Source organism: Leucoraja erinacea, chromosome 8, assembly GCF_028641065.1.
Source record: "Leucoraja erinacea ecotype New England chromosome 8, Leri_hhj_1, whole genome shotgun sequence".
Lineage (NCBI taxonomy): Eukaryota > Metazoa > Chordata > Chondrichthyes > Rajiformes > Rajidae > Leucoraja > Leucoraja erinaceus.
The window spans coordinates 56,031,610-56,092,557 of record NC_073384.1 but is presented as its reverse complement, the minus strand read 5'-3'; the positions used below and the strand labels follow the sequence as shown (position 1 = coordinate 56,092,557).

General features: G+C 41.0%; 1 protein-coding gene across 1 annotated transcript; it reads left to right on the top strand.

The window, feature by feature from the left end:
* The first annotated feature begins 2,025 nt into the window (after positions 1-2,025).
* kctd3 (potassium channel tetramerization domain containing 3) lies at positions 2,026-54,329 on the top strand. The gene is made up of 18 exons (XM_055639740.1): positions 2,026-2,240; positions 11,877-11,930; positions 12,854-12,899; positions 18,371-18,444; positions 26,262-26,320; positions 26,763-26,843; positions 30,945-31,094; positions 32,316-32,406; positions 34,132-34,322; positions 40,927-41,042; positions 43,594-43,681; positions 45,057-45,173; positions 45,379-45,549; positions 46,612-46,767; positions 48,335-48,431; positions 48,517-48,701; positions 50,030-50,168; positions 52,529-54,329. Exons 1-18 carry the CDS (start codon positions 2,161-2,163, stop codon positions 53,109-53,111), a joined length of 2,478 nt encoding a protein of 825 aa, XP_055495715.1. The 5' UTR covers positions 2,026-2,160; the 3' UTR covers positions 53,112-54,329.
* Positions 54,330-60,948: the final 6,619 nt, after the last annotated feature.

Here is a 60,948-nt window from a genome sequence, read left to right as displayed (position 1 = left end):
CCAAACATTTGCCCACTCACCCAGCCTATCCAAGTCACCTTGCAGTCTCCTAGCATCCTCCTCACAGCTAACACTGCCCCCCAGCTTAGTGTCATCCGCAAACTTGGAGATATTGCCTTCAATTCCCTCATCCAGATCATTAATATATATTGTAAATAGCTGGGGTCCCAGCACTGAGCCATGTGGTACCCCACTAGTCACTGCCTGCCATTGTGAAAAGGACCAGTTTACTCCTACTCTTTGCTTCCTGTTTGCCAGCCAGTTCTCTACCTCATCCTCAACTCCAAAAAGATGAAGGAGATTATTGTTGATTTCAGGCAGACCAGAGGAGGCAGTCATACCCCCATCCATATAAACGGGACTGAGGTGGAGTGCGTCTCCAGCTATAAATTCCTCGGAGTACATATCTCGGAGGATTTGTCCTGGTCCCTCAACACCTCCAGGCTGATCAAAAAGGCACAGCAGCGCCTTTACTTCCTGAGGAGGCTCAAGAAAGCCCACCTGTCCCCCCCGGATCCTGACCAACTTTTACCGCTGTACCATAGAGAGTATCCTGACCACCTGCTTCACGGTATGGTACAGCAGCTGCACTGCTGCAGACAGGAAGGCACTACAACGGGTGGTGAAAACCGCGCAGCACATCATCGGTGCTCCGCTCCCTGCCATGGATGCCCTCCACCAGAAACGGTGTCTGAGACGGGCTGGGAAGATCATCAAAGACCCCTCACACCCCAACCATGGACTGTTTGCCCTCCTCCCATCAGGGAGGCAGTAGAGCCTCAGGTCACATACAAGTAGGATGAGGAACAGCTTCTACAACAACACAATCACATTGCTGAACTCGGAGTCCCGCCAATAGATTTCTCTGGTCCCTCCGTCCCCATTGTTTAATTATTCTGTATTTCTTGATTATTCTGTATCTTCTCTCTTTCTATTTTTTTTCTCCTTATGTACAACTACTACGGACTGACGCAAAACTGCATTTTGTTGTACTCATACTTGTATTTGTGCGATGACATTAAAGTTGAATTAAATATCCACATCAATACTGAACCCCCAATGCCGTGTGCTTTAAGTTTGTATACTAATCTCTTATGTGGGACCTTGTCGAAAGCCTTCTGGAAGTCCAGATACACCACATCCACTGGTTCTCCCCTATCCACGCTACTAGTTACATCCTCGAAAAATTCTATAAGATTCGTCAGACATGATTTACCTTTCGTAAATCCATGCTGACCTTGTCCAATGATTTCACCACTTTCCAAATGTGCTGCTATCCCATCTTTAATAACTGACTCTAGCAGTTTCCCCACTACCGATGTTAGACTAACTGGTCTGTAATTCCCCATTTTCTCTCTCCCTCCCTTCTTAAAAAGTGGGGTTACGTTTGCTACCCACCAATCTTCAGGAACTACTCCAGAATCTAATGAGTTTTGAAAGATTTGAAGAGAACTTGTGACGAAGCGGAGAGTGGGTGGAGGTGAGATAAATGGGTTGAGGTGAAAGGTGGAGAGGGGTAGGTGGGTGGGGTGAGAGGATGGAGATGGGTGGGGGGTGTGAGAGATTGGAGAGGGGTGGGTGAGAGGTTGTAGGGGGTGAGTGGTATTGAGGTTGGAGAGGGGTGGATGAGAGGAGAGGTTAGAGAGAGTGTGTGTGGGTGAGTGGAATGCACTGGGAATGGGCGAGTGAGGAGAGGAGGGTTGAGTGAGGTGGAGTCAATGAGAGGGTGAGGAAGAGAGGAGAGGAGGAGAAAGAGAAGAGGAAGAAGAGAGAAGGAGAGGAGGAGGAAGAAAAGAGAAGTGAGGTGGAGAAGGAAGAGAAAGGAGGAGAGGGAGAAGAGGAGGAGGAGGAAGAGGAGGAGAAGTGAGGAGGAGGGGGAGAAGAGGAGGAGGACTGATACTGGAAGAGAGGGCTGGGCTGACGCACGGTGCGCTGTGACGAGCGGCCGCTGGGGGCGGGGCGACGCCTGGAGCTGGAGCCGGGGCCCGGGCCGGGGCCTGTGCTGCTGCTGCCGCCGCTGCTGCTGTCTCTGCCGCTGATGATGCTGTCTCTGCCGCCGCTGTCTCTGCTGCCGCCGCTGCGGGGACGATGAAGTGGAGCAGAAAGCGGGCAGCGACGGCGTGAACTGGAGCAGGGCTCGGCCGGGCATCTGTGACCACAATGGCAGCGAACTGCAGCAACTTCGCGGCAATGGCCGCGGCGGCCGGAGAGATCATCCAGCTCAATGTGGGCGGCACCAGGTGAGGAAGAGAGACACTAAATAAATGCTGGAGGAACCCAGCGCGGCTGGAGGCAAGGAATGGGGGACGTTTCTGGTCGAGACCCTTCTTCAGCTTTGGCCCGGTCCGGTCCGGTCCGGTCTGGTTCAGTATAGTCTGGTCCAGTCTGGTCTGGTTCAGTGTAGTCTGGCCTGTTCAGTGTGGTCTGGTCTGGTTCAGCGTGGTCTGGTCTGGTTCAGTATAGTCTGGTCTGGTCTGGTTCAGTATAGTCTGGTCTGGTTCAGTGTGGTCTGGCCTGTCTGGTCTGGTTCAGCGTGGTCTGGTCTGGTCTGCCCAGGCTCAGTCTGGTCCGGTTCAGTCTGGTCTGGTTCAGTACAGCCTGGTCTGGTCTGGCCCGGCTTGGTCTGGTCTGGCTCGGCCTGGCCTGGTCTGGTTCAGTATGGTCTAGTCTGGTCTAACCATACCCGACCTGGTCTCGTTCAGTATGGTCTGGGTGGTTCAGTATTGTCTGGCCCGGCATCAGGCTAGTGCAGCAGAGCGGCCCGGGTTTGTGGCGATATTGGGCTGAGGTTTAACTGGAGTTTGGCCCGGGAATCTGCAACCACATGGGTGGGACTCCCTGACTGAGCCTCTCCAATCCCCAATCTTATCACGCTTTCCCTTATTTTTGTGTCTCGCTCTCCCCTGACTCTCAGAAGGGTCTCGACCCAAAATGTCACTCATTCTTTCTCTCCAAAGATGCTGCTTGTGTTACTCCAGCACTTTATGTCTATCTCTTGTTTATCTTGTTTAATGCTTGGATCTCCTGAGGGAGCTCAACAAACCATATATCAGCTGTGGCATAGTTTATGCCATCCCCCCAGCCTCTGACACATCCCACCTACAAGGCCAATTTGCCCCCAAGACTAGGCTGGCTTAAGGAGGGCTGCTGTATCAGTGTTGCTCTCTATCCAGAGGCTCTGCTTTCTCGGAATGATATGCAAAGTACAATTTAACTGAGCAGTAAACAAACTACTGGAGTAACTCAGCAGGTTGAGCAGCATCTTTGGAGCTGGAGCAGGAATTGCCACTTTTCAGGAGACAAAGGCGTGTAACTGAGAGAAAGGGTGGTAACCGTGGAGTGCAGGAGACGCAGGTGGCTGTGCCTAATGAAAACAGGTACGCCCTCTTGGGAGCTGTCGGGGGAGATGACGCTTTCAGTCATAGCTGCGGACATGTTGGTGGCTCCAATCCTAGAGATGGGACTCGACCAGCGAAACCGACGTCGGGCAGAGCTATAGTGGTGGATGACTCCATTGTCCGAGGAGCAGACAGGAGATTCTGTGGCGTCTGGCGAGTTGCAAGGATGGTCTGTTGCCTCCCTGGTGCCAGGGTTCAAGATGATACGAAACAAATTCAGAACATCCTCAAGGGGGAAGGTGAACAGTTGGCAGTAGTTGTGCACGTGAGCACAAATGACATCGGGAATAAGAGGAAGGAGGTTCTGCAACATGAGTTCAGAGAGTTAGGAAGAAGACTGAAAAGCAGAATTCTAGGGTGGTTATCTCTGGATTGCTTCCAGTACCTTGTGCTAGTGAGGACAGGAACAGGGAAATGGGGGATCTGAATGTGTGGCTGAGGGGCTGGTGCAGGGAACAAGGATTTAGATTTATAGAACACTGGGATCTCTTCTGAGGTAGGGGTGACCTGTACAAAAGGAACGGGTTACACCTTAACTGGAGGGGGACTGACGTTCTGGCAGGTAGGTTTGCTAGGGCTACACGTGTGGGTTTAGTTGAAGGGGAAATGAATACAGGAAAAGTTACAAAAGACTCCCAAATTAATGGGAAGGAAATGGCAGATAAGTTGAACAGCTACTTTGGATCTGTCTTCACTAAGGAGGATACAAACAATCTTCCTGGTATACGAGTGGCCAGAGGATCTGGGGTGACGGAGGAACTGAAGGAAATCCACATTAGGCAGGAAATGGTGTTGGCTAGACTGATGGGATTGAAGGCTGATATATCCCTAAGGCCTGATAGTCTACATCCCTGGGTGCTTAAGAAAGTGGATCTAGAAATCATGGACGCATTGGTGATCATTTTACAATGTTCTATAAATTCCGGATCGTTTCCTGTGGATTGGAAGGTAGCTAATGTTATCCCACTTTTTAAGAAAGGGGGGAGAGAGAAAACAGAATATAGACCAGTTAGCCTGACATCGGTGGTGGGAAGATGCTGGAGTCAATTATAAAAGATGAAATTTGGATAGCAGTAACAGGATCGGTCCAAGTTAGCATGGATTTACGAAGGGGAAATCATGCTTGACTAATCTTCTGGAATTTTTTGAGGATGTAACTAGGAAAATGGACATGGGAGAACCAGTGGATGAAGTGTACCTGGACGTTCAGAAAACATTTGATAAGATCCCACATAGGAGATTAGTGGGCAAAATTAGGGCACATGGTATTTGGGGTAGAGTGCTGACATGGATAGAAAATTGGTTGCCAGACAGGAAACAAAGGGATAAACTGGTCCCTTTCAGAATGGCAGGCAGTGACTAGTGGGGTTCCGCAAGGCTCGGTGCTGGGACCGCATCTATTTACAATATACATCAATGATTTAGATGAAGGGATTCAAAGTAACATTAGCAAATTTGCAGATGACACAAAGCTGGGAGGCAGTGTGAACTGTGAAGAGGATGCTATGAGAATGCAGGGCGACTTGGACAGGTTGGGTGAGTGGGCAGATGCAATTTAATGTGGATAAATGTGAGGATATCCACTTTGGTAGTAAAAACAGGAAGGCAAATTATTATCTAAATGGTGTCAAGTTGGGAACAGGGGAAGTACAATGGGATCTGGGAGTCCTTGTTCATCAGTCAATGAAAGTAAGCATGCAGGTACAGCAGGCAGTGAAGAAAGCGAATGGCATGTTGGCCTTAATAACAAGAGGAGTTGAGTGTAGGAGCAAAGAGGTCCTTCTTCAGTTGTATAGGGCCTTAGTGAGACCACACCTGGAATATTGTGTGCAGTTTTGGTCCCCTAATTTGAGGAAAGACATTTTTGCTATTGAGGGAGCGCAGTGTAGATTTACAAGGTTAATTCCCGGGTTGCCGGACTGTCATATGCTGAGAGAATGGAGCGGCTGGGCTTGTATACTCTGGTGTTTAGAAGGATGAGAAGGGAATCTTATTGAAACATATGAGATTATTAAGGGTTTGGACATGCTAGAAGCAGGAAACATGTTCCCGATGTTGGGGGAGTCCAGAACCAGGGCCACACACAGTTTAAGAATAAGGGGAAAGCCATTTAAAACGGAGAAGAGGAAACACTTTTTCACACAGTGTTGTGAGTCTGGAATTCTCTGCCTCAAGAGGGCGATGGAGGCCAGTTCTCTGGATACTTTCAATAGAGAGCTAGATAGGACTCTTAAAGATAGCGGAGTGAGGGGTACGGGAAAAGGCGGGAACGGGGTACTGATTGGGGATGATCAGCCATGGTCATATTGAATGGCGGTGCTGGCTCGAGGGGCCGAATGGCCTACTTCTGCACCTATTGTCTATTGTCTAAACTTGTCCCACTTGGCTATTTTTTTTGGCTACTGCCAGCATAATTGACTGACGTATCAGGTCACCAAAAAATTTGCGGCGTGATGACGTTGACGTTCAGTGTTTTTCAAGTGTCGCAACATTTTATTTGTCGCCGCTGGATTTTGAAATGTTCTAAATCTTTTGGTGACACTAATATGTCGCCGAAAAAATCGCCAAGTGGGACAGGCCCTTCAGCATCGACAATTCTGCCTTCCCAACATATTTTTTTGCTCCAAATTTCATGACATGCAGTCTCTTCTGCGTACAATTTCATGAAATTGTTTTGAAAACATTGAAGATATTTCCTGGTCATTATCCCTCAGCTAACAGTACAGAAACAGATCACCGGGGCATCAACATCTGGCTTAGAAACATAGAAAATAAGTGCAGGAATAGGCCATTCGGCCCTTCGTGCCTGCACCACCATTCAATATGATCATGGTTGATCATCCAACTCAGTATCCTGTACCTGCCTTCTCTCCATACCCCCTGATCCCTTTAGCCACAAGGGCCACATCTAACTCCCTCTTAAATATAGCCAATGAACTGGCCTCAACTACCTTCTGTGGCAGAGAATTCCAGAGATTCACCACTCTCTGTGTGAAAAATGTTTTTCTCATCTCGGTCCTAAAAGATTTCCCCCTTATCCTTAAACTTTGACCCCTTGTTCCGGACTTCCCCAACATCGGGAACAATCTTCCTGCATCTAGTCTGTCCAACCTCTTAAGAATTTTGTAAGTTTCTATAAGATCCCCCTCAATCTTCTAAATTCCAGCGAGGAATGTAGAAAGATACCCTCATAGAAAAAGGTAAAGGTAAACAACGGCTTGTACACAAATTTCTTAAAGTTACAGCATTAAAGTGAGCATGAAGTGCTTTGACATATTCTGAAATGCACATTAAAATTATAAATTGGGGACTGGATCTTGAGTCTATTTCTCCATTTAGATCATAGCCGGCCTTCGGTCTTAAGTCAGACAGGTTCACTATATGCTTTAATTCCATTGAGCTCAAAAGGAGCATCATTGGTTTGGAGAGCAAAATATTGATTTGTAGGATTGTAAAAAAATTAAATTGATGGTATTTGAATGATTGCAATAAACCAAACTAAATTCTTTGGAGAGATAAAATGCCTTTGGAAGATAAATAGTTTGATTAATGTTAATGAAGTTTCAGCCAAGCATTTATATGGTTTAACTTACCTATTTCTATGAGGGTATCTTTCTACATCTATCATTGATTGCTGCAACTAAAAGAAGCAGTGAACAGATGGAGAGAAAGCATCAAAAGCTGTCACTGATGGAGTGTGTCACTTTTCAGTGCTGTGCTGATATCTAAATAGGATACCTTCTAAATGATGACAAAAGTCTATTAATATGGTTGACAGTAAACCAGGGAAATGCAGTAAACAATTGTAATCCACTTTGTTGATTGTTATAATTGGTTAATCCCTTAAGGCACTGTCATGTGTTGGAGCCATTTCCATTTGATGCATGCCAATCTTGTTTGAGGATATAAGCACATGCGAATCCTTGTATTATGTAAAATATTTCTGGGTTATAGAACTGTCTAAAGTGGTTGGCATATTACAGATTATTGCCATGACTACAATTTATTAAAAAAAATACCAAGATACATATAGGAAGAGTGTTGTAATGAGTTGTGTCTGAGCATTGATAATCATATATTGAGTTGTTTTGTGCAATGGCTGAGGCAGGATGATTTGCCAGTTGTAAATTGGACACATTACCAATTGTCTTGCCATGTGTGTGGAAATTATAGTTACCTGAAATTGTTAAATCCAATATTAACCCCAAGAGTTTATCCAGACAGAAGGTGAGCTGCTTTTTCTTGAATCTTGTTTGTAAGCGAGATATGGTTGGTGTGCAAAAGGGTGGCACAGTGGTGTAGCGGTAGATTTGCTGTCTTACAGTGCCAGAGACCTGTTTGTACATTCTCTTTGTGACTGCATGGGTTTTCTCCGGGTGTCCTGCCTTCCTTCCACATTCCAAACACGTGCAGGTTTGTAGGTTAATTGGCTTCTGTAAATTCTCCCTGGTGTGTAGGAGAGAATTAGTGTACAGGTGATCGCTGGTTGTTGTGGACTTGGTGGCCCATGTTGAACTAAACTAAAATAAGGGAAATGTTATTGAAGCAGCAGAGAGTGTATTTGAAAAAATCCTGCCTATTTGAGATTTGGCACATTTGATCCTATGTAGAAAGAACTTTTAATTGCTTCCTTGCTTTAACCTAAAAGTGGTGGTGTAGCAAGGAACTGCAGATGCTGGTTTATACTGAAGATAGACACAAAATGCTGGAGTAACTCAGTGGGGACAGGCCTGGAGAGAAGGAATGGGTGGTGTTTCCGGTCGAGACCCTTCTTCAGTGCTTGGTGGTTCTGGACTCTTCAAATTGGAAAAGTTCTAATCAGACCCTAGGTTCCCTCACGTTGAATATAACCATAAAATAATTGTTTTTGATGGAAAATTTCTGAAAACATTTTAATCATTCTTATTACAACAGCTGCATGATTAATATAATGCAGGCTTTATCAACCAGTCTACATGGTTATGGATTGAGAAATGGATCTGACCCAAGTAGAATGAACTGTATTGTGGTGCAAGTTATTGCATAATGTGCTGGCATATTGGAAAAGCTTGAAGTACAGGTGCACAACCTTTTATCCGAAAGCCTTGGGACCAGACACTTTTCGTAATTCAGAATTTTTCGGCTTTCGGAATGGAAGATTTTTAGCGTAGATTTTAACGGCTGGCTCAGTGGTAGAGTGCTCGGCTCATATCCGCGAGGTCGCGAGTTTGCGCCTCGATCCCGGCAGTTACTCGATCGCGAGTTTGAGTCTTCAATGTAGTTTTTTCTTGCAGAATAGGAGAGAATAGGGAGGGTTAGGCTGGGATCATTCTCTGCGAGATAATCTTAGTGCGGGAGACAAGTGTAGGAGAGGTGTACTGACTGTGTGGGCAGAACTTTGGAAGTGATTGCCCACCATTCTCAAAAGCCGCTGTGTCTCCCTGTCCCTCCAACTCCAGAGGAATCCGCTGCCCGATGGGCCACTACGGCGACAAGTGGCAGTTCGCCCACAGCCCGAGCTGCGCCCCCTCATCCGCAACCCGGGTTCCTCTGGAGTTGGAGCGGGGCTGGGCTAGAGTTGTTGCTGGCTGTGAGTCTCTGGGATCTCCGTGCTTGCAGTGGGCCTGGGGGTCGGTGTCCCGATGAGGGGGCGCAGCTCGGGCTGTGGGCGAACTGCCACTTGTCGCTGTAGCGGCGCACCGGGGAGCGGCTTCTGGTGGTCCTGACGTCTCTCAGTTCCTGTCCAGGGGGATGGCCGGAGACGTCAGGACCAACAGGAACCCGCTCCCCTATGCGCCGCTACAGCGACAAGTGGCAGTTCGCCCACAGCCCGAGCTGCGCCCCCTCATCCGCAACCCGGGTTCCTCTGGAGTTGGAGCGGGGCTGGGCTAGAGTTGCTGCTGGGTGTGAGTCTCTGGGATCTCCGTGCTTGTAGTCGGTGTCCCGTTGGTCCTGACGTCTCCGGTCACCCCCCTGGAATGGAGCTGAGACTGGGAACTGTACCGCCCTTGCCCCCTCCCTCTGCAACTGCAAACAACCCCACAGTTCCCAGTCTCAGCTCCTGTACAGGGGGGTGGCCGGAGACGTCACAGCCCGAGCTGCGCCCCCTCATCCGCAACCTCAAGACCAAGACGCACCTTGCACACCATCAGCTTCTGTCCCTACGGGAAGTGTGTTCCTCTGGAATTGGAACGGGGCTGGGCTGCTGCTGGCTGTGGGTCTCTGGGATCTCCGTGCTTGCAGTGGGCCTGGGGGCCGGTGTCCCGTTGGTCCTGACGTCTCCGGTGACTGGCACTGGCTCCGACGTGAAGACAGTGCAAAACCCCCGCGCCGGTGCAATGGGCGGGGAGCTGGAGAAGGGAGGGAAGGGGTCACACACATGGCCTGGAAGCAGAGGGGTGTAGGTGGGATGAAACTTAAGGGAGCGACAATTTGCTGCTGCCTGCCCGCTGAGTTTAAAAAGTTCCCACGCAAGACTCACGATACACTGTGTATCGTGAGTCTACCGTGGGAACTTTTTGACTCAGCGGGCAGGCAGCAGCAGATTGTCAATTATTAACCCTCCCGCGCAATATACCCTCACCTTCTCTTTTATGAATGGGGATTTAGTTCCCCTTTCTTCGAGGACCGACCGGAGGTTCTGCTGTCACCTCTGCGGGCCGCCCTCGGTGAACGTTTTCAAGGACCTTTCTTCAAGGACTGAAAAAATGTCGCTATTCGGAGGTTTTCGTTATTTGGAACTTCGGATAAAAGGTTGTGCACCTGTAGTAATTATCATGAGCTCCTTGAATAAAGTTTGCTCATTTATTGTAATGTTCAAAAGTATTTTTTGATACTTTTTAAAATTAAACATTCTAAATCCATGGGATGTCACAGTGCTAACTTGTTTCAAAATACCTACATTGCCAAATTATAATACATCTTAATTGTTAGAAATAATCTTTTGTTAAATGAACATTATTTGTTCAAGGAACAGTAAGTTCTGTCAGCATTGCTGTGACACTCATGAGCCAGTTGACAGCTTCTTCCTTAAAAAATGGTGTTGCTGAACATGAATTAATGAGGTAACGTTCTTTCATAGATGTAAGAATGATGAAATTTCAGTGTGTAGTTTCCATAGTGGGAGATAACTCACCTAGAAGTCAGATTGTTTTAAGTAATCAGGGAAACGGGCTCTTAGGCCCACCGAGTCCACATCGACCAACGATCCACGCAAACTGACACTATCCTACACACGCTGGGGATAATTTACCCGTATTAACCTACAAACCTGTATGTCTTTGGAGGAAACCGAAGATCTCGGAGGAGACCCACGAGGTCACGGCGAGAACGTACAACCTTCGTACAGACAGCACCCGCAGTCAGGATCTACCACTGTGCCACCCTTTTCTAAGGGCGTAAACATACTTTTGTAAACATTAAGTTAAATTATTTTATTTAAACTGTGGTTTGTTAAGAGATAAGGGAAAATAAGTCAAACATTACTTTTATAACTGGAAAATATCTATAGTCATTACGATAGCGACTGCTTTAATTGGGAATCTTGTATATTAGAAGAAATTGGGAGTAGGCCACTCGGTCTTTTGAGTCATTCAATATGATCATGGCGGAACATCTAAAATCAGTACCCCATTCCTGCTTTTTCCCCATATACCTTGATTTCTTTATCCCCATGAGCTAAATCTAATTCCCTTTTGAAAACACCCAGTGTATTTGGCTGCCACTGCCTTCTGTGGTATTGAATTCCACAGATTTACAACTCTCTGGGTGAATTTTTCCCCCTCATCTCAGTCCTAAACTGCCTACCCCTTATTCTTAAACTGTGACACCTGGTTCTGGACTCCCCCAACATCAGGATTTTTTTTCCTGCATCTAACCTGTCTAATCCTTTAAGAATTGTATGTTTTATATGATTACCTCTCATCCTTCTAAATTCCAGTTAATACAAGCCCAGTCGACCCATTCTTTCCTCACTTTTTCGAAAACATCATGTTTTTCTCCCCACGTACAATTAGTGACAATCAAACAGTAATCTTCTTTCAACAGAGCATAACAGATACAGTGTGAAAAAATCTAATGAAGGATCTTATTTTGCAAGACCTGAACAATTAGCTGCTTAGTTTAGATTAGAAATACAGCGCAAAAACAGGCCCTTCAGCCCACCGAGTCCGCGCCAATCAGAGATCCCCGCGCACTATCACTATCCAACACACACTAGGAACAATTTACAATTATACCAAGCCAATGAGTCTACTGCTCTACTGCTGTGCCACTGTGCCACCCTCTAGTCTTTCTCACTAAGTTTCTTCTATTTAAGGGGTAGGACATTATAACCACTAGATGGCTCCAGATTTATATTTGTCTGATAGAAATGTAAATGTTTCTAAAATCTGAGCGGTTTGTTATGGGGAATCCAAAAAGCCATTGGCTGCGTGGTCATCATTTCATATCTGAACTTTTGGAGTGATAAAAAAATTAAACCTGTTTTTGTGGTTGTAGGTTCAGTACCTCCAGGCAAACACTAATGTGGATTCCAGACTCCTTTTTCTCCAGGTAAGAGTGGAACTTAAAATACTGATTTTAATGCACCTCGAATAGCCTTGTAATTTGAAATGGCATCCCTCAAAACTGTTCAGGCTAGTTTATTTATTGTCACGTGTACCGAGGTGCAGTAAAAAGCTTTTGTTGCCTGCTATCCAGTCAGCGGAAAGATTATACATGATTACAATTGAGCCATTTACAGTGTATAGATACATGATAAGGGAATAACGTGCAAGGTAAAGCCAGCAAACTCTGAACAAGGGTCACCAATGAGGTAGATAGTAGTTCAGTATTGCTATCTGGTTGTGGCAGGATGATTCAGTTGCCTGATAACAGCTGGGAAGAAAATGTCCCTGAATCTGGAGGTGTGCATTTTCACACTTCTATACCTTTTACACACATGGTATTTATACCTGTAACACAAATGGAAGAATAAAATCAATATTATTAGTGTGTTTCATGTCACAATTACAGTTTCTCAATATTTGAAGAAACCCAAAATAGATGTTTGTTTTTCTTTGTGGAACCTCCTTGACTTCATAATCGACCACACAGAACTGTCGGCATATGCATATTATGTCCTCCATTAAATTGGGTGGAAACGTAAGATCTCCATAGAGTTGCTCAAATCCCGTTTCTGAAATGTTATTAAAGGTACCCTGAATGTTTACCTAATTATGCAATGTGGATCACATGAGTATTTATTTATTTTGAATGGGGAAAAAACACCATTGTAGCGGTGCGGGCTCGCGGTGGATACTTTTCTCTTTACACTGTGGGGCAGCATGGTATTTATTTATTTTCAGTTGAATCCTCTGAAGGACAGGTCATTCGTAATATGTGCATGTATATTATTCAGAATTGATTAAGAGTTTGACTTTGAACTTTGAAATAGCTCTTCAAACTACTTCCCTTGTCTACTGTTTTTATTGCAGCTTGCTGAGCGGGAGAATCTCAACACTACGGGATGAAACTGGAGCAGTAAGCTGATATTTCTTTAGTTTTTTTAATAGTTTTGAAAGCAGAATTTGGTTGTCACACAAATTTCTTAAAAATCACTATTAAAGGATAATTTTCTATTTTGCACCAATTCAAAAATCGCACAAAGCCATATGTTTTACTCTGCTGCTTGGCTAGGGAGTTTGTTTTTGCAAGTATTAATTGTTCATGTAAGTGGTAAAATGGATCCAAGCTAATGTTTCTCTACCTACAGTGCATTCTTTTCAACCGTGGCAGTGTGGATATCTAACCTTTTCCTACTATTTGAGGAGCAACTGTGTTTCTTGATAGTTCTATTGGTGGCGTCTTGACATCATAACTGGATCAAGTAGCAAAAGATGAAATGGAAACATATTTCCTGGAATCTTATTTCCTATAATGTTTTTGATGCCTACAGTGTCCTTTCTTTGGTGATAATCACCAGGGCAAAAGAATGGAAGAGTAAGATAGTTAGGTTCTGCTCACTCCTCCACAGAAGTATTCCCATTTCTTGACAGTAAAGCTCAAACTATTCAAGTCTGCTTTGGATGACTCGCATGACTGATCCCGAGCATAATAGTAATGAGTTAAAGGAATGTTTGTTGAAGTGTGGACTTTTCGGTTTAAAACTGGGTGATTTTCAGAACGTGTTGATAAAAGTTTACCCAAAATGTTTATTTTTTTAAAATTAAGCGATGCCCCCCCCCCCCCCCCCCCCCCCCCCCCCCCACACACACTCACAGGAAAAAGTTGAAGGAGACCTGATGGTGAAAAGTATTTTTTGACACATAACATAATTAATGTAGAACTATGAAGGCTTAAATCTTGAATTCATGAAAACACGATACTCTGTAATGTTCAGTGGAAACGTCTCCCTGAAAGGAGGAGCAACAATTATTTGAATTGTCTTTGTTATCATCAGGTCATGTGATAGGAGCAGAATTAGACCATTCGGCCCATCAAGTCTACTCTGCTATTCAATCATGGCTGATCTATATTTCCCTTCTAACCCCATTCTACTTCCTTCACCGCATAACCTTTGACACCCATACTAATCAAAAATCTATTTCTGTCGTAAAAATATCCATTGATTTGACCTCCACAGCCTTCTGTGGCAAAGAATTTCATAGATTCACCACCTGACTAAAACAAATCCTCCTGGTCTTCCTCTACAGGAACGTCTTTTAATTCTGTGGATATGACCGTTAGTCCTAGACTCTCCCTCTAGTGGAAACATCCTCTCCACATACAATGCACATCTGTATATTTCTTGTGATCTTCAAAACTAAATTTGCTGATACAAAGCTGGGGAGAAAGTGTTTGTTCCTTCACTGCCATTGAAATGATTACTATATTGTACTCCAGCAGAATAGGGGTAAATATGTTTAAAAGTTAGCTGAAACCTTAAAATACTTACACAAAATTGCTGACTGGTTGTTTTTTTAATTGAGTATATTAATGACACTGGATTCAATTTACTTCCTTAAAGAAAGGCTTACATAACATTTCTATTCAAAATAGAAAAGCAAGATTTGCATTTATATGCCCCTTTAAGTTTTTCCTCAGTCATCGGCTTGGTCAGCATCATGAAGTAAATAATGTGGCAGCTAATTTGTCCAAAGCAAGGTTGACAAATAGTGCTGTGATAAAGATTACATTCTTTGCTTCCAAAAGGATGAAGTTTTAATATTGGGTAAAACATCAAAGATCACTCATGTTCTTCAAAATAATGCCTTCATTTTTTTAATTATTAGTCATCTATGAAAAAAAAAACAGGCTTTAAGCACCAACACCCACATATCTTAAACACCTGCCTTACTGATAGTATAGCTTTCCCTTCATACTGCAGTTAGCATGTATTTTGTTTGTGCTGCAGGCACTGAAGTGGGACTTGAACTCAAAATGGCTGATTTGTGTGAGAGTTATGGCTGATTATTAAAGCTGATTCTTTCTTGTTCTAATCATCATCTACTCCTGCAGATAGTAGAAAATGCACTGTGATAGCATTGGTAAAAATACCAGCCCTGTGGTTGGGAAATTAATTTGTGGCTGTTATGCATTGCATTTTCCTTACAGAGAGAGAGAAGGAGGGGGGGCAAAGCCTATGTTCTGATTACTGTATTGCGAGTCTTTTGAATGCAGAAACTTCCTATGAAAACTGTATCCCTTGACAGCAGCAGTATTCTAGTTTTGGCTGGGCAAGAGATTACAGTACATTACTGTAATGATTCCAGATGCTAATTGCAACAGGATTCTATTGTATTGAAATACTGCAATCCCCTAATGCCATCTGCTGGTAAACAAGTCATGTTCATGACTTCATCTCTTGAAAATGATTCGGGGAAATAAACATGTTTCACAAATTCTTAGAACACAGAAAAATATATTGTGTCGGAGCCAATTATTTGGAGCAATATGCTTTAGCCTGGCACCAGAGTTTTTGTTATTTCCATAATCTTGTAAATTTGAGCTCAACTGCATGCTTATTTAGCTTTTGAAAGTTTGCAAAGAATGCCACTGACCTATTGGGTAGTGGTTTCAGATTTTAACCAACCTGTTTAAAAAGAAAATCTAATCTTCTGTCTGGTTTTGACAACTAAAACAAATTAATTTGACCCATTTGCCAGCCTGCTTGCAAGGGAAGATAGTTTTGTTTGTTTCATCAAAACTTCAGAATTTTTGTTTAGCTTAGTTTAGTGATACAGCACAGAAACAGGCTGTTCGGCCCACCAAGTTAGCACCGAGCAGTGATCCCCACACGTTAACACAATCCTACACTAGGGCCAGTTTTTACATTTTTACCAAGTATTTTACAGTATGTTCTAATGTTGTGAGGAAAAAACCCCAACATTGTAGCGGTGTGGGCTGCGCGGTGGATACTTTTCTTTTTACACTGTGTGGAGCAGCATGGTGGAGGAGAGGGGTCTTGTAATTTGCTCTTTTCTAAGCTTCCCCCCCAGTCTAGTTTCAGTAAAAACACTGAATCAAGTACTTGACACAACTACATTTCATTTCAACAAAAGTGCATTACAGTTCAACTACTGTACCTATCCCACCAGTGGTTCAATCCTCATATCTGCCTGTCCAAGCCCTCTAGGCCTTGCTCAGACAGAGACACTCCAGAGGTTCACGCAGTCCCAAGCGCTTTCCCAGAAGATCGACGCTGGACCTCGTGGCAGCGGACCTTTATAGGTCTCCGGACCTCGAGGGTCCGAAACACATGGGGGTGGTCTCTTAATAATCCAATTACAGATATCGATTAACCCCATACTTAACAGACATTTCCCTAACCCAATAATACATTGTATTCAAACCGGACTTCGCAAGGAAGCCAACTTAGAAACATTTACCCTGATCTGGCAGAAACCCAGACAAGGCTCAATACCTCATCCAATCAACACTCGGCAAAGTTAAACTCTGCAACATTATTTACAAGGTGTATGTCTGGTTTGCTGCCATCTAATCCATTCTATGCATTTTGCACCTAATTGACAGGGTCTGCAGATTGTCTTATTCTTCTTGCAAATTGTATCTAGGGCTCTAGGCACCACTTCACAGCTTGTCTCAGCTCTGCAGAGAGCAATTCCAAATTGACCAAATCTCCCAGCAGCCCTGAAGCTTTTAACCCATTTTGAAGTCCTAGCCTCTCCAATTTAGCCAGTATTAACAAGCTCAGCCGACCGCAAACCCACTCTCAGTCTCCCGATCATCCCAGAATCCCGCACTGACCGGGAGAGGCCACAACCCCCGGTCTCTCTTGGATGCCAGCTCTAAAATATGGCGGAGAAGTACACGCAACAAAACAACTATTTGTTCCATTAAGGTCTACATTTGTCTGTTAATGTTCGATTTCAAATGGTTTATTCTTAGCCAAAATAGCATCGTTTTTTCTCTCTCATCACAACTTTCTTGTAGCCTACGACTGTAAGTTAATACCAATCATAAAAGTAATGCTTGCTAGGCAATCTTCTTCATAAGAAATTAAATTCATAAAGTGAAACATTTTGTAGTTATAGCAGAGACTGAGACACATGAGAGCTGGTTGAAAAAACAAAGGCAACTAAAGCTGTGGGAGCGTGCGTGCGTTCGCACGTGCAGTACTGATCCGGCCCGCATGAAGTCGCAAGATGCCCAGAGCGACACGTGCCATAAAATGAGTTTGACACCCCTGAGCGTGGACCGTTAGGTCCCCTCCCCCAACGCAATATTCCCCCCGTAGCACTGACCGATACACAACTCTGGATGTTAAAATGGCGATCCCAGCCCAGCGATCCTTCCCCAACTGCGCAGCTGATGGGTCCCCGTTGTGGCATCAGAGATCACCGTTGTGACGCGAGTCAAAATAGCGATCTCAAAATGGCGGCGTGCCCGGCAACCCCCAACTCAGGGGTTCCCTGAGGCATGAAAATTATTTCAAGCGTTCTGCAAGGGTAAAACGGCTGAGAAACACTGCACTAGACTATCTCCAACTAGAGAAAGTATAACTACCTACTCTTGATGTTCAATAGCATCGCCATAATCCACATCATGGGTGCTCCTCCAATATCAACATATTGGGTGGTCCATCATTAGGCAGATACACAACCAGGTTAGCCACATAAATATCTTGAGTGGAGCAGGTTGGAGCAACTCAGCGGGACAGGCAGCATCTCTGGAGAGAAGGAATGGGTGACGTTTCGAGTCGAGACCCTTATTCAGGATAGCGTTAGGGTATCCTGTGATGAGGTACTCACCTAATGCCCCAAAACCTTTTTCCAAGTCTGGAGTATGGAGGAATGCTCTCTGATGCTTGGATGAGTGCAGCTCCAACAATTCTAAAGAGGCTGAACACTATCCAGAACAATGTAGCCAGCTTGAGCGGCACCCTTTCGACCACCCTTAATATTTATTCTCTTCCCCACCATTGCAGAGGGGCCATCTATAAAATGCAGCACTGTTACTTGCCCAATACAATTTAACAGCACCTCCCAAGCACCTCCTAATCACCACAATGGCATCTACTGCTTGGGACTCTATTACTTCCATGTTTCTCACCAAGTTGCGCACCATCATGATTTGAAAAATTATTTGTGGTCCTTCATTGTCCCTGAGTCTAAATCCTAGAACTCGGTAATTAACATCACTGTGCATATGCCTTCATCAAATTGACAGCAGCTGTTTCCTGACCCCCCCCCACCCGATACCAAGTAAGGAATTAAATAAAAGCATGGTTTTTCTTCCCTAAATATCAGATGAAAACTTGGATTATATTGAATCACTGGTAATGAGTTGTCGCGTTACATCAGAATAATAATGTAATGGTTTGTTGCTGGCCCATCTTTATTTTACAGAAATGCTTAAAAGTACTAACCAAATCTTTGAAACTTTATACTTTTTATATTGTCATGGCTTTTATTGTGGCCATCTTTATATGAGCTCCACATTAAATATTTAAAAACATTTCTTGCATTGTTACTAAAATGCTTTTCCCATAGATATTTATTGATCGTGATCCCACTGCATTTGCACCAATACTGAATTTTCTTAGAACAAAAGAGTTAGATTTAAGGTAAGGAATAATTTACTTTCAGAAAATGTATACAGTACTTAAACCGTTACAATAATAGAAATTTGCTATACTATCACTTTATTTCTCTCTCCTTCAAAAACATACTTTTTGAAACGCCTCAGACCTCTTGACCGTTGAAATTTGTTATTTTGAGGAAGGATCTACATGTTTTGCCAGTTGTAATTGGCCACGTATGCATTAAGTTTAAAAGCAAAACAGAGGAGATCTTGCTCTTTTGCATTGGGTCCCACAGAAAGTCTTAAGATAATCTAAAACATAAACTTTATAAAACAGCTTGAGTTTTTACATTTTATTGTTGATTTGTATGAACTGCAAACTTTAGTCTTATGGATGTGAATCACTGTATTCCCACTCAGTCTTGATTTTTTTTTGTCTCCTAACGATCCTAATCCTAGTTTAGAATCATGAGTACTGCAGAACTCCAATAATCTGCAATCCAACTACAGGTGCACAACCTTTTATTCGAAATTCCAAATAACGAAAAGCTCCGAATAGCGGACATTTTTTCGGTCCTTGAAGAAAGGTCCTTGATGACATTCACCGAGGGCGGCCCGCAGAGGTGACAGCGGAACCTCCGGTCGTTCCTCGAAGAAAGGGGAACTAAATCCCAATTCATAAAAGAGAAGGTGAGGGTATATTGCGCGGGAGGGTTAATAATTGACAATCTGCTGCTGCCTGCCCGCTGAGTTAAAAAGTTCCCACGGTAGACTTACGATACACAGTGTATTGTGAGTCTTGCGTGGGAACTTTTTAACTCAGCGGGCAGGCAGCAGCAGATTGTCGCTCCCTTCAGTTTCACCCCACCTACACCCCTCTGCTTCCCGGCCATGTGTGTGACCCCTTCCCTCCCCTCTCCAGCTCCCCGCCCATTGCACTGGCGCGGGGGCTTTGCACTGTCTTCACGTCGGCGATGCCAACAGGTCAGTGCCAGTCACCGGAGACGTCAGGACCAACGGGACCGACCCCCAGGCCCACTGCAAGCATGGGGATCCCAGAGACCCACAGCAAGCAGCTGCCCAGCCCCGTTCCAACTCCAGAGGAACACGCTTCCCGTAGGGACAGAAGCGGATGGTGTGCCAGGTACGTCTTGGTCTTGGGGTTGCGGATGAGGGGGCGCAGCTCGGGCTGTGACGTCTCCGGCCACCCCCCTGTACAGGAGCTGAGACTGGGAACTGTACTGCCCTTGCAAGTGAGCAGGAGAGTGGGGTTGTTTGCAGTTGCAGAGGGAAGGGGCAAGGGCGGTACAGTTCCCAGTCTCAGCTCCTGTCCAGGGGGGTGGCCGGAGACGTCAGGACCAACGGGACACCGACTGCAAGCACGGAGATCCCAGAGACTGACAGCCAGCAGCAACTCTAGCCCAGCCCCGTTCCAACTCCAGAAGAACCCGGGTTGCGGATGAGGGGGCGCAGCTCGGGCTGTGGGCGAACTGCCACTTGTCGCTGTAATGGCCCATCGGGGAGCGGGTTCCTGTTGGTCCTGACGTCTCCGGCCACCCCCCTGGACAGGAGCTGAGACTGGGAACTGTACCACCCTTGCCCCCTCCCTCTGCAACTGCAAACAACCCCACTCTCCTGCTCACCTGCAAGGGTGTACCATTCCCAGTCTCAGCTCCTGTTAAGGGGGTGGCCAGGAGACGTCAGGACCACCAGAAGCCGCTCCCCGATGCGCCGCTATCCGCGATCGAGTAAGGGGCTTTTGCCGGGCAATCACTTCCGAGTTCTGCCAAACACAGTTAGCTCCCTTGTCTCCCGCATAAGATGAGCGCGAAAATGATCCCAGCCAAACCCTCCCTATTCTCTCCTATTCTGCAAGAAAAAAAACGAGACTCCAGCCGTGATAAAATAACTGCCGGGATCGCAAAAATCTTTCCATTCCGAGCACTCTAGCCGAGCCAGAAAAATTCCATTCCGAATTACGAAAATTCAGAATTGTCTGTCTGGTCCCAAGGCTTTCGGATAAAAGGTTGTGCACCCGTATTAGGTAATTCTGATGATCAGCATCTTGCTCCCCAGGTGATGTTTCCTATGCTTTCCTGAGACTAACTGGGGCCCAGTTTCTGCACAACATTGAAACCAGTCAAGTTCACAGGAAAGTTTATCATCATATCATGTAAAAACAAATTAAAGGGAATTAGCTCAGGGAATTATGTCTGGCAGCATCAAAGTCCCAAGTGTGCTAGATTATTAGAGTTTTTCTATATTGCGGTCTTATACCTCATTCCTCTAAACAAAAAAGTGACTGGATTTTTTAAATGCATCTACATTTTCTTCATGACAATTCTTCATGTTAAGACCCCTGTCCCATCTTGACGACCTCTGCCGAGTTTGCCCTTGACTCATACTCGCAGCATGGTCGCCACGAGGTCATAGGAGGTCTTCGTAACTCTTCCTCATGCTCGTGAGTGGTCTCCGCGTACTCGTGGCCTCAAGTAGGTCGCGGCATTTTTTCCAGCCTGATAAAAAATGTCCACAAGTAAAAAAAGGGTCGGCATGGAAAAAATTGATACTTTTTACTCATAGGTAGGTCATAGTAGGTAGTCTTGGGTCGGTAACCGGCCCGAGAAAAAAAAATGCAAACATGACATAATTTTATCATGTGATAATTTTTCACTCGTAGCTCGTCGTAGTTGGTCTTAGGTGTGGAAGACAGGTCGAGGGGGGGTGTTAGGAAGTCATAGACCATGGTCGTAGGAGGTCTTTTACTTTGGCGAGTCAACACGACCTTGACATTTTTTTCAACCCGTCTAGGGTCTTCTAAACTCGTGGATTAGGTCGTCCAAGTGGGACAGGCCCTTAACTTTATAAAATCATGTAAATTAGTTAGTTGTCATCAGTGTAATAAGAGTTTGAACTAAATTTAGTGTTTTCTACTTATTGCAAAAACTACTCTTCTGCAAATGTAAGAAACTTCATTAAGATTATTTTGATATATTGGATCTAGCCGATTTGTGTAAGGGTATGATTGACAACATTGTATATTTGTTATTTGAACTCCTGTGGGTTTTATGCTTAGCTGCTTTGGAGCACAATTGTGTCAAGCTACTTATTGTAAATGACTTGATCCCTGACATTAAAATAAAAGCTTGGATCTTTAAGGGATAGTTAAACACAGAAATCATACCACTTTATACATTTTGTTCCCATTATTATCCTGAAATATAAACTCCATTAAACTCCAATAGCTGCTGCACTATGAATTAAATGCATGAGAGTTAACTCTTGATGAATTTTAGCAATTGCTCCCAGGGATACCCAAGAATTCAGGCCATGCATTTTCCTGTCCGAGTGAAGGGCAAAACAAGTGAGAATAAGGAAGCTGAGATGATGAGAGAAATTGAGGCACTGGCAGAAAAAAAGGAGGGTGTATGGGACAGGCATAGGCAGGTGATAGGAAGTAAATTCTTGAAGGAGTTTTGAGAACTGATGAGCATACCAAAGGAGGAAATCTAGAAGACAAAATGGAGATAGCTCTGGCAAATAATAGTAAGGCAAACACAAAGAGATTTTATGTACATAAATGGAAAGAGGGTAACTAGAGAGAGAATATGGCCCCTCAGATTTTATTATACGCCATTTTTATACATTTTGGTTTCACCACGTAGAATTACAGCTGTATTTACATATAGTCCCCCCATTTCAGGGCACCATAATGTTTGGGACACATGGCTTGACAGGCGTTTGTAATTGCTCAGGTGTGTTGAATTGCCTCCTTAATGCAAGTATAAGAGAGTTCTCAGCACCTAGTCTTTCCATCACCTTTGGAAACTTTTATTGCTGTTTATCAACATGAGGACCAAAGTTGTGCCAATGAAAGTCAAAGAAGCCATTATGAGACTGAGAAACAAGAATAAAACTGTTAGAGACATCAGCCAAACCTCAGGTTTACCAAAATCAACTGTTTGGAACATCATTCAGAATAAAGAGAGCACTGGTGAGCTTACTAATCGCAAAGGGACTGGTAGGCCAAGGAAGACCTCCACAGCTGATGACAGAAGAATTCTCCCTATAATAAAGAAAAATCCCCAAACATCTGTCTTAACAGATCAGAAACACTCTTCAGGAGTCAGGTGCGGATTTGTCAATGACCACTGTCCGCTGAAGACTTCATGAACAGAAATACAGAGGCTACACTGCAAGATGCAAACCACTGGTTAGCCGCAAAAATAGGATGGCCCGGTTACAGTTTGCCAAGAAGTACCTAAAAGAGCAACCACAGTTCTGGAAAAAGGTCTTGTGGACAGATGAGATGAAGATTAACATATCACAGAGCTGCTAAGTAGTACGGATTTTCCATATTTTATACGGAAATGCGATAAGAATACTGATGTTCGATTTTGTTTTGTTAAATACGGATTTTAAATACGGAGTTCAGTTCCGCCTGAAGAAGGGTCTCGACCAGAAACATCACCCATTCACTCTCTCCAGAGTCGCTGCCTGTTCCGCTCCAAGTTTAAACAGAGTGCTGTCAGTTTAATGTATGAGAATTTAACTGAGGAGCTGTCGGCTGGAGCGCTATGGGCTTTAAACATAAAGCTATGGGTTTTACACATAGCGCTATGGCCACAGTGCCATAGTCTGGAATTCTCTTTGGAAAATTTGATTGTTTAACAATTGAGTCTTTGGAATCTCTGGATAAGCCTATTGGTGAAAGTGGTACTAGTTCTGGATTGCAGTTACATTGGAAAGGTTACCTTGATTTTAGTTACGGTGGGTGAGCTCAAGGGATTTTAGGAGGGGTGGAGGAGGGCTCAAGGGGGGAGAGAAGGGAGGGGTAGGGAGAGGGGGAGGGAGGGAGGGAATAGGAGAGAGGGAGGGAGAAAAAATAGGGTTGGAGGGAAAGGGGTAGGGAGGGAGGGAGAAAAAGAGGGAGGGCGAGAAGAGAGAGAGAGAGAGAGGGGTGCGTACAAGAGATGGCAATTGGTACTGACTCACACCTTCATTGATTATGCAACTGTTGATGGTAGTAGCATAATGAATTCTGAAGTGTATAGCCACATCCTATCTGCTCAAGTTCAAACAAATGCCTCAAAACTCATTGGCTGGTGGTTCATTCTATAGCAAGACGTTGATCCCAAACATACTGCTAAAGCAACAAAGGAGTTTTTCAAAGCTAAAAAATTATAAATTCTTGAGTGGCCAAGTCAATCACCCAATCTGAACCCAATTAAGCGAGCCTTTTATATGCTGAGGAAAAAAACTGAAGGGGACTAGGCCGGAAAATAAGGATAAGCTGAAGATGGCTGCAATACAGGCCTGGCAGAGCATCATCAGAGAAGACACCCAGCAACTGGTGATGTCCATGAATCGCAGACTTCAAGCAGTTATTGCATGCAAAGGAAATGCAACAAAATATTAAACACGACTACTTTCATTTACATGACATTGCTGTGTCCCAAACATTATGGTGCCCTGAAATGGGGAGGACTATGCATAAACACAGCAGTAATTTCTACATGGTGAAACCAAAATGTGTAAAAATGGCCTTTATTAAAATCTGACAATGTGCACTTTAACCACGTGTGATTTTTTTCTTTTACAAATCTCAAATTGTGGAGTACAGAGGCAAATAAATAAATGATGGGGATTTGTCTCAAACATTGTGGAGGGCACTGCACCCCTATTGATGCATATAGTATCCAGAAATGTAGCGTGAAAATATTCAGCGAATTGGCCTCTGTGGTCCTCTGAGGTTGCAGATTCCACAGATTGTCCACCTTGTCCAAGTGGAGACATTTCTCCTTGCATTGGTCCTAAATCTCTGATCGTGTAACTTGAAGAGGTGAGAAAACCTTAACGACATATCATTTTCCAGATGTGGTCTCACGAGGGCCCTGTGTAATATCAGCAAGACTTCCTTGTTCCTGTACGCAAATCCTTTTGCTATACAGTGCATTCAGACCCCTTCACCTTCCACATTTTGTCTAGTACAGCCTTATTTTAAAATGGATTAAATTCTTTTTTTTTTTATCATCAATCTACACATAATACCCCAGAATTAAGAAGCAAAAACAGGTTTAGAATTTTTTGCAAAGTAATAAAAATAAATAAAAAATATCACATTTACATAAGTATTCAGACTCTTTACTCTGACACTCAAAATCGATCTTAGATTCATCCTGTTTCCATTGATTATCCTTGAGATGTTTCTACAACTTGATTGGAGTCCACCAGTGGTAAATTAAATTGATTGGATATGATTTGGAAAGGCGTACACCTGTCTATATAAGGTTCCACAGTTGACATTGCATGTCAGAGCAAAAACCAAGCCATGAAGAGGAAGGAATTGTCCGTAGACCTTCGAGACAGGATTTTGTCGAGACACAGATCTGCGGAAGGGTATAAAACAGTTTCTGCAGCATTGCAGGTCCCGAAGAGCAGAGTGGCCTACGTCATTCTTAAACAGAAGAACTTTGGAAGCACCAGGACTCTTCATGGAGCTGGCCGCCCGGCCAAACTGAGCAATCGGGGGAGAAGGGCCTTGGTCAGGGAGGTGACCAGATGGTCACTCTGACGGAATTCCAGAGTTCCTCTGTGGAGATGGGAGAACATTCCAGAAGGCAACTGTATCTGCAGCACTCCACCAATCAGGCCTTTATGGTAGAGTGGCCAGTCGGAAGCCACTCCTCAGTAAAAGGCACATGACAGCCCACTTGGAGTTTGCCAAACGGCACCTAAAGGACACTCAGACCATGAGAAACAAGATTCTCTGGTCTGATGAAACCAAGATTGAACTCTTTGGCCTGAATGCTAAGCGTCACGTCTTGAGCCAACCAGTTACCGCTCATCACCTGGCCAATACCATACCTACGATGAAGCATGGTAGTGGCAGCATCATGTTGTCGGGATGTTTTTCAGCGGCTGGTACTGGGAGACTAGCCAGGATCGAGGGAAAGATGAACGGAGCAAAGTACAGAGAGATCCTTGATGAAAACCTGCTCCAGAGTGCTCTGGACCTCGACTGGGGCGGGGGTTCACCTTCCAACAGGACACTGACCCTAAGCACACAGCCATGACAATGCAGGAGGGGCTTTGTGACAAGTCTGTGAATGTCTTTGAGTGGCCCAGCCAGAGCCCGGACTTGAGCCTGATCGAGCATCTCTGGAGGGACCTGAAAATAGCTGTGCATTGACGCTCCCCATCCAACCTGACAGAGCTTGAGAGGATCTGCAGAGAAATGGGAGAAATGACCCAAATACTGATGTGCCAAGCTTGTAGCGTCATACCCAAGAAGACTTGAGGCTGTAATCAATCGCTGCCAAAGGTGCCTCAACAAAGTACTGAGTAAAGAGTCTGAATACTTATGTAAATGTGATATTTCAGTTATTTCTTTAAAACATCTGTTTTCACTTTTTTATTATGGGGTATTGTGTGTAGATTGATGATAAAAAAAATAATTTGATCCTTTTTAGAATAAGGCTGTAATGTAACAAAATGTGGAAAAAGTGAAGGGGTCTGAATACTTTCTGAATGCACTGTAAAGACCAACATACTATTTGTGTTTTTTTGAAACTGCTTGCTTCACCTGCATGTTTCCTTTCAGTAACTGATGCACGTCTCTATATACATCAACATATCCTAATCTAACAACACTTAGATAATGTATCATTGTTTTTGTTTTTCCTACCAAGATGGATAACTTTACAGTTAAACATATACTACGACATCTGCCATGTTTCGGCACGTAGAAATGGTTGAAAATGTCCTCAAGACATAAACATAGATGACTTAAGTTAATTTTGTCTTGTAACGTATGCTGATTTAAAAAATATTGTCTCAGACATTTTCTTTATCCTGCAGGGGAGTAAACATCAATGTTCTGAGACATGAAGCTGAATTTTATGGGATTACACCTCTAGGTATGATGTATCATTGACATTTTATTGCAGTGTAAGAAAAAAAGGATGTGCAGATAATTTTAAGTTAGTTATTACTTTTCAATTGCTTACATTAAAAGATAACTTTATTAATGGAATATCCCTACATACTGTTTGTTTTTTTGCATTTGTTGTTAATGATTGCATTTGTTGTTACTGATTCAAGGCAAAAGGTATGCATAGAGCCAGCCTTGAAGTGAAGATACTTTTTCAAATGCTTTAAATATTAATTTCTAATTTCCTGGTTGCTCTGGTTTCCTCCCATGTCCCAAAGACATGCGGGTTTATTTGATCCCTCTACTATCTATTGTTGAAATTGAAGAGAATGTCAGAGGATTCTTATTTGTTGGGAGTGTAATAAATATGTGGGAAGAGATATGGAGCGATTTTTAAAATTGTGTTTTTATTTTAAATTCCTGATTAGTTCGCCGCCTGTTGCTGTGTGAAGAACTTGAACGATCGTCATGTGGTAGTGTTCTCTTCCATGGGTACCTGCCTCCTCCAGGTAATTTTGATTTGATTTTAAGATGTTAAGATTTTATTTGAAGTGTTTCCATATGTGATTATGGTATTACTAGTATACTTTCAACACCAAATACATATACACACAGTAGCCTTTCATAACGTTTCCACACTTCACTTCACATATATGCAGTTACTAACAGCCAGTATTTTTTTCATATTTCCGGGTCATTTGTTCCTGTTGAATCTCCCCCAAAAAAGGTTCTGCAATTATTGTGAGAGAAAAGCCACAACCAATCAAACTAAAATCCCTACCTAGCATTCTTATGAAATAGGTGAAAATATTTTAGAACAAAAACTCTAGTATGCATATTTTTTTAATACTGAAATCCATTCATGAATCAATTTTAATTTGATGATGGTTTAGTTTTATAATTTTCAATTTTCTGGTTATGTTTTCAAATCCTTCCACAATCTTATAATTCCCTCTGCATAATCCCTTCTAGTCCTGCAAGTCTAGATCTTTGAACTCCATCAGTCTTATACCATTAATATCCATAGTTGAAATTGCTGCATCAGAGTTGCCTGTAACTTCAGCAACTTTGGTTCTTAGTTCTGGTAATTCTCTCCCTAAACTTCACTATCTTTTCTCCTTTGACTGGAATTAGGTAATCCATCTTTTCACAGTTATGGAAGGTTTTGTGCTGATTAAATGCAAAATTAGTTTGTTGTTTGAAATATACTATTTCTTACTGTGGTCATTAGGGGAAGGTGACCATTATGTATTAGCTTCAGGGTAGTTATGCTATAAAATAGGTCTGTGAATGTTAAAAGCCTAAATATAAGGAAGACTAATTCAATGGCATTTGATAGGAATGACCGGGTGAGGCCGTTTGAGGGATGCCTGGCAAAGGGAAGGCCTTTAAAAGTGAAAAAGGAAGAGTTCAGGCTAGCATTGTCTTGATGGAGTGAAGGGCAAGGCTGACAATATTAAAGAACCTTGCTCAATGAGAGATTTTTCAGTCTGGTTAGGGAAAAGGAAGAGGTATGTCTCAGATATAGACGCTGCGATTAAACGGGTCCCTTGAAACGTATAAGAGAAATAGCAGAGGAAATTAGGAGGGCAAAAATGGGCCATAGGAAATCCCTGGTGATGAGATAAAGAAAAAGACTAAAATATTTTATGTGTATTAAGGCAAAAGGATAGCTAGGGAAAGAGTATGTCTTCTTAAGGATCTGTGTAGTAATCCAAGTTTCTCCATGGGAAATAACAACTTAAATTAATGCATTTTATCTGCATTTACCCTAATGAAGAATGTGGAAGCTAGCAAATTCAGGGGAGGGGACAGTGATATGCTTCACCATTATGAAGGAGAAGGTGTTAGATGGCTTAAAAGGCAGTAGGATGTTTAAATCAAGTTTATCCCAGGACAGGAATGAAGAGGTGAGATTGGTGAGGTATTAGAAGACTAGAGGACAGTTATTGTTGTGCCTCTATTTAAGATGGGTAACAGGGATAAATCAGAAAACTACAGGCTGGTGAACCTTGTAATTATAGTGGTTAAATTACGGCAAGGAATTGTGAGGGACAGGATTTGTTTGCTTTTGGAAAGACAAGGAATGATGAGGGATGGTCATCACGGCTTTGTGTCTTAATTATCTCATTCATTTGTTCTAAGTTTTTTGAAGAGGTGATAGAGGAATGTTGTTTACATGGATTTTAGCAGGCCTTTGACGAGACTTGCATGGTAGGCTGGTAGAACACATGGGATCCAGGATAAGTTGCAAAATTGCCTAGATTGGAGGGCATGAGTTATGAGGAAAGATTGGAGAAGCTGGGTCTGTTTTCTCTGGTGAAGGAAGCTGAGGTGACATGAAAGAGTTGTAGATAGAGGTATGTAGAATTATGAGACGCTTAGATAGGGCAGATAGCCAGGGTCTGTTTCCCTTGGTAAGCATGAGGTTTAAGGTGAGAGGGAAGAGGTTTAAAGTGTATCTGAGGAGTACAGTTTTCACATAAAGAATACATGGTATTTGGAATGAGATGCCAGGGAACATGGAGGAGGGAAAAGTAGTAACATTTAAGAGGCATTTGCTCAGGTATTTACACGAACAAGGCATAGAGGAATAGGGGTTTAATGCGGTCAAGTGGGATTAGTATAAACAGGCATGATGTTTGGCATAGATGTGGTGGGATGAAGGATTTGTATCTGTGCTGTTCTACTCTATGACTTGAGGATAAAAGTCAGTATTAAATCATCAAATGGGTGCATGAATAATATAAATTTGATTTGAGCTTTCGGTTCCTTTAGTTTAAAATCTTTTAAACTGAGCACATTATACAGGTAGTCCCCAGATTATGAACAGGTTCTGTTTTTTACAAATGTTCATAAAGTGATTTTGTCTATGGTGGAAAATACACAAAAACCACTCTAAATGCTAACCATGACCTCCACATGATTGTAAATAATGATATTGAAAACAAATAGGAGGGTTAAAAGGAATAATTAACAATTACTAGAGGAGGCGAAGAGAGAAAGAGAGAGAAAGAGAATTATTTCAGACATTCATAGGACATGTTAGACTTTTGAATTTAATAAAGTAATGGGAGCTCAATCATATATAGGGGAGTACAGAAGTATGTGCTTGCTTAGTTCAGATGTAGAAACTACTAGTGTTTAGTGATAATTATGTTTTTGTCACAGCTGGGTTATAAATGTCAGAAATGTACCATCTCCAGTGGAATACTTCTGGTTATTTCCATTGTTCATTTGTATGATTTTCAGGGATTCTAATGGAGGCTTTCATGAAATTCTGTCTCTATAACAGTGTATTCCTTTGAGTCTGTACCTAATGGTTAAAAATTAGATTATTTTGCTCTGTTTATGAACAAAAAAAAAATAATTTGCACTGAGCTTTCAATTTTATATTGGATTTTGCTGTGAATAAGATGACAAAGGATCTTCAATGAAATGTTTGAATTAAACTAAAAAGGCTTCAACATTAAAAAGATTTTCCTATAGATGGCGATGTGATAGAGAAATTCATTGTTAATGTGGAATAATTGATGCTAAAACAAAGAATAGAATATTGAATTATAAATGTTACCTGCTAATATGCATGCAGATAGAGGAACTGACCACTTAATGTCACTGTTGAGCAATTTAAGATGTTAAGACATAACTAGCAACACTGCCGCAGGGGAACAATGGAGGCAAATCAGTTGGAAAGTGTAAGTTAACATGGGAATCTGCTCAGTATATCGAGATTTCATTGCTGGTAGAATTTTGTGTGACTTCTATTTCTGTTTTGGAAGTAAGTTCCATTTAGTGCAAACAGTTATGTTTCAATATAAAAGAAAATATCGGGCTAGAGAGCTTGAAGGGAAGACATTGGATCTTATTTCCCCAAAACAGATTGTTTAGACTAATGTCAGAGGTCACAATGCTAAAATTTTGGAGTAGAACTTGAAATCACCCACTTCAGGCTTCAGTGGGGGTAGGGGAAGGGTGGTGTAGTGATCGGAGTCATGAATCGGGGAGAAAAGCCAGGAAACAAAAACAGGATTGCTCGAAGAACTCAGCCAGTCATGCAGTATCCAGAGAAAGAGAAACCAATTAACATATCAGGTTGAAGACGCTTCATAGGAACTGAGAAAATAGAAGATTCACATAGCAGAGAAGGATGGGGAGGGCAATGGGTGGAACAAAGAGAATCTCTAATAGGGTGAAATGATGGACAGAATGGTCTCTTTAATGTGTTGCTAATCTTGTGAAATCGGGGAAATGTTATATTGTGGTATCTACTGGGAAGTTCTGAACAGGCCAGAATATACAAATAAAAGATGAAAAAAGAATAGAGAGGAATGACAAGCACAAATGGCCTATTCTAATACAAACCAGAAGAGCAAGTTATCTTTGAAGTTGAAGCATTAATATTGGAGTGCTACACTAGTGTCTGTGGCCTCTTGCACTCTTTACAATGAAGAAGGGTGCAGGAGAGATATGGAAAGTAATTTGTTAAGTGCAAACTTGTCATGACTATGAAAAGGTTGTATAAATGAGAAACTAAAACTCCCTTCTAGGTTTTATGAAAGTATTTTCATTTTTAAATAGTTAAAGACTGATATGTTTAACACTGCTAGCTATTCCCAGTAGAAAAGGAAGCATTGGGGGGTCTGGAGCCTTACAGGACAGTAAATTGGGACAAAGCACGGCAGAAGGAGCTGTGCGTCCAAATACAGCACCTTCTGTGTCAACTGGTGTCATCTCTACTGAAGGATCTGCTAGATTGGGTAAGAATGTTTCTCATTTTCCTCTGTTTATAATTGTAGTTACACCCACGTTTTTTTTTCCATTAAACCCTGGGATTAATACCTGTTTTGATGCAATTATGAATCATCTGAATATGCCTCGTGTGTAACAATCTTTGCTGCAACTGGAGCATGTCACTATTGACGTGCTCTTGGAAGATTTGTCCCAGATTATTGATTCAATGAATTATCACAGTTCTGAATTATACTACCCAGATATGAAATGCAATGGAATGTTGACCATATATGTCAATTTAACAGTTGCACCAAATTATTTTTGTGCTTGCAGGATTTTTGTTTGTTTTTCAACTTTTGGGATAGTTCTTCCTCATGAGAGGCTAGAAAATGTCCAAGGTAGACAAAAGTGCTGGAGAAACTCAGCGGGTGCGGCAGCATCTATGGAGGGAAGGAACCCGTTGAGTTTCTCCAGCACTTTTGTCTACCTTCGATTGTCCAACATCTGCAGTTCCTTCTTAAATAGAAAATGTCCAGATGGTTTTCAAAATGTACTGTGAATAACAATCTGATGTTTTAAAAACTATTGTTGTTCTTTTGATTTAACAACTGATTAAATTGTACCAGCTTGAGAGAGGGTTATGATTTGAAGAACAAATATTACATGCTGTTCATCATATTTAGATATTGATAGAGCTGAGGGATATGAAAATGGGACTGGAAAATGGTATTTGAACGAGAAAATCAGCCACGATCTTGCTGAATGGCAGAACAGGCCCAAGGGGCCGACTGGTCTACTCCTGCTCCTATATTTGGCTGGTTCCGAATTGCTAGGCAACTTGCTCCAAAATTGCAGAATAGAGATGGGTCAGTTCTTTCAAAAGCTAGTTTCCAACTGCTGTACCATTGTTCCTTGTGGGCTAACCAGTTGAAATATGATGTTCAACTGAATGAATGAATTTATTAATTGTGAGACATAAGGATCTCCATCTTTACCTGAATGAAGAATTTTTTATCCAGATCTGTAATCTAATCAAGTCTGCGTCCACCCTAACTCAGCCCACTGGGCCACGAAGGTCCCAGCAGGGCAGTCAATTAGTCCCATTGCCCCTTGCATCATGCTGTGAAATCATATAAATTTCAATCATTTTTGTTGTGGACAGATTTTGTATCTCCTCTGAAATGAAATACTTGATGTATGGCTTTGATTTTTCTTTCTATTATATAATGCAGTCTTATTTTTGGCAGGTACAGTGGTTGATCCCCGGAAGGTTCTGATAGTTGCTGGTCATCACAATTGGATTGTAGTAGCTTATGCACACTTTGTGGTCTGTTACAGGTACCGGAGAGTCATTACAGTTATCATTCTGTACATAGTGGTCATAATCAATTTACTAAATGATATCAAAGTTTGCTGTTCTCAGGTGTTTTTTAAAAAGGTCCATAAGTAATCTGCAGCTGACACTGCATTTGGAGTTTCCTATTGCAGATCTGGCATGTATATAAATTGTCATGCATAAAACATTCCATAACAACCTAATTAAAATATCAGTGCACAGCATAAGACACTACAGCATAGGAATTATATTGAAGCACTCGAAAGTACACGTCTCCATCTTGAGCTGCATAAATAATTTTTGTTCTAGATCTTTAATCAAATCAAGTCTGCACCCACCCCAACTCACACACAGTCTGAATTGTCAAGTCAGTTTATCACTTCCTCCAGAGATGCTGTCTGACCTGTTGAGTTACTCCAGTACTTTGTGTTTCACTCCGAGGTTGTGCCTCATGCATTTGGCTATCTTGAGACTCTGCCCACCAGCAATGCTTTGACAATTATCCAATGTCCCATGGCATTTACAGCCAATTTACGGCAGCTTTCAGCATCTCTAAAGTCAATTTCTAGCTCCATAATCTTCCATCAGCTTACTCATGTTAGCTTTTTAATTTCTTTCAGCAATATCCCCAAATCTTCACAGGTAAATTAAGTGGGTGTGGTAACATAGTGGTTATGTTGCTGGACTATGAACTGGGAGCCCTAAATTAATAATCCAATAATTGTTGAGTTCAGATTCAACTGTAGAATGGGGGAATTTATTTTCAAACTTTGTTTTAAAGAAGAATGTGTTAAATAAGAAGCAAATGTCAATAATAACTGTTACTCTAATGGAGGGGGGGGGGGGAGATTTCTCGTTGACTTTAGTTTTTACAGTTAAAATTAATCTGATGTTCTGCTTCTGTAAAGTCAGCCCCAAGGCTCTGCCTCAGCTGCCTGTTCCCAAGCAAAGCAATCTGTTGTTATTTAAATGATCCTCACAAAGGAAATAAAACCTTAAAGGTAGCACTCATCTGCAATGGAATAATGATCACAATGAGCTCCTCGTTCTGAAACCTGGGACCAATTTTATTTGGTGCCCAGCTTTGGACCACTGCCAGTTTATGCGGTTTCACTGACTCGTAACTAACTACCAGTTCCACTTTGGATGACAGCTCCTCCTGGTTCTGGATTTGATTCGAGATTTAATCACATCATTTACATTGCTGTAAAACTGACTGGTTAAGTCATCATAGCAGATAGTGAGCAAAAAGCAATCCAACTCAGATCTTAACAACTCTCAAATTAAGAAGAGAAAATGTCAGCAGAGCAGGCAGCATTTTTGGCAAGAGAAGCGAATGTCTCATTTGATGACTTTCTGTGAGATCAGGGACTAGTTTCCACGTACTCCTCTTTCCACTCCCATTTGCAGCATGTCATTACTGTGGTTCTCAGTCCTCTTTGGTATCCCATCCAAAAATAATTGTTGTTCATGTGGAAACTCAGCATGGAGTAGAATAAAGTTACTTGATGATGGGCCATGCAATTGCTAAAGGTGGAATGAAGGCAATTCAGATGATAAATAAGCAACTATAAATGTATTCTAAATAATTATTATCAGATTACATTTACCTTGAAGTTATTACTGTCAGAGAGCAAGAGAGTAAAGAATAAAATATAGTTAAAAGAGAAGAGTAAATTAATCTGCATATTCACATAAATCTTACTAAATAATGTTTTTTTTTCTAGAATTAAGGAGTCTTCTGGGTGGCAGCAGGTATTTACAAGCCCTTACCTTGACTGGACAATCGAGCGAGTGGCAGTAAATGCTAAAGTTGTTGGGGGTCCTCTTGGTGATAAAGACAAGATGGTAGCTGTTGCGTCGGATAGCAGCATAATCCTATGGAGTATTCAGGATGGAGGCAACGGCAATGAAATCGGTATGTACTAGAAAGTGTGGGATAATACAACATTACTTTTCATTAATTTGGGGCTGCAGCTATTTGAAGAGACGAACAATGCACTCAATTTCACACTTTTCAATATGGCATGAATCCAGCCAATAATGAGGACCTAATTTGGATGCTTAATTTTACCATTTGCTGGATCTTGAGCATAACCTGTGAAAGATCCAATGTAAATAACGGGAATTAGCCATGAATGAAGTGGTGCGTACTTGTGAGTGTTCCTAACCTGGTTAGAGGAAAGGACGTTACCACTGGAGTATTAAACATACTTTTATTACCTCGAGCAGTTATTTTATCGGTCTTCTAGTTCCAATCCGTCCATGAGTCTGTGGTTTGTATTTTTTGTTATCTGTACTTTTATCACCACAAGGAGCAAGGAGGATTGGGAATTGGTTTTTAATCCTGTAAAAGCTGGTCTGCAAATTAATTAGATTACAGAAGATCTGTATCACTGTTACCTTTACTCATCATTACTGCATATCCCAGAATATCTTTTGCCGTACAAATTTATTTTCCAGCGTTCGCAAGTCATTTGGAAAAGAGAGTTCCAGGTTTTCATTTCCTATTCTGTGGAACAAGCAAGTCAGTAATTTTAGGACAGTGTCCTTTTTTTGTTAGGGTTTTATCAGGGAGGAAATAGACTTTCTGTACATGATTTATGAAATAATTTTCTTTGCTTAAAGTCTTCATTTAGAAAACACTTCAGTCTTTTAAATTCAGGAGACTGTACAGATTAGATCAGATTAGTTTATTGTCATATACACCAGGGTGCAATGAAATTCTTTGTTCATGTGAAGCTCAGAGTTAACCAAGTATATGCAATTTGATTTTAATTTCTTAAAAACATCTGGCAGTCTGCCCTTGGTCCATCCTTTTATCACACGCTTCTCTAGTTTTCAACTTTTCAACTTTTATATTTATCTTCAAAACCTGGCTGACCAAACCCTGACACCAGCTGTTTATTGCAGCAGTTAGCGTAAAACCCATCAGCCATCACAGCTAATGATGGGAACTTCTCACTACCCTCCTAATGCTTTATACTACCTTAATAATTAACTTTCAGCAATGGTAAATCTTTTTTAAATGTGCACATTTTTTTTTTTTCACATGTCATTTTTTGTGACGGGTTTGCCTTGTTTGAGCCAAAGATTATAGAGCATCTTTGGTTTGAGCTTTGACAATTTTTATGATATTTAGAGTAAGAACAATTGTGCACCAGTAATTGGATACATTATCTTAAACTGGAATCTTCTGATAATCTAAGGATAATTGAATTGTTGAGGCTGTAGTGTTGATACTTCAGCTTTGATTTTCTGTGATCCAGATTAGCTGATTTTGCTGGTAGATGCGTGAGAGATGCACTTGGCCACAATCCTGGTGGAGGATAGGAAAGGTTAGTTCATTCTAATACTATACGGTAGTATTAGTATGTGCAGCAGCTTTTACATTTTATATGATCAACTATTGGCCTAGTTGTATTGAGCTAAATGACTGCCACTTTGCCAGAAAACACTCTACAATGTTGCATGACAGGAATCCCCATTTGACAGGTATCAGAGAGAGAGCTTCCATCCATGGATAGACAGTTTAGCATCTTCAGGATAACTTGAAACAGAAGTTTTGCAGAAAAGGTGCTATTGCATGCAAGGTAAGGTAGCGGGCTACCATAGGAAAATATTTCATTTAACTTTCTTCATGAGATCAGAAGCCTCCAGCTCGCTAGTTTCCTGATTATTTCCTGTTTATAATTCACATTTTCAGTTTTGCAGTGTTTCAGCTTTGTGAATTTTCTGGCTGTTTACTTCTCCGTTAAATTTAAGGCTTCCTAAAGAGGGCAGAGTTTCTGAAAATTCCCGATTCTGCATTTTTGACATCTATTGTTTCTTTGCTATGAACTGCGCTGGATATTTCTACAGGGACAAAACCAGCAAATAAGCAGATTTAGGTGTCAACCCAAATCTATTTCAGAATAGCTTCTAATGCATATTTTGAAAATAAATTAAAGTAAGTGATCACCATTACTGTGCCTGCCTGTAAGGTTGTCATTCCTATGCTGGGCTAGGGAGATGGTTCCTCTCCCCAGGTGAATTTATTACAAGTTACCAGTTGTCAACATACAATTGGTAAAAGTAGGCTTAATTTGCACAACAGATGTTCATGCAAATTGTAGCATTATTTAATTGGCATGAATATTTATGACACTTGACGAGCATGAGGCTGAGAGTGGAATTAAGCATGGTAGACGTTCCTGCAGAAATGCTAGAAACATCCCCACAACTTAGCTCAGAAGAGATTGATCCTCTTTTAAAGGGAGATTTTTGATTTTAAAATACTTTTTTCCAATATGTCCCTAAAGTATATGATAGAAAATGATTTTTTTTTTGTATTTTTTTTAAAAGAAGAATGCTTATGTTGCAAGTATGAAAAGCCGTACACTGCAGTGACATTGACTTTCACCGAGAGACAGGAGTGAGGAAAAACACCATTTAGACTTTTTAAACGTTTTAGGGCCTGATGTTGTCTTTTTTATTACATGCCCTACTGTGGAGGTTCAAAACTGGTGCTCAGATTTTAAAATGTGCAAGGCTACACTACTTCAGAATAAACTTGCGAAATTGCTGAATCAGCAGTCGGAATAAAAGTTCATTGTCTGAATGCAGTATATAGATTAGATTAGATTAGATTCCTTTATTGTCATTTAGACCTTTCGGTCTGAACGAAATTATGTTGCCTGCAGTCATACACAGAACCAATAAAAACAAAACATACAATAAACACAAATTAAACATCCACCACAGTGAGTTCACCAAGCACATCCTCGCTGTGATGGAGGCAAAGTCTTTAGTCTCCGTCTCTTCCCTCCTTGTTCTCCCTCTGCGCTGAGGCGATTGATCCAGGCCGGAGATGCCGCCCTCCAGTCCAGCGGACCTCTGTGGTGATGTCGCGAAAGCCGGAACGCCGTCTCCGTTCCGAGACGGCCCGCCACAGCATCAGCTCCGGGCCGCTGCCCCAGCTCCGGGACCCGCAGTCTCCGCTCCGGGCCTCCGCCCCAGCTCCGGGACCCGCAGTCTCCGCTCCGGGCCTCCGCCCCAGCTCCGGGTCCCGCAGTCTCTGCTCCGGGCCTCCGCCCCAGCTCCGGGTCCCGCAGTCTCCGCTCCGGGCCGCTGCCCCAGCTCCGGGTCCCGCAGTCTCCGCTCCGGGCTGCTGCCCCAGCTCCGGGCAGCCGCCCCAACTCCGGGCCGCTGCCCCAACTCCGGGTCCCACAGTCTCAGCTCCGAGCCACGCTGCATCAGCTCCAGGCCGCCGCCGAAAGCCAGAACGCTGCACCAGCAAGTCGGGCCACCGCTGCCTTAGCCCCGAAGACGGCCAGCCTCTTGTTGCAGTGAAGGAGAAATTGTCCTGTGTTGAAAATGTTTGCATGGATATACAACAGAAAAAAATGGTCAACGAGATGTGTGTGCTACCTGGTTTATTCTGAGACTAAAATATTCTTTCACTTTTTAATATTGGATCATAAATACTGTCTTTACATTTTCTCCAGCACACCCCATTATCATGGATAGTAAGCAATCATTATAAAAGCATAAAACATCACTATAACTTCCAACTGTATACAGCCAAACTAGTTATTTAGTTAGGTAGTTATCAGTGAAAAGCTTAAAGCAGCCACTTGGAAAACTCCAGCTACGTTTAAACATCGGCAACAGCAAAGTGAGATTTCTGTAAAGTGCAGTTTTAGCGCTACTAAGTTAAAATGATATTATTGGTCATCGCTAATTGAATGAACATCTTTGGGAGAAAGGACATTATATTCAATAAGGGCTGAATTCATGTTTCAATTTTTGCTGTGTTCAGGAGGTAAAATTTGAATTGATTTTTGATTTCCTGATGTGCTGGGGACTTGGGTTGGGTATGCAGTATGCTTATTGCAGCGATTTTTATTCATCTGCAGCAATAATGTTATTGCTGGGTTAATTGGCTATGTAAACAGTCCAAATATGATTGCAGTGCACAAGATTGATTTTAGATCAGGTATTTATAGACGTATTGTAAACATTACAGTTAATGAACTTTGGAATTATCTGAACTGCTAAAGTATTGAGGCAAAGGGATACTGAATGCAGCATCAAGGATGCATCAAATACACAGATGCCTTGCAGAATATCTTGTTACTGGCAATGAGGTTGTACAGGGAGATCGCAATTCCTCAAATGGTGGAATTGTCCATTGCTGATTATCACGAAGGTGGGGATGGAAATAACTGAGAAAATAATCCTATGTTGTTGTAGACAAAAATTCTGGAGAAACTCAGCGGGTGAGGCAACATCTATAGAGCGTAGGACTAGGTGACGTTTCAGGTCAAGACCCTTCTGTGTTGTTGTATTCTTTCAGTGGTGTAAACTGTTTAATAACTTAATTAGATCAGGAAAGTTAACACAGTGGCAAGTTCCACTACATCCTGATTTATGTTTTAATCCAACTACTTCACTTTACTTTTTATATCTATCCAGGTTATGTTGCAAATACATCTATCGTGTCTGGGTATTCAATGGTTATCTAACCAGCCACCACTCACGTTTAACTTTATCTGAAATTATACCTCTTTGTAATAGTTTATCCATTGTTAAAGGTTAGCTCCTTACATTATCAAACATGACAAATATTATGAATGCCCCCTTGAATAAATTTTACATCTAACATTGGATTTATTTCACAAGCATGTGCCTTGGATTTACCTCACTGATATGGAGAAAAGTGGCAAGTGGGTCATATTTAGCAAGGAAGTTTGGGAAAGCCATGAGAAACAATGATGGCACGGGACTTGGAAGTGGTGATTCTGATCAAAACACTTTCCCTACTTGTACAAGGTACATGAAATGCATCTTTGCAGTTGTTTGTTCATGAGCAACAAGCATTTAGATCTGTTTAGAGGTGTGAGCACAGGTGGTGTAAATTGCTACATGCAATTATGCATAGATAACGTTTGCGCAAATGACCAAGTCTTGTATGATTATGGATCGAATGAACATTAATAGTTTGGAATATCTTCCAATTAGAAGGTATTCCTGAGTGCTCTGGGAATGTTTGACAGGCATAGTGTAAGTGATTCATATCTACATTTAAGAAAAGCTGGACCACAAATACTGCAATCATGTTTTTCCGATTGGCCTTGTTCATGGCACAGTTAATATAAATGGAAGGATTTTGAATATATTCCTTTAAAAATTTCAGATAGGTTGTTATGCTTTAGTGTTGATGCAATGTAAGACCATGCAAATAAGGTGTCTATTACTGGCCTTGTATGTTTGTGGGCTGACTGGAAAAAATGACCCTGGAGCATAGAACTTGAATACTGTGGTCTTTGATAGCATTCAAAGCAGGAAGACAGAGAAAATAATCTGACAGCCCTTGCAGTTCCTTCCATACAGGCAACCCCTGCGTTACAAGAGGGTTGTATTCCTAGGAAACGGTACATATCATGATTTTCCATAAGGCAAAACCATATGATCCGTACATGCACCAAACGTGGGTTGAAAACAAATTTTGATATTTTTCACATACATTCAGTAAGAGCAAATTTTTTTTCATATGACACATTCTGAGGTAATAATTTATGAAATCTGTAAGGACAAATTTCCCTTACCCAAGGAACTGTGATGCGTGGGCCATCTGTGTATTTGAATTAATTCTCCTGTTTTGTTTAAGCAGCTGTGAAAGCTGCCAAAATAAAGTACCTCGTGAACAATGATAGTAGTGTTGTCCTGAGGGGAATAAAGTGCACAGAGCAACCACATGGTTGTTGCTACATTAGTCTGAAAAAGCATGCCACTTTAATTCTCAATCCCACTCCTCTTCGGAGCTGTCTGTCTGCTATTTCTTCCACTGCCTTGGTTGGGCCCAGTGCAAATGAGAATACCATCATTTTATCTTCTGTTTAGGCACTTTGCAATCTTCTGGAATGAGCATTGAATTTTCCAACTTCAGGTAAACTATTCTCTCCTTTTCCTTTCTTGTAAGTTTTCTTTCAAATGTCATTACTTATGCTCATCATTTGATCTGTCTTAACCTTTCGCCACTCTCACTTCTCCCGCAGCTCTTCTGAAAATTGACACCCTTCCATTCATACCCATGTTTAAGGAAAGGTCACATACTCAACATGTGAATTGTTTTTCCACAAATACTGCTCGACTGAGTTCTTCCAGCATTTTCGCTTCTGTTTCAGATTCCAGCATCTGCAGTTTTACTTGTTTTCTTAAAGACCTGCATGCACCTTGTGCAAATACACTGCTTATGAACGTGGTAATTGTTATAACCAGGTATAATTGGTGAGGCTTGTTTATTCATACGTATCCTAACTGGTGTTATTGACTGCAAAGTGAAAAGGAAATGGAATGGAGGAGAATAAAAGGAAGAGCCACCTATGTGTGAGAAATTTAACACTGCCAAGTGTGACAATGCTCTCTAGTGAGTTTGAGGATCAACAAAAATATATGTAATAGAGCATTAACACAACTATTAATTCTAGGATAAGGTTTGATGATTTAGCAACAGTCATGTTTGCTTTTCTGTTTTGTAGGTGTGTTTAGTCTTGGTGTTCCAGTGGATGCACTCTTCTTCATTGGTAATCAGCTAGTTGCAACTAGTCACACTGGGAAAGTGGGCGTGTGGAATGCAGTTACTCAACATTGGCAGGTAAGCTGCATCAATGAAAGAATATGTAAACTTAATTTCTGTGTTCAACCTAATACCATCACTACCAGTTTGGTATGAGATGAAGGAACTATGTTATTTTTATGGCTACCTTGCATTCAGAAGTTATAAATGCGATTTGGCCCAAAATGAATAGTTTTCACATTCTGAATCAATCATATAATAAACAAAGGTACACAAAAATGCTGGAGAAACTCAGCGGGTGCAGCAGCATCTATGGAGCGAAGGAAATAGGCGACGTTTCGGGCCAAAACCCTTCTTCAGACTGATGGGGGGGGGGGGGGAGAAGGAAGGAGAAAGGGAGGAGGAGGAGCCCGAGGGCGGGGGGATGGGAGGAGACAGCTCGAGGGTTAAGGAAGGGGAGGAGACAGCAAGGGCTAGCAAAACTGGGAGAATTGAATGTTCCATACGTTGGTATAATAAACAAAGGTTTATTGAAAGCATATTCTAGTGCCTCATGCCAAAAACGTTAACATTGTTATATAAGCAGATATTTGCCAAATTCTTCTGAAACACCTGGTAAATAGATGTCCTACTTCAAATCTCCTTTGTTCCTGCATAGCTTAGGATACGCAGTATCCAAATGCTAGAAATATAGCTGTGAAGAATTTATTTTTTAAATGTTGCTGAGTACAAAACAGCTGACTCAGTAGGTGAGACATAATGGGGCTAAAATACCACCACCAGCACAAATTATTATTATTTTTTTGCTGTGTTGTCAGTACAAGAGGTTAAAATACCTTTGTCCAAAACTTCTGCTTCATTTCATTCAAATAATTATGCCCAAGCTGTCGATGCAGTTTGAAATTTGTGCCGGATGTAAGCTGTGAGGGATGAAAGGCAATGTTGACTTTTGGAGAATTCGAGCCTGTAACATTAATTGGTCTGTCTACATACATCGACGGATATATTTTCAATCTTTAACAAGCTGAAATAAACTTGCTAAATGTGGACGATATAATTGTTAAGAATTAAATCATTGGAAGGGAATATAATTTAAAGATGAAACAGGTTCTGAAAGACAAGTGATAGAAAAGTCCACCACTCTATGCCCCTGTTTGATGGATAGTGAAACTATTGTGTTTCTGTTTTATGCCTCAAGGACATCTGTTTACCTTGGGTACTCAAAAATGCTGGAGAAACTCAGCGGGTGCAACAGCATCTATGGAGCGAAGGAACCTTTCCTGGCAGCAAATTATAGCACATTCAACAATATTTTACAAAATGAAATGTTAATTTACGGGCATAACATCGATTTGGTAAATGTTTAGGAGAAACAAATTGAGTTACTGTATAATTTAACAATTACAGAAGCACATGTTAATTAAAGGCATGAATTTGAAGACATAATTGAAGACAGGGAAAATTGTTTCTGATGAACTTGAATGATGTTTTTGAGGAGGTACTAAGGAACAAAATTAAAATTCCTTTCAGCTGTCCGTAAAGGGTCATAAAAACCAATGGAACCCAAGGGGAAATTAGTCAGATATTTGGATCCAAATTTAATGTTAACATCATGCAAAGGGAAATGGTCATTGACTGCTTTCATGATGGAAGGTTACAGTGCAGTGTGTGTGGGTTGATGCATGTTCTGCACTAATGTTTAGCCTTATGGTATGAAATTGAGCATACGGGACATAATTAACATGTTAGAAATGACACAAAAGTTAACCATGTGTTTTGACAGTGAGGAAGTGTTCTGTAACCTGCATGAAGAAATCGTTGGGCTAGTTAGGTGAACAAAAGAAGAGGCAAATACTGTTCATGACAGAGATGTGTAGGTAATGGATTTGGGAGCATAACTAATATAAGAGAACATTCAAAAGTGATGGCTGGACACACTGAAGACTAGAGGGCTGTAGGGATTGTGTATGGACACAGCACTGATGAGATAGTAGGGCTGGTAGACAGAGTGGTGAAGAAGGAAGGTCATGGTGAAAATGTAGAAACTGCAAAGCCAACACCTAGAATTTTGGGTGACACGTTGCAGGCAGGATGTGATAGCAACAGAGAAGGTTCAGTGTACTGAGAATTTTTTGGAAGTGTGGAATTTTCTAGGCTGCTTTATTTACATAACATTTTATTAAGCTGGATTTCCTTTATGGTGAAGGAGATTCAAACTATTTTATATTATGGGAGGCCTGGATAATGTGAATAATGAGAAAGCATTTCACGTAGCAAGGCCCATATCTGGGCTCATAGATTTAAAGTAACAGGATCGGAGAGAGTTAAACTGACTTCACCCCAAGTATGTTAAGTATTAAGAGCAATATCTTCACATCTCTGAATCTTAAAAGGAAGCTGTTCCCTTGGTGAAAGAGTCAAGAACTACAGGACCTAGAATAAAGTGGGTTGGCAAAAGAACCAAAATGAGACCAAATGGTTAAGAGCTGAAATACACTGCCATCTATAGATGTGACATGTGCTTGGATCCAGTATCACTATTATAACATTGTTTTAGTTTCTATTAATGTAAATTTCACTTTAAAAGATATGATCCAATTTGCACTTGAAATTGTGTTCAAATTTGCAGGTACAGGAAGTTGTCCCTATCACCAGCTGTGACACAGCAGGAACATTCCTTTTGCTGGGCTGTAATAACGGATCAATATATTACATAGGTAGGACATCTTCAAATCATCTGTTAACTACCTGTAGTGATGAGTAACTAGCATGGATGGGTGATGGCACAGAGTCACAGTAATGAATAACTACATTGGCAGGGATGAGGCAAACAAGGCTGATACTTTTGCTGTGGTACTATCTCAAACCATGCATGGCCTGTATCAAACATCTTTCAGACCAAAGATAGACACAAAATGCAGGAGAAACACAGTGGGACAGGCAGCATCTCTGGAGAGAAGGAATGGGTAACGTTTTGGGTTGGGATCCTTCTTCAGACTGAGAGTCAGGGGAGACGGAACTAGTAGGAAACTAAAGGAAGTGTAAATAAAGAACATTTCATGTGAGGAAAGGACAGTTCAAAGCAGATGCTGTATAATGGTTCATTGTTAGCTGAGGGGAAGGAGACAATATGGCATACAAACAGTAAAATGAATGACAGTGAAACTAATTGGAGAACTAGGGTGGGGGCGGGACGGAGAGAGAGAGAGAGAGAGAGAGCACGAGCAAGGATTACTTGAAGTTAGATAAATCAATATTCATAAGCTGCCCAAGCGAAATATGAGGTGCTGTTCCTCCAATTTGCGTTTGGCTTCACTCTGTTAGTGGAGGAGGCCCAGGATAAAAAGGTCAGTATGGAAATGGGAGTGCGGATTAAGGTGTTTAGCACCAGGCGGACTGAGAGAAGGTGTTCAGCAAAATGATCACCCAGTCTGCGCTTGGCCTCGCCGATATATAGGAGTCCACACCTGGAACTGTAGATGAAGTTGGAGGAGATGCAAATGAACCTCTGCCTCTTCTGAAAGAACTGTCAGGGGTCCTTGGATGAAGTCAAGTGAGGAGGTATAGACCAAGATATGTTGTATAGTCTGACTTCAGGTATTCTCTATTGGCTTCCATTTTACTCCCTTGAATGTTGGCCAGCTGTCCTGCGCACAGAGATGGTTTAAGGCCTTTCAGATGGGCTCCACGTCCTGATACTGCTCAGTCATCCTCATGCCCACATTGGCAGCCACAGTGTGGTGGTCACAGTGGTAGTGCTGTCATGAGAAGATCCTGCATGACTGCGGGTGTTTGTGTGGTATGACAGTATACAAGATATTTGGTGAACCCTTGTTTCTCTGTGGCTGGTGGCGCTATTTCAGTGAGATGTATCAGCTGTTGTGTTGTGCTTGAATACTCCTTGAATCAGAGGCATTCTTACCAGCTTCAAAAGTCCATATTGAAGATAAAGCATGAAATAGTTGTTTGACGTTTGGACTTTTATTTTAGCATCATTGTGAAAATTAGGCATGAAAATACCCCGATTAATGTATTTTTCATGTGGATTACATCATTCATTAATAAAGATATTAATTCCATTCAATATTACAGATATGCAAAAATTTCCTCTCAGGATGAAAGATAATGATCTTCTGGTCACTGAACTTTATCATGATCCATCCAATGATGCCATCACTGCACTAAGTGTGTACCTCACTCCCAAAACAAGTATGTATGTTACATGTGAACAACCCAAGATCAAGTACTGTTTAAAAATCACATATGTGATCAAGTGCAATCATAATTCACTGATGAAAACTAGAGAATACTTAGATAACTGTAACAGGCTGCATAACTCTGCACTTGTAAACTTTGGATGTAAGTGAGTTTCAGCTAGTACATAGTCACCAAATGTATTTTGCTTTATTTGTAGGTGTCAGTGGAAATTGGATTGAGATTGCTTATGGTACCAGTTCTGGTGCAGTGCGTGTAATAGTGCAACATCCTGAAACTGTAGGTTCAGGTCCCCAGCTCTTCCAGACTTTCACAGTTCATCGCAGCCCAGTGACTAAAATCATGCTATCAGAAAAGTATCTGGTATCAGGTAAACGTTATTATTAATTTGAAGAGGCTTATGTCTGCATTTCCGATAATTTGTGCATTAAAATTTGCAGCCTTCCATATTGTATATTTATTAATGTGGTAAGCCTCTTAAGCTCTTTCCCATCCTCAATAATGCAGCGTTTGCAATAACTTGACCGGAAGGCATTAGAACATCCAAAATTAGAAGACAAGATCATGAGTTTAAAAAAATATTGAGCCATCTCTAAGAGTGTTTTCCTACAAGAGTTTCTTCGCATGAGAATGTGTCCACTTATCTCTTAAAACAGTGTTGCCCACTTCAGTAATGTTTTTTGCAAATGTATTCCATGTCTATCAGGTGGTGATACTCTTGCATCTGAAACTCAAAACGTTATGCTCAAATGTCTGAATCATCAATCACAATTGATGTCTGGATCAGTTTGGCCAATGATCTGCACAATCTTCTCCATTTCAATTCAACCAGTCCATCTGAGATGTAATTCAGTTTTCTTCAGTTGTCCCTCAAAACCTGATCCCTGCTATCTAAAATAGTCTATACTCCTGATGGCAATAATATCTTTCAAATGATTAATCCTTCAAACAGAGCACACCACTCCATATTTTATTTTTAGAAAATAACATTTATTATTTCTGTGAAAACTGGTGGCAGTGCCAAATACGAAGGCACTGATTACTCAAACTTGATTCATGTTTTGATAGTGCAGTCACTTTAGGAAATAAACTTTATGTATTTATTCATAAGAAAAATTAACACAATGGAACCTCTAGCATTAAGTTCAACAGAATTGTTTTATTTATGAACATAGTATGTGAAATGTCTCCATAGTTAAACTTACAATAAACTTCAAATATTGGTTTAAATATTGTAATATTTTGCAAGAAATCATCTATGGTAAATATGAAAGTACAAACCTAATATAATGTGTTTGGAAGTGAAGTAAAGGCATTTTTGTTCTTGTACTTGATTTAATGTTAACGTTGTCAAATACTGTTTCTACTTTGATCTTTTACTCTTTAAAAACATGGCGGAAGTGATCGATGATTAATGGTCTCTTACTTGCAGTGTGTGCTGATAACAACCATGTGCGGACTTGGACAGTCACTCGTTTCAGGGGAATGATCTCCACACAACCGGGATCCACTCCATTGGCTTCTTTCAAAATACTTTCACTGGAGGAAACTGAGAGCCATGGAAGTTATACAGCTGGAAATGACATTGGTAAGTACGTGGGTCAATGAGAGAGACCATTGATGTTAAAATAAAAACATTGTTGAGGATATAAAAAAAAACGAGATGATTCTTAGAAATGGAATATCAAATATGATCCCTATCTATTATTTGCACCTTTGGGACACCATTCTTTGGAGATTTGGAGTGATAGTGTGCAAAAAGATGTATTTTACTCTAATTCCAAATAAATGATAAAATATATTGAGTATGATTATGAATTCAATTGCCTGTACATGTGGATTTATAGAACTGTAATCATTAATTAACACCTTTGTCTGAAATGCCTTAATATTGACAATTATAACAAACCGAAAAGCCAGAAAAATACATATGGCAAAGTTGGGACAATGCAATCTGCCTACCTTGTGCTACAGATAAAGGGCTCGCCCATCATTCTTTGTATAAATCAGAAGACATTATTTTCTTTTGGGTTCAAAACAAAAGGACTAATAGCAATGTTATAACTATCTTCAGCTCAGTAAATGAACTGGGGAAAAAAAATCAGAATATTGCTTTAAATTACTCTGACAAGAGAAGGTTTTACAGGTTCGAATTAGTGATTGTTATGGACTTGTGTCAATAATTATTTTCATCATTTGTGTATCAATCATTCTTTGTATGAGGCAATTGTGCACACAAAAAATAAAAATGGGTTGCTCTTAGTTAGGCACTATGTTTGAAGGAGGGATAGACTGGAGAGTTGTTCAGAGTAGTGGAACATGGATGAGTCAGTTGGCATTCCTAAATTATATTTCTGTGATCTTTGGTTAGGCGATAGCCCGATCTAACTGCTACGTGTTACCATATCTTTTTGTTCAGTGGGAAAGGGTCATGTACAAACAAAGAACTGCAGATACAGTTTATCTGTAAAGTAGAACTTTACAGATCTAAAGTTGATACAGTTAATACACAAAAGACACAAAGTACTGGAGTAACTCAGCAGGTCAAGCAGCAGGATAGGTGACGTTTCGGGTTGAGACCTTTCTTCAGATGGATCACAGATTTCAGCAGTGTGAGGGAAGTAAGACTTTTTAAATGCAACACCAGAGGGTCAGCTCCTGAGCCAGCCACAATCGGGTCATTAACCAAAAACTACATAAAATAAATTAGGAATAGACTGAAAGTTCGACTTCCAACTTTGCCTTCAATAAATGCTGTGAGGTTTTTAATGGTGTAAATATCTAAAGTTGATACATTTAAAAGTTAAGATGGTCGCAAATAAAAATTAGAATCAATTTTGATCATAACTCCTACAATCCGCATTTATATGAACAAGATCTTGTATTCTGGCCCAGAGTTGGTGTTAATCCTCAGTGAGGGTTAAAACATTAGACAGCTTAACTTGGAGGTCTGGTACTTAAACATCCCAATGCTAGTAGTCTTGTTAAGAGTAAGGCGGCTGAGATAATAAACTTGTTTACTAAATTCCTGTAAGCAATAATAGTTTTACAGATACTGTGAGAAACTTGCTATTAAGAACCAAATCAAAAATGTTAACATTCATTTTCCAACTTAACTCAATATTCCATTGGTTATTTTATGGGTTTTTTAATAGGACCCTTTGGGGAGAGGGATGATCAACAGGTTTTCATCCAGAAAGTTGTTCCAGTCACGATTAAGCTATTTGTTCGTTTGTCTTCCACGGGGAAAAGGTAATCCATCAGCAAAACTAGTTTCTTATTGCATTTTAGGGAATGATTTATAGAATTAGAAAACCTAATGTTACTTTGATTGCAGGATTTGTGAGATCCAGGCTGTGGATGGCATGACAATAACCGCTTTTACAGTGAGGGAATGTGAAGGCTCTAGCCGGATGGGTTCTCGACCAAGGCGATACCTCTTCACAGGCCATGCTAATGGGAGTATTCAGATGTGGGACCTGACAACGGCCATGGACATGGTAAACAAAGGGGAAGAGAGAGGTGAGATGAAAGCTTGTTACAAAGAAACTTCAATGCAGTTTGGAGTTGCAGTGTTTTCCTTTTTGTTGATATTGGCTGCAGAGATGTGAACCTTCTACTCAATTTCTATTAGACACAATACTTTCACGATCCAGGCAGCAAAAAACACCCCAGAGAATATGGATATTCCCAGGTGTAGAATAGAAATGTCTGGTTTCTATTATATAAGCCAACAAAATTTAACACCACAGCTTCTTGATAAATTTGATTTGTGTTTTGTTGAATTATTTTATTTTCGTTAAACAAGTTCTCTATGTTTTGTTATCCAAGTTACAAAATGTATAATTGACTTGGACATAAATGTAGATGGTTCGGGTTAGTAAGTTTGCAGATTACACCAAAATTGGTGGAGTTGCGGACAGTGAAGGTGGCTCAGCAGGGTATTGATCAGCTACAGAAATGGGCGAAGCCACGTAAGGGTGAGTGAGGTGTTGCACATCAAGGTTGAGTGCAAGGAGAAAGTATATAGTTAATGGCAAGATCCTTGCAGAGATCCCTGAGAGTGCCAACGCAGGTAGAAGGAGTGGTAAAGAAGGCTTATGGTGTGCTTCCCTTCATGGGTGGAAGCATTGAGTATAAGAGTCAAGATGTCATGGTGCAGCGTTATCGGACTTTGGATAGGCCACATTTGGAGCACTGTGTGCAGTTCTGGTCGCCATGTTACCGGAAAGTTGTGGAGGCTTTGGAGAGGGTGCAGAAATGTTTACCAGAATGCTGCCTGGATTAGAGGGTTTTAGCTTTAAGGAGAGGTTAGACAGACTTGACTTGTTGTCTCTGTAACGGCAGAGGTTGAAAGGAGACCTAATAAATAAAATAATGATAAGGCATATATGGTAGATGGTCAGAAACATTCTCCCAGGATGGAAATGTTGAAGACAAGAGGGCGTTGCTTTAAGATAAGAGGGGCAAAGTTTAAAGGAGAGGTGTAGGGCAATATTTTTTACACGGTGTATAGTGTCCTGGAACACAGATGCAACAGTGGCATTTAATAAGCTTTTAGATATACACTGATATGCAGGGACTGGAAGGATATAGATCACGTGCAGACAGAGGCGATTGTATGGTTATAGCTGAACATCAAATGATAATATTGTGCAAGTGAGTCGGTAGCCAAATATTTTTCAGTTGTAATTCTTCATGAGTATAGCTGAAATAAAGGTAGATACTTTTGTAGATTTTAATGCTAGATTTTAATGCCATGCTAACTAAATTATGCGCTCTGCGGAGTTATTCTTGATGCCCATTTTATAGCGATACATGCAGTTCATAAAATCAATCCTTTCTCGTAGATGTTGGAGGCCCCACGGAAGAAGAGCTGCTGAAGTTGCTGGATCAGTGTGATCTGAGCACATCCCGCTGTGTAACTCCCAACATCAGTCCGGCTGCTTCTCTAGTACAACATACCAAACTGCGGGAGTCAAGCTCAAGGTAATAGTTATCAAACAGACTATTTTATTTGCTATCCTTTAGCACCAGGAACAGATTCTTCCAAGAAAAAAACAGACAATTCCATTGGGTATTAGAAGTGGGGAGCTTTTTCTTTAAACTGCTTTTTTTTTTTGTTTTGTCAAAGCAGAAATGCTGTGGCAGCTTTTTTGTTAAAGGCTCTGAATTCACGTGAAACATTCTTACTTCTCAATTGATCATTAATGAGCTGGGTCTCACTTCCTGTCCATTTTGCATGCAATGTTTTAGAAGCACTACAAAGCTCAAGATGGGGAGAGTATCGAAGGGGAAATGACAAATTGCATGTTATCCTGCTTAAGATCCAATGAAATGTTAGAATTAGGGTCTACTTGCAAGAAAAACATATCGGCTCACTAACACTCAATACTAGATTGCTTCCATTAGTCTGTAAACTGAAAACCTGTTTTGATCTGAGAGAAGATTGTAAATTAATGTTTCGGCATAAAGACGGTTTATTATTTATTGATGTCATGGATCTGAAATTTTAATTATTTTTCTCTCTCTACACAGATGATGTGACGAGTATTACTAGAATCTAATACTTGTTTGATTTTCAAAACTTTATTTTGAGTTATTAACTATTAAAACAAGATAGTAGCTAAATAGTAACAGTGGCATTCTGCATATTAAAATTTTTCTATGCTGTGTAATATCAATGCTGCAAAGTCACTTTATATTTTCTTTCTTTCAAGATTGAAATAAATCAATTTTCCTTGCAAATATCACCACATGTATCCTACCATCCTCCAATGAGGCAAAAAATATGTCCTATTTCTTTAATTCAAAATATTATACAAAGGAAAGGGCCTTTGGACCAAGGTGTCACCCCATTTTTCTTGCAAGTAGCTCATAGCCTTCTCCATCTCACTGCTTCAGGGGCTCACGTAAATACTTAAATGTTATGAGTGCACCAGTCTTTTCTAGGGAGAAAAGAATTCTTCCTCAAATCCCCATTAAATCTCCCATTTCTTAGTGTAAAATTTTGTCCTTTGGTTTTGAACACCATTGACAAGGGGAAAGATTTCTCATTGGCTACATACATCCTTAGCTTTCTCTCTGCCAAGGTAAACAAACACAGCCTATTCAGTTTCCGTCGTTAAAATGTTCCATCCCAGGCAACATGCTGGTAAATCTCCTCTGCACCCTTTCCAGTTCAATCGCATCTTTCTTAGGGTCTCGACCTGAAACATCACCCATTCCTTCTCTCCAGAGATGCTGCATGTCCCGCTGAGTTACTCCAGCTTTTTGTGTTTATTTTTGGTTTAAACCAGCATCTGCAGTTCCTTCGTACACATCTTTCTTACCGTCTTGGGAAAGTACTCCAACTGTGGCCACAATCATTGGTGTGCTTCAAACTTGCATGTCTTTTTCCCAAATATTCATTTATTTTATTTATTTGTTTATTTGTTCCGAACAAGTAAAGACATAAATAGGAATAAATAACAACAACAAAATCGAAGTAGTCAAACAATTGGACATTCCAGGCAATATTTGCAAAGCAATGAAAAGCATAAAGCAAAATTTAAATGTCCAACACTTTTTCTTTACAAGCTCGAAAAGGAGTGAGAAGAAGAATAACTTATTTAATCTCACCCCTTCTCCCTAAACCCTTCTTCCATATTTAATAATTAATGAATTAATAATACCCTAGACAATTTTTAGAGGTGCATACAGACATATATATATATATATATATACAAGTAATATGTATGAAGTAACCAAAAAACATAAATAAATAATAAATAAAATAATTTATTTTCACATTATTTCCCCATCTCAGACATTCTCCCACAAGCAGTATCTTTTTAGACTTTTATTTTTAGAGATACAGCATGGAAACAGGCCTTTCGGCCCACCGAGTCCACCGAGACCAGCGATCACCCCGTACACTAACATTATCCTACACACAAGGGACAGTTTACAAATTTACCAAAGCCAATTAACCTACAAACCTGTATGACTTTGGTGTGGGAGAAAAGCTGAGCAAACCCACACAGTCACAGGGAGAATGTACAAACTCCGTAAATACAGCACTCATAGTCAGGATCGAACCCGGGTCTCTGTTGCTGTAAGGCAGCAACTGTGCCACTGTGCCGCCCATGTCACATTCAATTGCCATAGTAAGACCTAGCCTCCCTACAGAAATCTTATCCTGGCCCAAATAAAGAATCATCATCATGCAAAAATTAAATATTATCGGTCTTGGATAATAATTGGCTAAGTTCAATAATAATGGATATTGTAACATTTTTGTAATTGGTGACATTTTTTTTTGCTCAAGGGAAGTAGTCTGATTTGTTTACATTTTGTTTTTACCTCAGTCTTCAGCTTCAAACCTCGGAGGCATTTCATGAAACTGCAACATATGGTTCCGTGAGGCCATACAGGGAGAGCCCACTGCTGGCGAGAGCAAGGCGGACAGAAAGCTTCCATAGTTACCGAGACTTTCAGCCTTTCACGTTCAATAAGAATGTATTAGACAAAGGGAATGCTGGTTCTGAGAGCGAGTCTTCATTACAGCTGGAGGGAGAGGCAAAAATAAGGAAACTTGGAACTGGAGACCTTATCATTAGTGAGCGAAAGAGCCAAGTGAATGAGACTCGAGGAAGCAGGAGTCTGGACGGGACACTAGAAACTCCAAAAGCAGTTGAAGGTGTGACTGAAGTCAGGAAAAAGATACCGGATGAAGAAACGGATAAGTTTGAAAACAAGAAAAAAAACACATTTGAAGGAGGGTTTTTAAGCAGAAAAAAAACTGTTGCAGTCCAGCAGTTGGCATTGTGCCCTGCTGGTGCTGAAGCAGGAAGTGAGCCCCAAGGCACAGCCTCACAGTCACCGACTAAAGTGGCCACTTCTCCTCGCCACAAGAAGGTTGAAGCTGTGTGCCAGGATCAGAGTTCATAAATTATCACTACAGTGGAAACTTGGATTTTAACTAACAAGGACTTTTAATGCTACAGTATTCTCTTGCACCAAATTTGTACACTAAGTACTATTAAGTTCTAAGAATTTATTTCATTTGTCAGTATTATTTTGTTTTTGGTTGCATGAGTGCACACTAAACTCCCGCATAATCTCTGTTACAAAAACTGACAGAATTCCGTCCCTTGTAACTGAGCCTCTCAAAGTTTTACTTCACTTGTTATGCCTTCATTTGCCAGAGTTCCGTTGTCATTTGCTCTAATTTCTAAAACGTTTTGTGCACCGTATGTCCATTCCTGTACGTTGAAGTGGTGCAAATATCGTTCTCATCATCTGTGCGCATTCTTGGCCCTGGATTGCTTCAAACTGCATTTATGTGCAAACAAGGGTGCTACTGCTGATCAGCTTGTGAGCTTAAATATTCATTATGCTACATTCTTTATAAGATTTCCCGTCAAAAATGCTGCAGATATGAATAAACTATATGCATCAAAAGATTACTGAAACATTTTTTATATCGAGCTATATTTAATTGTACTTGGAATATGGGTACTACAAATTTGACACATCTGAGCTAATTTTCATTTCATACCCTGACTGGAATTAGCAATATCACCAGTAGAATTAAAGGCAATCTTTGGTGCAGGCAGAGCTTAAGTCCCGCATTGTAATGAACACAGAATCAAGTCAGCTTGAGATCATAATGAAATAATCTTTCATTTGATATCACCAACAGCTGACTGTTCTAATTTATGGGAAAGAGAGCAGGTTATTAGTATAAGCCATAACTTTAATTACTTGCTTCCTATCCAAGTTGATTGGGACTATTTTTAGATTCATGCTATAATGAAGGCCTTGTATTTAAATGAAAGTTGATTTTTCTGCTTATCTAAGTTCTATGCAATCAAGTGTGTTAAAAGACAAAGCTCAACATAAGCCACTGGAACTATTGGAAAGAGGCCTTTGAATTCTCAATGTGTTAGACCTTAGAAAAGGGTTGGAAAATTGAACATAACTGGATAGCAAATTTGTTGCATACGTGAGACATGTCAATTGTCAAACAATAAGCACTCCACTATCTGTAACAAAAAAACTGGAAATCTTGAAGGAGCTATCTTTGGGCTATTATGTTGTAACACTGCTTTCAACAGTCTGATTTTCTACTTTTTCCAATAAACCACCAAAGTCTCATGTTGGAAATTTCTAGTTATTTTTTCTTAAAGTTTACAAATTCATAGATTTTTGACTCACTTCTACCTCTTTCAGAGCAACTGTTCCTGTGAAGTCATTCTTATTTTAATGTCATATCAGCACAGTGTTTGTGCAAGGTCAGCAATGCAGGGAGGATAACATTTCTCATATTCTGTCAGATATGTCAAAATATCGGATAAAGTTATCAACAGTTATTACTAGAACTTATTTCATGAGCTCTTATTATAGAGGGTTTTTTCAATTAACATGGACCATTAATATCAGAGCCTCCTAGATCAACATTTTTTTCCAAAGTAGATTGGATAGATCTGCTGCAAACAGCCAAATATTTGAAAAAGAAAATTCTGTTTAATGGACGAATCTACTTAGTCACAAAAGAACCCTTAAAGTAGTGCATGTCTGCAATTGTGATGCAAGCACCTAATCCCCCCCCCCCCCATTTCTAATGAAAGGAATGTTTCATTTAATTGTCATCAGAATCCTGTTGTCTGGTTTTAGCAGAATCTCTGACAAACAGCAGGGCTTTGATAGATTTTACAAGACCCGTTTCCATGCAATTTAACCCTATGACTTTAAATTATAATTCTCCAGCATATTACTTGTTTGGAATATGTGTAGCCCATTTTTGCTAAGTAATGGCAGAAGTAGCACCCTGTGTTACTTCTCGGGCTTCAATGTCTTGGACTTCAATGCTTGAAAGTGCATATTTGGAATTTTCTTAGGATTTTTTTTGTTCCTGACAAGATCAACATTTATTGCCCGTTCGTAATTGTCCTTGAGAAATTGGTGCCAGCTACTTCACTGAACTGCAGCAGTCCTGGTAACGGTACTTGTATAATGCTGTTGGGGAAGAAATTCAGAATTTGGACTTTTGCAAAGATGGTTTGCAAAAACCAGCAAGGAAATTCCAGCTGATGTGCCACTTGGAGGAGAATTTCCAGGTGATGGCTTTCCATGCACTTGTTGCTCTTGTTCGTCTAGTGGTGGAGGAGGGCAAGGTGTTGGTAGGTGCTGTTGGAGAAGCTTGGCGAGTAGAGGCATAACATTTAGTTTGGGGCTTACAGGTGTTCAAGTGGATGAAGGCTAACAATTCTGAATAGAAACAAATCGGAAAAATGCTTGGTTCTGAAATGATTCAGAAAACTTGACTTTACCTTGACTTCTTTATAGACGATATACAATAGGTGCAGGAGCAGGCCATTTGGCCCTTTGAGCCAACACCGCCATTCAATGTGATCATGGCTAATTATCCCCAATCAGTACCCCGTTCCTGCCTTCTCTTCATATCCCCTGACTCCGCTATGTTCTCAGATAAACGTAAACTTAGTCATAAGTTCTGGGAGCAGAATTAGGCCATTCAGCCAATCAAGTCTATTCTGCCATTCTATCATGGCTGACCTATCTCACTCTCAACTCAATTCTCCTGCCTTTTCCCAATAACCACTGACACCCTTACTAATCAAGGATCTGTCAATATCCACCTTAAAAATATCCATTGACTTGGCCTCCACAGCCAAGTGTGGCAATGAATTCCACAGATTCACCACCCTCTGACTAAAGAGATGCATCAGAAAGTGGCTACTGCATAAGTTCATGTGATAGAAGAAGAATTAGGCCATTCGGCCCATCAAGTTAATCTGCCATTCAATTATGGCTGATCTATCCCTTCCTCCTAACCCCATTCTCCTGCCGTCTCCCCATAACCTCTGACACCTGTATTAATCTATCTCTGCCTTAAAAATATGCACTGACTTGGTCTCTACAGCCTTCAGTGGCAAATAATTCCACAGATTAAGCACCCTCTGACTAAAGACATTTCTCCTCCTTAACAGAATGTCCTTTAATTCTACGGCTATGACCTCTCATCCTAGACTCTCACTTGTGGAAACATTTCCAAATCCACTCTATTCAAGCCTTTCACTGTTCTTTATGTTTCAATGAGGTCCCCCCCCTCATTCTTCTAAACTCGGGCGAGTAGAGGCCCAGTGCCGACAAATGCTCATCACAGATTAACCTACTCATTCCTAGGATCATTCTTGTAAACCTTATCTAGACCCTCTCTAGAACCAGTACATCCTTCCTCGTATATAGTGCCCAAAATTGCTCACAATATTCCAAATGAGACCTTCCAAGCGCCTTATAGAGCCTCAGCATTACATCCCTGTTTTCGTATACAAGCCTTCTTGAAATAAATGCTAGCATTGAGTTTGCTTTCTTTACTACTGATTCCACTTGCAGATTAACTTTTTGGGAATTCTGCATCAGCACTCCCAAGTCCTTTAGCACCTCCGATTTCTGGATTCTCTTCCCCAGTTAGAAAATAGTCTATGCCTTTATTCCTACTACCAAAATGCATGACTCCACACTTTCCAAATCTATATTCCACCTGCCACTTCTCTGCCCACTGTCCCAACCTGACCAAGTCCTTCCGCAGAGTCCCTGCTATATCTACACTATCTGCCCTTCCACCTATTTTCGTATCATCCGCAAACTTGGCCACAAAGCCTTCAATACCCTCGTCCAAATCATTAATATATAAAGTGAATAGTAGCCCTGCTTCATTCAGGATACACTTACCAGATTACCAGCCACACTGGTGTGGAAATTCAGTTGTGAATAGATCTAAATTATTATATTTTTAAATGAATACTCTAAAAGGTAGATTAATTTGAAGACAAGAAATAGGTACCACAGTGTATTGCAGTGTATTGAGGTTGATGGGAAACCTGACAGAAGTACATAACATTATGAGAGGTTTAGGGGTAGATAGAACCCTTGTCTCAGGGTGGAGATGTCAAAGAATATAACTTTATGGTGTGAGGGGCAAAGTTTAAAGCAGATGTGCAGGTCAAGTATTTTTACACAGAGGTGGGGGTGGAGATGCCTGTAATAGCTGCTAGGGGGTTGGTGGTGGGGGCAGATACGACAGTAGCATTTAACAGGCACACGGATATGCCGGGATGGAGACGTATGGATCATGTGCAAATGATCTTGGGCAGAAGAGATTAGTTTAATTTGGCAGCATGTTTGGCACAGACTTGGTAAGCTTAAGAACCTGTTCCTGTGCTGCACTGGTCTATGTGCTATGTTATGCTACTTGAGACTAAAACTATTCAGATCACTCAACTCTTTATTGTTACAATTAGGTAAATCCTGGCAGGCATCAAACTTTATACAGAACCAAGCCACAGTTTGGCAGTGAAGAAATATATGCAGTAGCATTGTTATGTCATTATAGCATGCAGTAATGAAGGCAAGTAATATCTTCATTTTCATTGCAAGATGTTTATACGGGCCCTTAATGTTACAACATCTGGGTTATTATATTTAAGAAATTACAGTTGTCATGGAGGAGGTGCCACAAACATTTATCAGATTGATTCTGGGATGGTGAGACTGCCATTAGAGGATCAATTAGTTAAATTGGATTTCTAATCACTGTAGTTTGGAAGAATGGGAATCAAATTGAAACTTCCAAAAAGACTATGCAGATTGCATGGATGCAGTGGCCAAGTCACTGTATGTATTTAAGGAGGGGATAAAAGTATTTCATGACACCAAAGGTACCAATAACAAATAAAACTGCAGGTGATGGAATCTGAAACAAAAACAAATCCTGGAAGAACTCAGCCAACCAAGCAGCATCTATAGCAAGATAAACTAGCTATGTTTTGCATGTGGCTCATCCTCAGAATAGAAACAGAAAATAGGTGCAGGAGGAGGCCATTCGGCCCTTCGAGCCAGCACCGCCATTCATTGTGATCATGGCTGATCGTCCCCTATCAATAACCCGTGCCTGCCTTCTCCCCATATCCCTTGACTCCACTAGCCCCTAGAGCTCTATATAACTCTCTTAAATCCATACAGTGACTTGGCCTACACTGCCCTCTGTGGCAGGGAATTCCATAATTCCATAAATTCACAACTCTGGGTGAAAACGTTTTTTCTCACCTCAGTCTTAAATGACCTCCCCTTTATTCTAAGACTGTGGCCCCTGGTTCTGGACTCGCACAACATTGGGAACATTTTTCCTGCATCTAGCTTGTCCAGTCCTTTTATAATTGTATATGTTTCTAACATATAATGGTTCGCATGTTCCTATTTTCATCTATTGCTGTTTTGTGAGATATTTCACTGGATTGATTGTTTTTAGAAATATTTGATTGTCAAAATTGTAACAACAATAATTGATGTTGACAATTTTTATTGTATAACTAGACCAAGTGGGACCCGTTGGGCCCTGTTCCCCCAACACAATATTCCACCACTCTCCCATAGTCCCCAACTGCGCAGGAGTGGCTGACGTTTTTAAAGTTTAAAATGGCAATAACTTGTAAAATATAAGATCAATGTGAATGCATCTCACTCTCTCTCTTCATCTCTCATCCTCTAAAACTCTCATCAAGTTTTAGTATACTAGATGGATATCTGCAAACTACTTTCAACTGTAAATCCTTAGAGATAGATTTTATAATAGTGATTTCATATCTACGTATTACTTGAAAGACAATACTCAAATACCAAATTTAAGCATTTTTATATTAAAGAATTTGAGTTCCTTTAATCCCGTACATTTTTCTTAACTATCCTGAAACTAAGATAATTCCCATTCTAATGGAGCCTTTCATTCTGATCTAAATTAGATGATCCTTAATTAATTAAATTAATGCATTAAAAGTTCATCTTAAAGAAGATTAATCTATTTTAATGTAGCTGTTTCAATATTTTTGTGAAACATAATTGCATTGGGAATATACAGAACAATCTTTCACAGACTACCTAAAACTCAAAGGCTGTGGGCCGAGCATCAAAAATGTGTCTAGAAATCAACTTTCGTGACCCATGTCTCGAAACAACATGAAATTTTGCACAGATATAGATAAAATATAATTGAGAATGAAGTCATAACTCGTCAGTGCCAAAAGTTGCACATTAATTAATTAAACTAATTAGAGATCGAAAAAGTAAGCGCCATCTAGTGTCCAATGCCCGTATTACACCATGGGTAGCCTATTTCTGTGTTGCAGTCTATTTCAACCATATATTATTAATTAGGCTGGTTCAGGAGCCGGACCTCCGCGACAGTCTCATTCAAAAAACACACTCACAATTACATTATTTTTATATAATATAATTATACATAATATGCAGCCCGACAGCCCGACCGATCTTCCACAGCATCCTTCTGCCTACCGACAAGCCCGACCGACCATGACCCTGACCCTAATCCTAGCTCTACATTTGTTATTTATCATTTTTATTTAACAGTTCACATCATAACTTTATAAAGATAAATCAATTGAAAAACAAAATGATCAGCAAGGTTAGCATTACCTTTATTCCTTGGAAACCTTTTTATTGTTTTGATGTAATGAGGAGGCGGCCATGATCTCAGGGTCCTTGCTGCCTTGCGACCATAAAACAAAGCGCAGGATTGGCCAATTTGCGTTCCTCAATGTCAAACGTGCATTGATTGGACAATTATTACTCAGAAAATTGGAAGTTTTTGTCATATTTTAAGAAAATGTGCAGGTTTTGTTCTTGACGAGTTTCAGGCATGATTTATATAATATTTTTACACAATATGTTAAAAATTCAGGTGAGTTGGGTCACGAACTTGAACGAAAAAGCTCCTCTGCCCACAGTCTATCAAAGTAAACACACTTTTTGGCTAGGCAACATTTTGGTCGAAACGTTGCCCATTTGAAGGGTTTCGACCCGAAACGTTGCCTATTTCCTTCGCTCCATAGACTCACCCGCTGAGTTTCTCTAGCATTTTTGTCTACCTTCGATTTTCCAGCATCTGCAGTTCCTTCTTAAACACTTTTTGACTAATTTTGTTTCAAATGATAGGTAAGTGTAATTTAAAAATGGTGAATTATTAATGATTAACTGGAAAACAGACTGAAGCATTGCAAACGTCTTTCAACAAGCTTTTTTTTTAAAAGCAAAGTTATAAAGCTCGATTAAAAGAACTCTCGCAAACCTTCATGCCAGCTCCATTGATGGTCACCAAGTTTGAGAATAATTTATGGGCAGTAATAAACCATATAATCTTGAGTGTCTGAAGAAAGGACCCGACCCGAACGCGCCCATCCTTTTTCACCAGAGAAGCTGCCTGATCCGCTGAGTTACAATAGACTATAGATGCAGGAGTAGGCCATTTGGTCCTTCGAGCCAGCACTGCCATTCACTGTGATCATGGCTGATCATCCACATTCAGTACCCCCCGTTCTGGCCTTCTCACCATCTCCCCTGACTCCGCTGTCTTTAAGAGCTCTATCTAACTCTCTCTTGACAGCATCCAGATAATTGACCTCCACTGCCTTCTGAGGCAGAGAATTCCACAGATTCAAAACTCACTGGGTGAAAAGGTTTTTCCTCATTTTTGTTCTAAATGGCCTATCCCTTGTTCTTAAACTGTAGCCCCTGATTCTGGACTCCCACAACATCGGGAACATGTTTCCTGCCTCTAGCGTGTCCAATCCCTAAATAATCTTATATGTTTCAATATGTTGCAATTACTCCAACACTTAGTCTCTATCTTCGGCATAAATCGGCATCTACAGTTCCTTTCTACACATGTACAATCGTGAGACTGGCCCAA

Coding starts and splice junctions, on each gene's coding strand:
- kctd3 (XM_055639740.1), top strand. CDS start 2,161: ATGGCAGCGAACTGCAGCAACTTCGCGGCAATGGCCGCGGCGGCCGGA. Junction 11,931..12,853: donor CCAGACTCCTTTTTCTCCAG/GTAAGAGTGGAA, acceptor TTTTTATTGCAG/CTTGCTGAGCGGGAGAATCT. Junction 45,174..45,378: donor GTACCTCACTCCCAAAACAA/GTATGTATGTTA, acceptor CTTTATTTGTAG/GTGTCAGTGGAAATTGGATT.